General features: G+C 39.5%; 7 protein-coding genes, 1 long non-coding RNA gene and 2 pseudogenes across 10 annotated transcripts; 5 read left to right on the top strand and 5 right to left on the bottom strand.

Moving 5' to 3' along the window:
- Nucleotides 1-5891: 5891 nt before the first annotated feature.
- On the top strand, nucleotides 5892-9276 carry LOC121794848 (phosphate transporter PHO1 homolog 3-like). The gene is made up of 10 exons (XM_042193208.1): nucleotides 5892-6568; nucleotides 6647-7010; nucleotides 7095-7215; nucleotides 7294-7423; nucleotides 7503-7623; nucleotides 7699-7957; nucleotides 8038-8337; nucleotides 8424-8702; nucleotides 8772-8908; nucleotides 8997-9276. Exons 1-10 carry the CDS (start codon nucleotides 5989-5991, stop codon nucleotides 9100-9102), a joined length of 2397 nt encoding a protein of 798 aa, XP_042049142.1. The 5' UTR covers nucleotides 5892-5988; the 3' UTR covers nucleotides 9103-9276.
- Nucleotides 9277-16280: 7004 nt separating this feature from the next.
- On the top strand, nucleotides 16281-19637 carry LOC121794849 (phosphate transporter PHO1 homolog 3-like). Its single transcript, XM_042193209.1, has 10 exons — nucleotides 16281-16873; nucleotides 17147-17474; nucleotides 17559-17679; nucleotides 17758-17887; nucleotides 17973-18093; nucleotides 18182-18440; nucleotides 18519-18623; nucleotides 18697-19170; nucleotides 19250-19386; nucleotides 19481-19637. Exons 1-10 carry the CDS (start codon nucleotides 16294-16296, stop codon nucleotides 19578-19580), a joined length of 2355 nt encoding a protein of 784 aa, XP_042049143.1. The 5' UTR covers nucleotides 16281-16293; the 3' UTR covers nucleotides 19581-19637.
- A 3161-nt stretch (nucleotides 19638-22798) lies between these two features.
- LOC121794846 (phosphate transporter PHO1 homolog 3-like) lies at nucleotides 22799-26262 on the top strand. The gene is made up of 11 exons (XM_042193206.1): nucleotides 22799-23438; nucleotides 23579-23927; nucleotides 24012-24132; nucleotides 24211-24340; nucleotides 24425-24545; nucleotides 24631-24889; nucleotides 24968-25072; nucleotides 25178-25372; nucleotides 25464-25742; nucleotides 25820-25956; nucleotides 26046-26262. Exons 1-11 carry the CDS (start codon nucleotides 22859-22861, stop codon nucleotides 26143-26145), a joined length of 2376 nt encoding a protein of 791 aa, XP_042049140.1. The 5' UTR covers nucleotides 22799-22858; the 3' UTR covers nucleotides 26146-26262.
- Nucleotides 26263-27875: 1613 nt separating this feature from the next.
- Nucleotides 27876-28714, bottom strand: LOC121794847 (cilia- and flagella-associated protein 251-like). The gene has a single exon (XM_042193207.1). The coding sequence runs from the start codon at nucleotides 28656-28658 to the stop codon at nucleotides 28131-28133; it is 528 nt and encodes a 175-aa protein (XP_042049141.1). The 5' UTR covers nucleotides 28659-28714; the 3' UTR covers nucleotides 27876-28130.
- A 251-nt stretch (nucleotides 28715-28965) lies between these two features.
- On the bottom strand, nucleotides 28966-29753 carry LOC121796539 (annotated as a pseudogene).
- Nucleotides 29754-32435: 2682 nt separating this feature from the next.
- On the bottom strand, nucleotides 32436-37607 carry LOC121796421 (phosphate transporter PHO1 homolog 10-like). Of its 3 annotated transcripts, none has more exons than XM_042195287.1 (15): nucleotides 37480-37607; nucleotides 36211-36794; nucleotides 35622-35687; nucleotides 35211-35514; nucleotides 35072-35120; nucleotides 34860-34931; nucleotides 34600-34729; nucleotides 34358-34478; nucleotides 34014-34272; nucleotides 33825-33929; nucleotides 33690-33734; nucleotides 33441-33593; nucleotides 33062-33340; nucleotides 32837-32973; nucleotides 32436-32770 (listed from the first exon to the last, which is right to left on the bottom strand). In XM_042195287.1, exons 2-15 carry the CDS (start codon nucleotides 36767-36769, stop codon nucleotides 32653-32655), a joined length of 2397 nt encoding a protein of 798 aa, XP_042051221.1. In that variant the 5' UTR covers nucleotides 36770-36794; nucleotides 37480-37607; the 3' UTR covers nucleotides 32436-32652. The 3 variants fall into 3 exon arrangements, with proteins under 3 accessions (XP_042051221.1, XP_042051222.1, XP_042051223.1); XM_042195288.1 differs by lacking the exon at nucleotides 37480-37607 and adding an exon at nucleotides 37316-37429; XM_042195289.1 differs by lacking the exon at nucleotides 37480-37607 and having other exon boundaries at nucleotides 35622-35700; nucleotides 36211-36346.
- A 352-nt stretch (nucleotides 37608-37959) lies between these two features.
- On the bottom strand, nucleotides 37960-38875 carry LOC121795277. The gene is made up of 3 exons (XR_006049446.1): nucleotides 38650-38875; nucleotides 38459-38532; nucleotides 37960-38272 (listed from the first exon to the last, which is right to left on the bottom strand). It is a non-coding gene; the product is annotated as an uncharacterized LOC121795277 (long non-coding RNA).
- A 598-nt stretch (nucleotides 38876-39473) lies between these two features.
- Nucleotides 39474-40219, top strand: LOC121796538 (annotated as a pseudogene).
- A 1870-nt stretch (nucleotides 40220-42089) lies between these two features.
- Nucleotides 42090-43557, top strand: LOC121793544. Its single transcript, XM_042191568.1, has one exon. It carries the CDS (start codon nucleotides 42117-42119, stop codon nucleotides 43434-43436), a length of 1320 nt encoding a protein of 439 aa, XP_042047502.1. The 5' UTR covers nucleotides 42090-42116; the 3' UTR covers nucleotides 43437-43557.
- Nucleotides 43558-54436: 10879 nt separating this feature from the next.
- LOC121793541 (transcription factor MYB106-like) lies at nucleotides 54437-56311 on the bottom strand. Its single transcript, XM_042191565.1, has 3 exons — nucleotides 56036-56311; nucleotides 55744-55873; nucleotides 54437-55373 (listed from the first exon to the last, which is right to left on the bottom strand). Exons 1-3 carry the CDS (start codon nucleotides 56166-56168, stop codon nucleotides 54632-54634), a joined length of 1005 nt encoding a protein of 334 aa, XP_042047499.1. The 5' UTR covers nucleotides 56169-56311; the 3' UTR covers nucleotides 54437-54631.
- Nucleotides 56312-59400: the final 3089 nt, after the last annotated feature.

Genomic DNA, 59400 nt, shown 5'->3' with positions numbered 1-59400 from the left:
GCAGTGTCAACTTTCTTCACCTCAATTCTTTTCTCATTCTTCAGAAAATGACACCTCACATCAATATATTTAGTCCTCTCATGGTGGACTTGATCTTTGGCTAAACAAATAGCGCTATGACTATCGCATAACACAACAACTTGATCTTGATTTAAACCAAGATCACCAACTAGCTCTTTCAACCATATTCCCTCTTTAGCAGCTTCTGTCAATGCCATATACTCTGCTTCAGTCGTAGACAAAGTAATAGCAGCCTGCAACGTTGCTTTCCAACTAACAATAGAACCGCCAAGAGTGAAAACATAACCGGTCATAGATCTTCTACTATCGACATCTCCAGCATAGTCAGAATCAGAATAACCAGTCACTGAACAATGAGTATCACCTCCATAAATGAGACCAACATCAGACGCACCTCTCAAGTAGTGAAAAATCCTCTTCATGGCTTGCCAGTGCTCCTTTCCCGGATGTCCCATGAACCTGCTGAAAACACTAACAGCCTGTGCTATGTCTGGTCTAGTACAGACCATAGCGTACATCAAACTCCCTACTGCATTAGAGTATGGAACTCGAGACATGTACTCCTCCTCAGCTTCAGATTTCGGTGCATGATCAGATGACAGATGAATGTTTATGGCACTTGGAGTATCAATAGCCTTTGACCTAGACATGCCAAATCTTGACAAAATCTTCTCAATATAGCTCTTCTATGACAAAGAAAGCTTCTTCTTTTCTCTATTCCTAGAAATCTCCATACCCAGGATTTTCTTTGCAGCACCCAAATCCTTCATATCAAATTCAGCACTGAGATGAGCTTTTAACTACTGAATTTCGGATTTTAACTTTGCACCTATAAGCATATCATCTACATACAGAACGAGATAGATCACATAACCATCATCAGCTTTGTTATGATACACAACAATCATACGGACTCCTGTTGTATCCCAGCTGGACCATGTAACTGTCAAATCTCTTATACCATTGCCTCGGAGACTGTTTTAGTCCATACAAGGACTTCTTCAGCTTGCAAACATAATCCTCCTTGCCAGGAACCACGAATCCCTCTGGCTGAGTCATGTAGATATCTTCTTCAAGCAATCCGTGTAGGAAAGCTGTCTTCACGTCTAGCTGCTCAAGCTCCAGATCATAATGTGCAACCATCGCTAGTAACACTCTGATGGAAGTGTGTCTTACCACTGGCGAGAAAATCTCATTATAGTCAACCCCCTCCTTTTGTGTGAACCCTCTTGCAACTAGCCGAGTTTTGTATCTAATACCCTCATCTACTGTGGTCCCTTCTTTCTTCTTGAAGTTCCATTTGCAAGTAACAGTCTTTCTTCCCTTTGACCGTTTGACTAGCTCCCATGTCAGATTCTTCCATAGTGATTTCATCTCTTCTCCCATTGCAGCGAGCCATTTAGCACGCTCACTGCTCGAAACAGCTTCCTTATAGGTGGATGGTTCTTCAGTAGATGGTTCATCTTCCACCTCACTGGCAACTTGTAGTGCATATGCCATCATGTCCTCAAAGCCGTACTTCAACGGAGGCTTCACACCTGTCCTCCTAGCTCTGTCAATAGCAATGCTTCTCTGACGAGCTTCTGGATGAACATCAGAACTAGTAGTATCAGTAGTAGCTTCAACAGTAGTGTGTTGATCTTCTCTACCTTGAAGTTGTGATTCACTCTCATCGTGAGTGACTTGCAGCTCCAGCTGTTTATCAGCACCTTCCAAATCCTCTACACCTGTTTATCAACACCTTCCAAATCCTCTACAACACTAGACTTCACAATAGAGTTAAGCATAGAATTTTCATCAAACATCACATTCCGACCGAAAATAATTCTATCCTCTGAAGGCAACCAGACTCTGTATCCCTTAACTCCATTCCCATAACCAACAAATATACCATTCTTAGCTCTCGGTTCTAGTTTACCCTCACTGACATGATAATAAACAGTATAACCAAAAACTCTAAACGAAGAGTAATCTGCAGGCATATCATTAGACCATACCTCGTAAGGTATCTTACAGTTAATGCTAGTGTGAGGACCACATTTGATCAAATAACACGCCGTGTTTACTGCCTCTGCCCAAAACTTCCTAGTCAAACCAGCATGAAAGAGCATGCATCTTGCTCTCTCCAACAATGTATGATTCATGCGTTCTGCCACACTATTCTGTTGTGGTGTATGTCTAACGGTGTGATGTCGAACAATCCCTTCACTCCTGCAGAACTCATTGAACTCAGACGAACAAAATTCCAGACCGTTATCTGTTCTCAATCGCTTGATCTTCTTCCCTGTCTGATTTTCAATCAGAGTCTTCCACTCTTTGAACTTCTTGAATGCTTCACCTTTATGTTTCATCATAATCACCCAAGTCATCCTCGAGTAGTCATCAATCATCGATACAAAATACTTGTGTCCTCCAACAGATTCAACACGTGAGGGACCCCAACAATCCATATGAATGTAGTCAAGTGTCCCCTTCGTTCGATGAACACCATTCTTTGGAAACTTGTTGCGATGAAGCTTCCCAAATACACAGTGTTCGCAGAAATCAAGTTTCTGCACTTTATGCCCAGAAAGAAAATCACGATTTGACATGATTCTCATGCCACGTTCTCCCATATGACCGAGCCTCATATGCCACAGCTTGGTCATATCCTTGGTTGCAACCTCAGATGATGCAATATCAGCAAAATTTGCCACGATGGAACCTCTCAGAAAATACAAGGTACCTCGTTTCTGAGCTGTCAAAACTACCTTCGAACCTTTCAGAATACGCATTACTCCACTCTCACCTTTGAAACTGAGACCCTTACTGTCAAGAGTACTCAGCGATATCAGATTCTTCGTCATTTGTGGAACATGTCTAACATCGTTCAAGGTGCAGAAGACCCCATCATGCGTCTTATCTTGATTGAGCCGATGCCAACCACCTTGCAGACAACACTGTTGGCCATGGTAACATTGCCTCCATCTATCTGCTCATAAGTGGTGAAATACTCCATGTGAGGACAGAGATGATACGATAGTCCAGAATCCAAAATCCACACATCATTACAGTGTGGTTGTTCATCGGCAACCAAGGCCAGTTCTTCTTCCGAGTTTGCGTCATCAGCTTCTGCCACAGTCGCAGAACCGTTAGCATCCTTTTTCTTGCCCAATTTCTTCTTTATATGTGGACAATCAATCTTTCAATGCCCTGGTTCTTTACAATATCTGCAAATGTCATCTGACTTAGGGGCTTTAGGACTTTTTGAACTTTTGGAGTTCTGCTTCTTCTGTCCGAATTTCTTCTGTCCCTTACCCGTAACAGATAATCCTGATGCCGGATTTTCTGTGGCTGCACTTGTTGCCTGTTGACGATCCTCTCTGATGTGAAGAGCAGATCAAGCATCCTCCAAAGAAAGAGTTTCTTTCCCAGTCATAAAAGACTCAACGAAATTCTCGTACGACTCAGGCAAAGAAACTAGCAGAATTAAAGCAGCATCCTCGTCTTCTACTTTAACATCAACATTACGCAAATCCAGCAAATTTTTGTTCAAATTTTCCAGATGATCCCGAAGGGGCATACCTTCCTGCAAGCGTAATCGAAACAAACGTTGCTTTAGGAGCAACTTGTTGGTTAGAGACTTCGTCATGTATAGACTCTCCAACTTCGTCCAAAGGGCGGCAGCAGTCTCCTGCTCAGCAACTTCGATGATAACATCGTCAGACAGACACAACATGATGGTCGAGTGGGCATTTTCGTCTAAGGTTGTCCACTCCTCATCATCCTCCATTGCCTTCTTTGTTTTGAGCGGCGCCCACAAACCCTGCTGCTTCAACAGAGATCGCATCCTGATTTGCCATAAACTAAAACTATTTCTCCCGGTGAATTTGTCGACCTTCACGTTCAAAGCAGACATCTTGATCGATTAACACGAAAACCCTAACAGATGCGGAATTCAAAACCCTAGTCCGAAAACCAGGCTCTAGATACTAGTTTGTTGTGACAAAATAGAGCAATCATGTAATCGACAAACGAAAGAACGTAAAGAAGACACAGAATTTACGTGGTTCGCCAATTGGCTACCCACGGGCAAGAACGGAGAACAAATTGTATTATGACTACAGTTACAAATTTCAGATCTAAGATCACGATCACAGAATTATGTGCTGTACTCAGATATAAATAGGCACACATGAGATTATATCCTAATTAGGAAAATAAGCCTATCCCAATTAGGAAATATAATCCTATCCCAATTAGGAGACAAATTCAAGGCTAATCTTTGAACGACTTTCTTAGATTCTCAATTGTATTTGTAGGTTTAATTTAAGCAACTAATAATACACCTATAAAAACAAAAGAAATTAAATAGTAAAAAGTTACGAACACCATTTCGTTTCCGAGAAGCTTCTCTACTTTAATCCTTGCGCATTTAGTTTACGTATAAATTGGCGTGAAACAAATAGAAACACTGCCACGTACCAACTTATTCCAATTATTTAACATTATAAATTAGTATACCTTATTACTATTGATTTGAATTCAATGATAAATTAAAAATTTTGACTGTTCCGAAAAAAGAAATGCTTTTGAGACGGTTCCCCTTTATACTTTTTATACTTAAATCACGCGTTACATGGAACTTTCTTCAAGTCACGTTGTCTTAACGTTTTAATTAGGGTTTCATTTCACCTCAATTTACCAACTTTTTTTCCTAGTTTAAAATATGTGAAACCAACAACATTATATTACACTATTGTTCTCTGTATCACATGTTTTAATGGTACAAAAGCCACACATTGAATTAAATTATTTATATCGTGGTGATGCAAAAGCCAAAAGCTAGGAAATCATGAGATATGACTCATTATTGCATTTAGCTTTTCTTTATTAATTCTCTATTTTTATGGGCATACTCTATGTTTTAATATAAGAAATATCGGCTACATATTTTCTATATGTTGCTAATGGTTGTCGATTATGGTTAGTTATTCTATAATTAGACTTCTTATATATCAAGTTTAAATGGATTTGATAAGTTTTTTCTTTCTTTCACGGGGTAGGACGGGGAAGAACCCTAGACCTCGTTCGCCCTTTGGATATCCCTGAAGAAATCCGAAGGGATCTCCGCCCCCACGCCGTGCACAAGATAAGCAACTAGGTCAATTTTACATGTGCATGGATTGAAATTCATACACTTATTGCATATAATTCATGAATTACATCAATTAGCCACTACTACTTATTCGCACGTCGTTTTACCTTATAGCAGATTGCTTCATTGATTTGAAAATTATTTCATTTGTGGACTAATTTCGAACATCTTGTCATCTCCCTTTTCAAGTTTTTAATTAATTAATTTATTTATACGTAGAATATATACGTAAAATCAATGCATGCATTTGAATTAGTAAAAACGGTTTGACGAGTACGGGTTTGACACTAATGACAACTAATAGTTGAATTAGGCAAAAGATGAAACGTTGAAATCTTGCTTTTTTCAATCCGTGGTTAGTGAACTTAAACCACAAATTTATATGCATATATATGAAATAATAGGCTTTACAAAATCCAACAAAAAACCAGCAATCTTGATCACTGTCAAAATACTGGTTTGGTGTTGAAAATTCTTTAAACAAGTGGATCTGAAAAGCGACAACTGCTCAACAACTTTGTCACTTTCAAAATTCCGACAAAGTTAAAGTATATATCAAATGTGTTGTGCTTAGACAATGGATATGATAAATATTATTAATAATTGGTGCAAGGGTCAAACTATTTCTGCACTGTGATAGTTTTGTTAATTTTTGTCTGCGTGTAAAAATATAATAATTAACTATATATAATACCTTGCAGCGTTGGATGTTCACAAACATCACCTGATTTTGAAAAGCTATTTATCGAAAATTCTCCTCTCTATATACATTTGCATTCTCATCCAATAGCTAGTAAGTAAATCTATCACCAAAAAAATAGAAAAAAAAAATGAAGTTTGGCAAAGAATTTGCTTCACAAATGGTGCCAGAGTGGCAAGAAGCATATACAGATTATGAGTTCTTGAAAACTCTAGTAAAAGAAATCGAAATTTACAAGCAAAGAACCAGATTGGCCAGGCCGGCCGGTCTGGTGCGAAGCCACACACTGTACAGAGCCTTCAGTGGGCTAACACAGAGGGAGAGCTCCCCGGGAGCTCATCAAGCTGCAGGTGAAGTTGAAAACCAAGCCATTCTGGTGCAGAATGTGAGACGGGAAGGGGAGGAGCGTTCGGAGACGATGTTCCTGGGGGCTGCGGACGAAGGAGGGGAGTATGAGATGGTGTATTTCAGAAGGCTGGATGATGAGTTCAATAAGGTGCTGAGGTTTTATAGGTTGAAAGTTGATGAGGTGATGAAGGAGGCTGCTGTTTTGAACAAGCAGATGGTGGCGCTGATCGCGTTTCGTGTGAAGGTGGAGCATCCACAAGGCTGGACTAATAGTGTGGAGGAGACTACTCAGCTAGCCTCTGATGCTGCTGCTTCTTCAGCTGCATTGTTTGCCAACACACCTTCTGCTGTCAAAGCAAGCAGTGAGTTTGCTTCTAAATCTTGTTTTCTTTTGTCTGTAGCTGTGGTGTGATTCATGTTAGAGAGTTTTGGTGGTGCAGGAAGGGTTCCGATGGCTGTAATAGACGAAGAAGGTTCAGTAGCGCACAGCGAAGGGCAGTGTGATGAATCACATGAGGATATGAAAGATGGCAATGGTATTGAGATGGAGAATGAAAGAGTTCAAGAAGTGAAGCAGAAGAATGAGATCAAGGCGAAGAAGAGGCCGGCGCCTTTGGAGATTCTTGATCGTGTGAAGTTCAACACGAGTCAAGAAACTCCTCGCTCGACAATCAAAGGATTCCTCAATCTTCCTAACCAGGCTGATTTGAAGTTTACAGAGGATAATTTGAGGAAAGCAGAAGATCAGCTTAAGAGGGCTTTTGTTGGATTTCATCAGAAGCTAAGGCTTCTAAAAAGCTACAGGTATGTATAACTTCTAACCATCTGTTGATATTATTAGTATTATTTTATGATTTTGTAATTTACATGTTTGTGTGATTGCAACAGTTTTCTGAACATTATGGCCTTCTCAAAGATCATGAAGAAATATGATAAGGTTGCTTCAAGAAATGCATCAAAATATTACCTGAGAATGGTTGATAATTCCTATCTGGGAAGCTCTGATGAGGTGAAAATCATTCACAAATTCCTTGGTTATGTAAAAAAAGTGCAATTGGAAAATGAGGTTATTATGTTGGTGGTATAGGTAAGCAAGCTGATGGAAAGGGTAGAAGCCATCTTCATCAAGCATTTCTCGAACTCGAACCGTAGCAAAGGAATGAACATCTTGCGGCCTAAAACAAAAAGGGAATCACATAGAACCACATTCACCATGGGTAAGAAGTTGGGCATTTTCTGTCAGGAAGGTCCATATTCCATGGGATGTTTGCTCCTAACATGCAAGAAAACCTGCAGGATTTCTGTTTGGCTGCACCATTGCTCTTATCATAGCACTAGCTCTGATTGTTCGAGCACGGAATATACTCGACAAAGAAGGCAGAGTGCTCTACATGGAAACCATGTTTCCCCTCTACAGGTAAGAAAAATCAAACCTCTTCACATATTTAAATTTATACCAACTTTTACTAAGATGAATGAATTTGTGTGACAGTTTGTTCGGGTTCATCGTTCTCCACATAATAATGTACGCTGCAAACATATACTTCTGGAGGCGGTATCGAGTGAATTACTCCTTCATATTTGGATTCAAGGAAGGAACAGAACTAAGATACAGAGAGGTTCTGCTTCTTGGAGTCAGTTTAAGTGTGCTGGCTCTAGCAAGTGTTCTTGCTAATCTCGACATGGAAATGGATCCAATCACAGCTGACTACAAACCCATTACAGAACTCCTTCCTCTTGGATTAGTATTGGTAATAATCTTAACCATGGTTTATTTAATAAAATATATGCATATGTTGAAGAATAAACATTTTATCATATTGTTGTGCAGCTTGTGATTGTGACTATGCTGTGCCCTCTCAACATCTTGTACCGTTCGAGCCGCTATTTTCTACTCGTCTCCGTCTTTCACTGCCTCTTAGCTCCTCTCTATAAGGTTACATTGCCAGATTTCTTCCTAGCAGACCAGTTAACAAGTCAAGTTCAAGCTCTAAGAAGCCTAGAGTTCTACATTTGCTACTACGGTTGGGGAGACTACAAACGCAGGCAAAACCACTGCAAATCCAACGATGTTTTCAACACCTTCTCCTTCATCATCGCTGGAGTCCCATATATGTGGCGCCTCCTTCAGGTGCATACATAATATCAAGAACATAAACAATCATGTTAATTAAACTGCAAAAAAAAAGGGATGGTTGATTTCTTGATCATGTGCAGTGTCTGCGTCGTGTCTACGACGAGAGAGACATCCACCAAGGCTACAACGGGGTGAAATATCTTGCAACAATCATAGCCGTGTGTGCAAGAACAGCCTACACCCTCAACAAAGGGCCAAAATGGAAGATCATAGCCTGGATCACCTCGATCATCGCCACCATCATCAGCACCTACTGGGACATTGTCATGGATTGGGGGCTGTTCCAAAGCAAATCCAAGAACAGATGGCTAAGAGACAAGCTGCTTATCCCACACAGGAGTGTCTACTTTGCAGCCATTGTAAGTTCATCACTAATATTTTTCGAATAAGATCAAGACTTCTACACTAATACACACGTTTCGCTGCAGATATTGAATGTGTTATTGAGATTAGCATGGATGCAGACTGTGATGAACATCACTGTTTTCTCACTGCATAGGCAGACCATGGTTGCGCTCGTGGCTTCCCTAGAGATTCTTCGTCGCGGTCTATGGAACTTCTTCAGGTCAGTGTTAGTACAGCCACAAACTGATGAATTTGGATGATGGATTTTGTGTAATGGAATTAGTTTGTTATAATGTACGTGCGCGCAGGCTGGAGAACGAACATCTCAACAACGTTGGCAAATTCCGAGCTTTCAAGTCAGTGCCATTACCGTTCAACTACGATGAAGATGAAGATGAAGATAAAGATGAGTAGACTTGGCAGTTCAGCAAATTTGTATAGAGATAAGACTAAGAAGTTTCAAATATTTTTCATCTGCACCATAGATGAGAGTCATATTCTTTCATTTTTTACACACAAGTACTCAGTCAGATTCACATATTGTAACCACAAACTCAAAGTTATGTTTTTTCATCAACAAAATCAAAATCTGCCTACTTATCCTACATTCAAAGATACAAAAATGTCAAAAGACTACTTTTCTCACTTCACTTTTACTTTATTTAACTACCAAAATCATTAGATACTTGTGAAGTGGAGTAAATATCAAAATCAACCAAATTACTGTGAAGTAACCGTTGCTCAAAATCACGCAATAATAATTCAATTATAAATATCAAATGATTTACTTGCCCATTGATGAAGAACAAAACCACGGTAATTAAGTTAAGCATGACGACGTGTTAGTGACACCAAATGATGCGACCTCGTTTTTACTATAATAGAGAAGTAGAGTTCAAATTTAACGTTCCAATCCCCAAATTAAAAATAAATTATATGTATAAAGACCTATATCTTTAGGAATTTAAAGTATGAATTGCTTTTTTTTATTGTGTTTGCTATTGTGAGATAATCACTAAAAATATACTCCAGAATTCCCATATCCTAGCAAACTGAGTTAACTTGCAAGCCTTAACTTAAAAAATTCATAACTATAATGACCTAAGCTTTAATAAAACATTGTAAAAATTCATAACTTAATGAAACATTGAAATTTGTAAAAATGGTCGAATTAGTCTAAAAATTCATGCCATTTTTTCTATTCTTTTTTTAAGGTTCATATCATTTTAACAAATGACTCCAAAGGATACAAGTATAAAGGGAATAGAATTTGTAAATCTCCCATCTTTATCCGAAATTCTTTATTAAAGCTCAAGGAGAACCCAAATCCTTGCTCCTATATTCTTTAGATTTGAATATATATGAATTTATACTGGTCATTTCAATCCGGCCCATGTAATCTCATGGATATGAAGTTTCATTAAAAGTTTAAAACTAATTAATTTTACTAATATCCAATTTAAATTTATTTATCTTTAATATCCAATTTATTTACCTTTTTTCGATTCTACAACACAGCAAGCAATGTCAGAATCATCAGAAACAACCAACAACACAAAAAACACCGAAACCCACCCAAACACATCACCCCTTCCCCGCGGAACTCGCCGTGTAATTCGCGGAGTTCCTGCGGCAGAGCATGAGTTCGATTCCCATCAAAACGCCAGAAAAGACTCATCACCCCAAATCGTTGGGTGAAATCACGGTCAAAGCCAAACTGGAAGGGGATAACTACCCCCTTTGGGCCAATCTTATGGACAGGGCAATCGGGGGGAAGGGACTGGCGTCTCACATTGATGGAGTTTCTGTCCCTCCACCCCGAACCGACCCTACCTACCAACAATGGCAGCAACGAGACCACTGCGTCTTCAGTTGGATTATCAACAATATGGCGGCGGATCTGGTGAACGAGGTTTCACAATACGCCACTGCCAAGAAACTCTGGGACGGGATGGCCATCACCTACGGCAGCGGCGCAGATCCCGTTCAGGTGTACGACCTGCATCGACAAACGAACACCATTAAACAGGATGAAATGTCCCTCGAAAGCCTCTGGAATAAATTCCAAAATTTGTGGATATCGATCGATCGCCGGGAAACTACACTAATGACAAAGGAACGATTACGACTTTACCAATTTGTCACCGCACTGGATGACAAGTATGAATCAGTAAAAAAGGAACTCATCAGGCTTGACTCGTTACCATCGGCACGCGAAGCCTACGCACGCGTCCGACGGGAATCGGTCAACAACCAAATCCAGGGTATAGGCACATCACAGAATCCAGCCGGACTAGCCTCTGGACTCGCGGCCATCGATCGAAACCGCTCAACCACTGGACAGCAAGCGGCGCAACGACCATGGCAGAAACGACCGGACGACGACCGAAGCCGCCTCTCCTGTACCCATTGCGGCGGTAAGAAGCACACCAAAGATGGTTGTTTCCTACTAATCGGATTTCCCGATTGGTAGGATGAGATGAAACGGAACAGAGCAGCACGGGCAGTGAATCGAGGAGGACGGGTCGCCACCGTGGTCAGCGACCGGGCCACCGACGCCAGCGGATCGACGGGCAGCGCCGGCGCGACGCACGGCAGCACAGGAGCGGAGTAGCGGGACGGAGAGAATGTACAGTGTTCAGCGGCTAGGGTTTTTTCAGGTACATCTTTGGGGATTAAATCCCCCATCTATGCAAAAATGTCGTCCGCCCCCAATATTTGTGGAAGATTGCACCCAAACCCCCACACAAAAAATAACTTCAAGAAGCTCCCCACAAAAACCCATATATTGCCCCAGCCACCCCGCTCCACAAATATATCACAAAGCCCACCCCCTCAAACCCATATTTCTCACAGACCACCCCCCAGCCCCAACTTATTGCCAAATAACCCCACAACTTTCCCAAAATCCGAAAATATATGCTCCATAGATTGCGAGAATACTCTACAAAAAATCTCAACCCTTGAATTTACACCGAATATCCGCTGTAATAATTCATTCCAAGCCCTAGCAAATTCCTCCGTCACCAGTTGCATGGACAAAGACAAAAATTGGATTTTTGACTGTGGCGCGACAGACATGATGTCTTTTGAGGCGTCTGATTTTACTTGCATATCTGCGACGTGGCACTGAACGACGAGGGCTTTATTATGTAGACAGGATGGCCCAACATGGTACTGCGATGCAGACTCAAGGACCGACTTCGTCACAAGCCTGGATTTGGCATCGCCGGTTAGGACACCCGTCTATAGCATATTTACGTTTACTGTTTCCTAAACTTACTACCAACCTTCCCTATTTGAATTGTGAGACTTGTTTTTTGTCCAAGAGCCATAGACACACGTTTAAATTTAGTAATACCCGTGAGAAAATACCTTTTTCCATTGTTCACTCCGACGTTTGGGGTCCCGCCCCTGTGGTGGAAGGTCTAGGATTTAAATATTTTGTTCTCTTTATTGATGATTGCACGCGCATGACTTGGGTTTATTTTCTGAAGTCTAAATCTGAGGTCTTTGAAAAATTTTGCCTGTTTTATACTCTAGTGCAAAATCAATATGGAAAAACAATTAAAATCCTTAGGTCGGACAATGGGGGAGAATTCATTAATGCAAATATGCAAAAATATTTTTCTGACAGGGGAATAATACATCAAACAACTTGTCCACACACTCCAGAACAGAATGGGGTAGCTGAACGTAAGAATAGGACTCTCCTCGAAATGACTAGAGCACTGTTGATTGAGTCTAGGGTCCCAAAACATTTTTGGCCCGAAGCCTTAGCCACCTCAGTCTATCTCATCAACAGATTACCTACCCGCATCCTAAATCTTGAAACACCCATCGATGTTTGTCATCCATGCACCAAATATCACCACCACTTAACCTTGAACCTCAGGTCTTTGGCTGTATTGTTTTTGTCCATATCCCAAAATATGACCGATCTAAACTTGCTCCCCGCTCTGTTAAATGCGTTTTCTTGGGGTACGGAACAAACTAAAAAGGGTATCGCTGCTATGATCCTAAAGCCAAACACCTATATACCACGATGAATTGTGATTTCATTGAGAGTGAGTATTTCTTTACCCAACCTCGCGGTTAGGGGGAGGAGAGTGATAGTATACCACTTAGAGATCCGGTCAGTTGTTCCCCACGTCAAACAGTAAATCTCCATGGCGATCCAAACTTGCCAAATACAGACTCTATGATAGAAGTTGGTCCACCAGACGAAGTGAACTGCAGTACCAACGGGCCGTCTACAGAGTCTCATACACAGCCCGAGGAGTTGAGTAAAATAGCTACACCATCTTCCCCGCCTGTGATTCTTATGGTAAGCGATACTGTTGATTTTGATGATCCAAGACAAGGAGCTACTGCAAACAACGAACCAGTGGAAACAAGTGGAAGCGAGATGGGAGGATTTACACTACCTCCACGAAGCACCAGAGGAATACCCCCAAAGAGATACTCACCGGAGTGGAAAGGAAGGAAAACTCAGTATTCCATTGTCAATACTGCACAAGGCTACCTGATGGAAATGGCACAGGCATTTGAGGCAGCTCTATATGAAGATGGGGAGTAGGGGTGTCGAAACGGGTACCCGCGGGTACCCGTACCCGTACCCGTTTGTAGCCAAAATCTTTGTCCCGTTACCCGACCCGCACAGTGACGGGTACCCGCCTTGTCGGGTACGGGTATCCCGTACCCGACAGGCGGGTACCCGTACCCGACCCGTTTAAAATATATTCATCACGTTGGCTTTATATCTGAATATGGTCACACAATCTGAATAATAGGTATATTTTACTCAACCAGTTATTTGGTTAACTCACCATGCACTAGCTTGATAAAAAATTAATTTACCAAATACTCATCCAGCACATAGGTTACGTGTTATAATTCTAAAACTCATCCCCAAATACTTGCCACCTAAATCTATATTTTAATGCATAAAGAAGTTGCATGAAAGAGTATGCAATATTTTGTAAACACAGAACAAAATCTTGTTTCAGTTTTAATAATTTCCAACGCAGTTTCTTAGGAATTGGGGCAGCAATCTGGAAGTTATTGACTTGAGCCCTTACCTTCTTCGCGGCAGGGGTCGGCGGCTGATGTGGGTGGTGGCGGGTGCGGGCGGCGGCCGGCGGCGGGTGGCGGCGCGGGTGTGAGGAGCAGACAATTTAGGGTAATGGACAAAAGACTTCAGAGTTAATACTAAAACGTGTATTAATTAAAATTACGGTAACGGACAAAAGACTTAAACGAATATTAATTAAAAAATTTAATACAATATTTATATTTAAACGGGTATATAAGCGGGTATCTGGTATACCCGATACCCGCAAAAACCTGAAACTCAAATACCCGTACCCGAACCCGTTCCCTCTTATGTCGGGTAGCGGGTACCCGAAACCCGACGGGTAACGGGTCGGGTGTGCGGGTACCCAATACCCGCTACCCGTTTCGACACCCCTAACGGGGAGATTCCGTGTTCATGGATAGAGGCAATGAAGCACAAACACTGGCAGGAGGCAATGAAGAATGAGATGGATGCACTCATCCGAAATGGCACTTGGGAGGAATGCAAGTTGCCAGAAGGAAAGAACCCGGTAGGATGCCGCTGGATATTCACCATCAAAAGACGAGCTGACGGATCGATCGAAAGATACAAGGCCAGACTTGTGGCAAAAGGGTATACCCAAACGTATGGAGTAGATTACGAAGAGACATTCTCTCCAGTGGCAAAAATGAACACAGTCAGAACATTACTCGCAATGGCTGCATGTAAAGACTGGCCCCTACACCAGTTTGATGTGACCAACGCATTCCTGCATGGCGAGCTGAAAAAAAATGAGGAAGTCTACATAGAGATGCCACCAGGATACTCAGGGGGCAGAAATGTGTGCAAACTGAAGAAAACGTTGTACGGACTAAAGCAGTCTCCAAGAGTTTGGTTTGGCATATTCTCACAAGCAATGCAGAAGTATGGGTACATCCAAAGTCATTCATATCATACTCTATTTTTAAAGAAGCGAGGAGAGAAAATGACTTGTTTGATAATTTATGTGGACGACATGATCATTTCGGGAGACGATGAAGAGGAAATAAATAATCAGCGAGCAAACTTATTTCAGGAGTTCGAGATGAAGAACCTTGGGCCTCTCAAATATTTTCTGGGAATAGAAGTGCTTCGGTCAAGGAAAGGGATATTTTTACGACAAAAGAAGTATGTGCTCGATCTACTTGCAGAAATTGGATTGTTGGACTGCAAACCAGCAGACATTCCAAATTTCCAATGATGGTGAATAATGGGTTGAAGTTTGAAGACGGCGCCAAGTTAGCAGACCGAGAAGAATATCAACGATTGGTGGGCAAACTCATTTACCTGTCTCACACAAGGCCTGACAGGTAAAGATATGGAGTGTTGCTCCATAAGAGTAAAGATCTCGAGATAGATGGATACACTGATGCTGACTGGGCCAGTAATCCTATAGATCGGAAGTCCACTGGAGGATATTTCACGTTTGTAGGAGGAAATCTAGTCACTTGGAAAAGCAAGAAGTAGAAAGTTGTGGCTCTATCGAGTGCAGAGGCAGAATTTCGAAGGATCAAGAGTGGTCTAACTGAGATACTTTGGCTTAGGAGACTACTCACTGAGATTGGGTTTCCACCGACGAGGAAAAGTCAGCTTTTCTGCGACAACAAAGCAGCTATCAGCATTTCAGAGAACTCAGTCCAACATGACAGGACTAAGCATGTAGAGGTTGACCGTCACTTTATTAAGGAAAAGATCGAAGGGGGAGTCATAGAGCTTCCTTTCGTTCGATCAGGAGAACAGCTGGCAGACATTCTCACGAAGGCAGTAAATCCTAAATCCTTCAGTGGGGTTTTGGGCAAGTTGAGTATCGGGGATGCCGTTACTCAACTTGAGGGGGAGTGTCAAACATACCATGCACACACCTTACCAAATAGGGAGACACTATTAGAGGAGAAGATATTATGTAATTAATAGGGAGCATATTTACCTAAAATTAGGATGATTCTATTCCATAATTACCGTGTAACAACTCCTATATTAAGGGCGAGAAATCATTCTAATAAACATAGAACACAATACATTGTCTTCTACTTCTACATTCAACAAATAGCAATTTATTAAGTTTGATTTAAAACTAAAAAAGTTCTAATTTGGGTCGATTATACTTATAAATCGTGTGAACACACTGTGATAATAACTTAATACTATGACAGTTTTTGACCCCTAACGACATGTTGACAATGTACTTAAATACTGTTATTTCCTACGTACCATGTCAAAAGTGGGTAAAAACAATTCACCCTTTACATTAAATAAGAGCTCTATGGAATAGATCAGAACCAGCAATCTTGACCACAGTAAAATACTATTTTAGAGTTGAAAAAATTGATTAAATTAAAAGTGTTTACGTGTCTCGGAATATTCACAAAGACCATTGGACCACCTGATTTGAAAATTCTACAGCTGAATATTTCTTTTATTGAAATAGTTTCCTCAACTCTTATATATACTGCAACGTATATTTGCATTCTCCATCACTAAATCTGTCACACACACTCAAAAAAAAAAACATGAAGTTTGGTAATGAATTTGCTTCACAAATGGTTCCAGAATGGCAAGCAGCCTACACAGATTATAATTTCTTGAAAAGTCTTATAAAAGAGATCCAAGTTTTCAAGCAAAGAAACAGGCCGGCCAAACCGGCTGGTCCGAGGCGAACCCAAACTCTTTACAGAGCCTTCAGTGGCCTGACACAGAGGGTGAACACCCCAAGCTCTCATCAGGCTGCAGCTGATATAGAGAGTCAAGCCATTCTCGTGCAAAGCGTGAGGCGAGAAGGCGAGGAGCGTTCAGAGACGATGTTTCTGATGGCTGCAGACGAAGGAGGAGAGTATGAGATGGTGTATTTCAGAAGGCTGGATGATGAGTTCAATAAGGTGCTAAGGTTTTATAGATTGAAAGTTGATGAGGTGATGAAGGAGGCTGCAGTGCTGAACAAGCAGATGGAGGCATTGATCGCGTTTCGTGTGAAGGTGGAGCATCCACAGGGCTGGACCAATAGTGTGGAGGAGACCACTCAGCTTGCCTCAGATGCTGCTGCTTCTTCAGCTGCATTGTTTGCCAACACACCCTCTGCTGTCAGAGCAAGCAGTGAGTTTTATACTATATCTTGGTGTACTCTTGAGAGCCTATAAGAGGGCATGTATATTTGCATCATAGTGAATAAGAAAGACCAAAATCATTCCCCGAAACATAGCTTTAATCCTATTTTAACAGTTTTCAGACAAGATTTGTCTTTGTGTTTCATGTTAGAACACTACTAATGAGTTATGTACTAATGCTTGGTTGTTTTCTGACAATATCTGTGTCTTTGTGTGTGTTTCATGTTGAGAGTGCTAATGATTGGGTGTTTTGATGATGCAGGAAGAGTTCCGATGGCTGTTATAGATGAAGAAGGTTGGATACCGGGCCACGGGCCGTCTAATGAATCAGAGGCTGATAGGAGAGAGGGAATTGAGATGAAGGCAGTGAATGATATCAAGGCGAAAAGGCCAGCGCCTCTGGAGGTTCTTAAACAGGTCAAGTTTAACACGACTCAAGAAACGCCTCGCTCGACAATCAAAGGTTTCCTCAATCTTCCCAACCAGGCAGATTTGAAGTTCACTAAGGATAACTTGAAGAAAGCAGAAGATCAGCTTAAGAGGGCTTTTGTTGGATTTTATCAGAAGCTCAGGCTTCTCAAAAATTACAGGTATATATATACACATAACTTTTAGACAGATATTTTTAATGTTGTTGGTGTTATATTCACATACTATTTGTGTAATTGGAACAGTTTTCTGAATATTATGGCATTTTCAAAGATCATGAAGAAATATGATAAGGTTGCAGAAAGAAGTGCATCAAAATCTTACATGAGAATGGTTGATAATTCCTATTTGGGCAGTTCTGATGAGGTACAAAAAAACATTCACAATTCCCGTTTTTAATGTAGAAATTGCATATGAAATAAGGAGGTTATTGTGTTATAATAGGTGAGCAAGCTGTTGGAGAGGGTAGAAGCCACCTTCATCAAGCATTTCTCAAACTCGAACCGCAGCAAAGGAATGAACATCTTGAGGCCTAAAAGAAAAAGGGAAACACACAGAATTACATTCTCCACAGGTAAGACATTCGATTTTTTCTGCCTCATGCTCAAATTTTCTTCTCAAAACTGAAAAATAACATGCATGAAATCTTTGTCCTGCAGGATTTCTATTTGGTTGCACAGTTGCTCTTATCGTAGCACTGATTCTGATCGTTCGAGCACGTAAAATACTTGACAAACAAGGAAGAGAGATCTACATGGAAACCATGTTTCCCCTCTATAGGTCAGAAAAATCAAACCTCTTCACCATCTCTCCATTTTCTTTTAATTTATATCAACTTGTTACTAAGCTGAATGAACTTGTGTTACAGTTTGTTCGGGTTCATCGTTCTCCACATGATAATGTACGCTGCAAACATATATTTCTGGAGGCGGTATCGAGTGAATTATTCCTTCATATTTGGATTTAAGGAAGGAACAGACCTTGGATACAGAGAGGTTCTGCTTCTTGGATTCAGTTTGAGTGTGTTGGCTCTAGCTAGTGTTCTTGCGAATCTCGACATGGAAATGGATCCAATCACAGCTGACTACAAACCCATTACAGAACTACTTCCTCTTGGATTAGTAGTGGTAATCATCTTAACCATAATTATATTTAATGAAATATGCATATCTTGAAGATTAAACATTTGTCATATTTTTGTGCAGCTTGTGTTTGTGATTATGCTGTGCCCTCTCAACATCTTGTATCGTTCGAGCCGCTATTTTCTACTCGTCTGCGCCTTCCACTCCCTCTTAGCTCCTCTCTATAAGGTAAGAAGAAACATAAAATCTTGTGATTGATTGATTGATTAAACTAACAAAGTGAAGCATACTATTCTTGAAGGTTACATTGCCAGATTTCTTCCTAGCAGACCAGATAACAAGTCAAGTTCAAGCTCTAAGAAGTCTAGAGTTCTACATTTGCTACTACGGTTGGGGAGACTACAAACACAGGCAAAGCAACTGCAAATCCAACGATGTTTTCAACACCTTCTCCTTCATCATCGCTGGAGTCCCATACGTATGGCGCCTCCTGCAGTGTCTGCGTCGCCTATATGACGAAAGAGATCCTCATCAAGGCTACAACGGGGTGAAATATCTGGCGACAATCCTAGCGGTCTGTGCAAGAACAGCCTACACCCTCAACGGAGGGGCTACATGGAAGATCATAGCTTGGACCACCTCAATCGTAGCAACGATCCTCAGCACGTATTGGGACATAGTTGTAGATTGGGGGCTGCTTCAAAGCAAATCCAAGAACAGATGGTTGAGAGACAAGCTGCTTGTCCCACACAAGAGTGTCTACTTTGTAGCCATTGTACGAACACCACTAATTTTCTAGAAGCAGATTTTTGGTGCATAATAACTGATAGTTAAGATTGATCGTTTCCTTGCAGATTTTGAATGTGTTGCTGCGGTTAGCATGGATGCAGACTGTGATGAGGATCACCGTTTTCTCACTGCATAGGCAGACAATGGTTACACTCGTGGCTTCGCTAGAGATCCTTCGTCGCGGTCTCTGGAACTTCTTCAGGTTATTACAATCTTCAAATTTTGAATTGATGGATTTAGTTCTCCTAATAAATACTATGAATCATCATGTGTAATGAAATTTGTTTGATATGCAGGCTGGAGAACGAGCATCTCAACAACGTCGGCAAATTCCGAGCTTTCAAATCAGTGCCATTACCGTTCAATTACGACGAAGATGGAGATAAAGATGAGTAAATATGCAGCTGCAACATATGTATAGAAGTTAAGAACAAGAATGTCCTATTCTTTTGATCTTTTGCACATTCCAAATTGTAATCTGTTTAATTCACATTTGCATAATCTAGTAATTTCATATTCAAAGAACACAGCCATGCTTGATGACTAACGTCAAATCTTCCAAACCAAAACACAGCATGATAAATGACATCAAAGAACACAAAGATAAAGATCCCAGACAATAATAATTGATGTTTTTTAAACCACTTTCTGTAATATCCCTACTTCAAAATAACAATGATTTTAATTACTCCATATAGTACTACTGACAAAATTTAATATTCCACCAATTTATCTACCCCACGGGCGACAATCACGAGGCATATCCTAGAAAATATCAGACTAACCATATTTCTTCTTTTTAACTTTTTAAATAGGTGAAAAGAGTGTATCTGTATCTAGAATAAAGAAATAGTGACCATCCTCTAATCTAGAAGCTATGAAACCACCCAAAAAAACAGCACTAAAAAATCATGGAATGCTTCTTCTACACAGAGAAAACTCAAGCAGCTCCTAGCTTATTTTGGTTTGAATATATTATGCATTTACACTGATCATTTCAAGCTCATGGACCATTTCATTTAGGGAAGTTCCTTCATAGTTGAGCCATTTCCTTATATGCATATTCTTTTCCTTACTTTATTTATTTTTCTACTTTATTCTCTCTATTTTTTCCTCTCTCCTGCTTTTCTCTCACTCTATATAACATACTCGCTATGTCCCACAATAAGAGTCCTACATTTAGTTTGAGTACGAGTTTTAAGAAATGTAAAAAAAATTAAGATGAATAAGTTGGTAGCATAAAAAATATGAGTGAAATAAGTTTATGGAATGGGAGACCTGCTATTTAGGGTGAAGGTGAATTATTGGACAGAGGGCATAATAAACATTATGACGCGGAATGAATGGAGTAAAAAAGTATTCCACATTCGTCTATAACCAAACAACTCTCAACATATTGAAATCTTGAAATCTTGCTTCTTTAATCCGTGGTTTTAGTGAACTTAGGATGCATACCAAAAAAGGCTCGAGATGGAAAAAAAAATCCGTGGTTTTAGTGAACTTAGGATGCATGCCAAAAAAGGCTCGAGATGGAAAAAAAAAATCCGTGGTTTTAGTGAACTTAAATCTTGCTGCTTTACGAAATCAGACATAAAACCAGCAATCTTGACCACTTACCAAAAAAAGTACTCCGTACTGCTTTGGTGTTGAAAATTCATGAACAAGTGGATGTGAACACGACAACGGCTCAACCAACTGTCACTTTCTAAATTCCAATAATGTTGACAGTGGATAAAATGAAATTTATTACTGGGGTCAATGGCTTATAAATATAATTGTATCTGCGTTTTGATAGTTTTGTTAGTATTTTCTGGTGTTATAAATATAGGGTTATGATCCATTACCGATTAGCAAATTCAAAATTAAGATCAAATATTATTCGGTTAAAATAATATAATGATAAGTGTATTATATTTTAAATTAAAAATAATTAAATAAGTGTATTAATATTAATTTATTATATATGGTAGTTAAAATTAACCACTTTATCGCTTTTCAAAATCATCTTAAAATTTTAACTTTACGTAACTCTCTCGATTTAAAATATTTTTTCGTAAAAAATATACCAAATTAAAGGTAATTTCATAAAGATTCTAACGAGATCTCAATTGCATTTGTTCCGACAATGATCGGATGATGAAATTTTATAATTTTTATTTCAATTTTCATATATGTTAATAATCAGATATTATATCAATAAATACATCAAAGAAATATAATACATGTACAATATCAATAAAACTGTGTTGATATTTTCTGGTACTTGTGGTGAGATTCTTATATCACTGCGTTGATATTCGTAATGCACTATGTTGATATAAAAAAACATGAAAATTATTATGTTACAATATATTGACTATTTTACCCTTTTGTTGATATTTTATCTATTATTTATTAAAATCCGAGAAATTTAATCTCATCTACTCATTTTAAGATCTAACGGTTTATGATTGGTCTTAGTTGTGGTTGGATACTATATGCATTTTAAACGGGGATAGTGAATAATGTACCTTTGCATAATTGGATATTTGGAGTGTTTTACAGTAAAAATCACTTGTAAAATATAATTAATGTAAAATAAATTAATTCTACTTTATTTATACTACCTCCGTCCCAAGGTAGTTGATGATTTCTTTTGACCACGAGATTTAAGAAATTGATATATTAAAGGTTAAAGTGGAGATAGTAAAGTAAGAGATAAAATAAAGTAAGAATAATGAAAAGAGAGTAAAGTATGAGAGTGAATAAAATCTTTTGCTAAAACAAAGGAAATGACTCAACTACTTTGAGATAGATAGAGTAATATATATGAACCCTTCTCCTAAAATTTCAAAGATTCCTAACTTTTTAAAGTAAATTTAATACTTAATCCGTCTCATAAAAATATGAGCAATTGATATGTCTCAGGAATTAAGACAAAATTGGTAAAATAAGAGAAAAGTAGTTAAAATAGTGTTAATGGATAGTAAGACCAATATTATTAGTAGTATTTAATGGTGGTATAAGTCGTAAATAATTTGATGTATAAGGGTAATATATTGGATAACTTTCTTAAAAATGGAATGCACATAATTTTATGTGACGGATGAAAATAGAATGTGCATATTTATGTGACGGAGGGAGTAAAAATTACTAAAAATGTGTCAGATATTACATAATAATTTTAAATTAAGCTCAAAATAACATGTGGATTTGTCATAAAATTTTCATTCATCTATTTGTATCTCATGGAAATAAAGTTTCATTTAAACTATCAAGTATGTTTATCAATAGTAGTAAAATTTACTACTCCACTAAGTTTGACTTGAAACAAATTAAGTTCTAATTAGGGTCAATTAATATGACACATATATATAAAGCATAGAATGATTTCCACACGAGATTTGTCACACATAATGACACTTTTGTCACTGAACTTAAATATGAGTAAAAAGTCACCAATAAATTAGATTAGATCTATATCAAAACCAGTAATCTTGACAAAAGTAAATTGAAGGAGTAGAAGTACCATTTCATTAAGTTAAAGAAGTACTCCCACAAAGACCACTGGACCACCTGATTTGAAAATTCTTCAGTTGAATATATTTTAATTAGATCAATAGTTTTATCGACTCTTATGTATACTGCAACCGATATTTGCATTCTCCACATTAGCAAACTCACAAAAAAGAAACATGAAGTTTGGTAATGAATTTACTTCACAAATGGTGCCAGAATGGCAAGAAGCTTACACAGATTATAATTTCTTGAAAAGCCTTTTAAAAGAGATCCAAGTTTTCAAGCAAAGAAACAGACCAGCCAAGCCGGCCGGTCCGAGGCGAACCCAAACTCTTTACAGAGCCTTCAGCGGCCTGACACAGAGGGTGAACACCCCTAGCTCTCATCAGGCTGCAGCTGACATTGAGAGTCAAGCCATTCTCGTCCAAAGCGTGAGGCGAGAAGGCGAGGAGCGTTCAGAGACGATGTTTCTGATGGCTGCAGACGAAGGAGGAGAGTATGAGATGGTGTATTTCAGAAGGCTGGATGATGAGTTCAATAAGGTGCTGAGGTTTTATAGGTTGAAAGTTGATGAGGTGATGAAGGAGGCTGCAGTGCTGAACAAGCAGATGGAGGCATTGATCGCGTTTCGTGTGAAGGTGGAGCATCCACAGGGCTGGACCAATAGTGTGGAGGAGACCACTCAGCTTGCCTCAGATACTGCAGCTTCTTCAGCTGCATTGTTTGCCAACAGCCCCTCTGCTATCAAAGCAAGCAGTGAGTTTTCATACAAGATTGTTTTGTGTGTGTGTGAGTACTAATTAGCATTCTACTAATTCTTGGAATTTTTAGACAAGATGTGTGTGAGTGTGTTTCATGTTAGAATACTAATAATGATGGGTGTTGTGTTGATGCAGGAAGAGTTCTGATGGCTGGTATAGATGAAGAAGATTGGATACCAGCGTCTGATAAATCAGAGGCTGATAGGAGAGAAGGAAGTGTTGAGATGAAGGCAGTAAGTGCAAGGATTCAAGAAGAGAAGAAGAATGACATCAAGGCGGAAAGGCTGGCGCCTCTAGAGGTTCTTAAACAGGTCAAGTTTAACATTACTCAAGAAACACCTCGCTCGACAATCAAAGGATTCCTCAATCTTCCTAACCAGGCAGATTTGGAGTTCACTGAGGACAATTTGAAGAAAGCAGAAGAACAGCTAAAGATGGCTTTTGTTGGATTTTATCTGAAGCTGAGGCTTCTCAAAAGCTACAGGTATGTGTATATAACTTCTAGACATTTTTTAAGGCTGTGGATATTGATTTTGTAATTTACATACTGCTTGTGTAATTGGAGCAGTTTTCTGAATATTATGGCATTTTCAAAGATCATGAAGAAATATGATAAGGTTGCAGAAAGAAGTGCATCAAAATCTTATATGAGAATGGTTGATAATTCCTATTTGGGCAGTTCTGATGAGGTACAAAAAATCATTCACAATTCCCATTTTTAATGTAGAAATTGCATATGAAATAAGGTGGTTATTGTGTTATTATAGGTGAGCAAGCTGTTGGAGAGGGTAGAAGCCACCTTCATCAAGCATTTCTCAAACTCGAACCGCAGCAAAGGAATGAACATTTTGAGGCCTAAAAGAAAAAGGGAAACACACAGAATTACATTTTCAACGGGTAAGACATTCGCGTTTTCTGTCTCAAGCTCAAATTTTCTTCTCAGAACTGAAAAATAACATGCATGAAATCTTTGTCCTGCAGGATTTCTATTTGGTTGCACAGTTGCTCTTATCGTAGCACTGATTCTGATTGTTCGTGCACGTAAAATACTTGACCACCAAGGGAGAGTGATTTACATGGAAACCATGTTTCCCCTCTATAGGTCAGAAAAATCAATACTCTAATCATCTCTCCATTTTCTTGAAACTTTCATCAACTTTTCACTAAGATGAATAGATTTTTCACAGTTTGTTCGGGTTCATCGTTCTCCACATGATAATGTACGCTGCAAACATATATTTCTGGAGGCGGTATCGAGTGAATTATTCCTTCATATTTGGATTTAAGGAAGGAACAGACCTTGGATACAGAGAGGTTCTGCTTCTTGGATTCAGTTTGAGTGTGTTGGCTCTAGCTAGTGTTCTTGCGAATCTCGACATGGAAATGGATCCAATCACAGCTGACTACAAACCCATTACAGAACTACTTCCTCTTGGATTAGTAGTGGTAATCATCTTAACCATAATTATATTTAATGAAATATGCATATCTTGAAGATTAAACATTTGTCATATTTTTGTGCAGCTTGTGTTTGTGATCATGCTGTGCCCTCTCAACATCTTGTACCGTTCGAGCCGCTATTTTCTACTCGTCTGCGCCTTCCACTCCCTCTTAGCTCCTCTCTATAAGGTAAGAAGAAACATAAAATCTTGTGATTGATTGATTGTTAAAACTTAAAACTAACAAAGTGATGCACACTATTCTTACAAACATATTTGTGTCTGTTTCTTGAAGGTTACATTGCCAGATTTCTTCCTAGCAGACCAGCTAACAAGTCAAGTTCAAGCTCTAAGAAGTCTAGAGTTCTACATTTGCTACTACGGTTGGGGAGACTACAAACACAGGCAAAGCAACTGCAAATCCTCCGATGTTTTCAACACCTTCTCTTTCATCATCGCTGGAGTCCCATACGTATGGCGCCTCCTGCAGGTGCATAGAATCAAAATCTAAAATCAATCATCAGAAAGCAAAATAGTGTTCATGGCAGCTGCGAAACTCATGGTTTCTTGATTTTTTGCAGTGTCTGCGTCGCCTCTATGATGAAAGAGACCCTCATCAAGGCTACAATGGGGTGAAATATCTGGCGACAATCCTAGCAGTCTGTGCAAGAACAGCCTACACACTCAACGAAGGGGTTACCTGGAAGATCATAGCTTGGACCACCTCAATCATAGCAACGATCCTCAGCACGTATTGGGACATAGTTGTAGATTGGGGGCTGCTTCAGAGCAAATCCAAGAACAGATGGTTGAGAGACAAGCTGCTTGTCCCACACAAGAGTGTCTACTTTGTAGCCATTGTAAGAGGACCACGAATTTTCTAGAAGCAGATTTTTGGTGTGGGAACTGACAGTTAATATTGTTCTTTTCCCTGCAGATTTTGAATGTATTGCTGAGATTAGCATGGATGCAGACTGTGATGAGGATCACCGTTTTCTCACTGCATAGGCAGACAATGGTTACCCTCGTGGCTTCTCTAGAGATCCTTCGTCGCGGTCTCTGGAACTTCTTTAGGTTTTTACAGTCTTCAAATTTGGATGGAAGAATTTTGTTCTGGTAATAAATATGTCACGTGTAATGGAATTAGTTTCTTAAATGTGCAGGCTGGAGAACGAACATCTCAACAACGTTGGAAAATTCCGAGCTTTCAAATCAGTGCCATTACCTTTCAATTACGATGAAGATGGAAACAAACATGATTAGAAATGCAGCTGCAAGATTTGTAGTACATGGGATAAGAACGTGTCCTATTCTTTGTATCTTTACACATTTCAAATTGTAATCGGTAAAATTCACATATTGTGAAGTCTTTTTGCATAATATTAAATGTTTTTATAAACAAATTTCAGATTCAAAGAACAGACCCATGGTTGATGACTAACTTCAAATCTGCCAAACCTAAACACAGCATGAAAAATGACAGCAAAGAACACACAGATAAAGATGGTACAATACTACTGTATTTCTTAGTTACCTAGATTTTCTGCAAGGAAGAAATACAGATAAGTGGACAACATATTCTTTGCAAAGAGAGTAGGTTGAAGGATTCACTGGGAAGGCTGGAGTACTACTATCTTCATTAGCAGTACAAGGAAGAAAAATAAGTAATCCAAGGAACAAAACATGTTAACAATGAATCTCCTTTTCGGATTCTAAAATGCATAAAATCCTTGTGGATATCCGTCTAAAGGGAATAATAACTAAAGTACACATCAAAATTTCCCTCTATTCATTTCTAACACAGGAGATCCCAGTTTATGAACAATCACATTAGTTGATGAAGTTGAAGATATGTCGGATACTCAGAGAGTAAGAACACTACCTCATGCTTTATCCAATTTATTAACAGAAGCTTAACAGAAGGAAATACCATAATCAGGATGACAGGGGATGGGGTGGAATTAATGGCCAATAGTGGATTCGAATGAAGAACCTCCAAATGTCTGCTCAGATGGTAAAATTAGTGCACCTTGAGCTGAACTCTTAGTGAGATGTCAGCGAAGGAGGCTATTTTTCACCTGCATCATAAATTAGGTAATATCCTTGATTTTTTAACACATGCCTAATTGTAACTGCAAAATGTCTAATCCATATATTGAGAAGTATCTTTGCATAATATTCAACGGTGTTCAGCATTATCAACATTTATTCTGCTTCAAAGAACAGAGCCATGCCTAATGACCAACTCCACATCTGTCAATTTTCATTACAGCATGAAAAATGACTGCAAAGACCATAAAGACAAAGATAAAGATTGTCAATCAAAGTTTCACAATTCACTTGTATTCCTTGCATCATTCAAGTAGCCATTGTCAAAATGGCGTGCATTGACATGATATAAATCTGCCCCTAAAGGGACAGAAAAATAGAGTAGGTAGTAGGTACCTATCTACACATGAGATGTGTAGAAGAAAGCTCAATAGTACGTGATATGAGGAAGAAAAGTAGACCCTGATATTTCTTATAACCAGAAAAGTAAGTAATTAGAGATGCTAAATATCTTGAAGGGACACAGTAACTCCTTTACACATGAGGATAGAATGACAACCTTACGGAAGTCGCCTTTGGATATCTGTCGAAAGAGAATAGAATTTGTAAATCTCCAAGAATCCAAGAACTCTTTACTATTCCTACTATATAGAAGCTCATACAAAGAGTACAAGGAGAACTCAAAAGTATTAAAGTATAAAGAGTTCAAGGAGAACTCCAGAAGTCTCCTATATTCTTTAAGTTTGAATATATGATGCATTTATAATGATCATTTCAAGCTCATGGATACAAAGTAGTATAAAAGTATTCCACATTCATCTCCAACCAAACAACTCCCAAATATACATATCTATTCGTTTTAGCATCCAAGCTTCTTCTCTATTCAGAGAGCGTCACATTTACTACTCAAATCCAGAAATCAACATGCATATCAAGGAAGCACATAACAAACTATATAAACAGACTGCCAATATCCTCAAAATAAATCGATCCAACGAGTTAACACAGTGATATGCAGTATACAATGATAAATTCTTCTTTCTATGCCCAATGTAATTAATTGATGATTGCAGGGGTCAGCTCAATATCCTATCTAATTATTCAAAACAAAAAAAATTCTTCTCCGAATCCTGACAATCAGCAACCAAAAAGAAGATTAGTCCCACCAAATCAAGATTGCTTCTTTGTATCATTGTTACCTAAAAAACTTCCTCCTTTTCCTTCTTCTCCGACTCTTCTTCCCCACTCAATTTTTCCTTCTCCTTCTCCTTCTCCTTCTCCTTCTCCTTCTCCAACTGCTTCACCGCCTCCTCCTCGAGAGACTTCTCCGCCTGCAGAATGGGAGCATAATAATCGGAATGCGCCTCCATACACTTCTTAAGAGCTGTAGTCACCTGGAAACACTTCTGCACTACATCCTCTTCCTTCTTCTCTGCTTCCTCGATACACGTCTCCCACTCCACAAATGTCTCTTTACATCCACCCCCTTTCATAAACAAGCAAAACCCACATTCACCCTCCTCTTCTTCTTCCTCCTCCGCATCTCCATCTTTGTTCTTCGGTTCTTCCAAATGGGTCTCCTCTGCTTTCGGATTTTCTTGAATTCCGGCAGTCTTTGTATCTGCTGGTGGATCGAGGGTTTCATGGATTAGGGTTCTTGATTCAGGGATCTGCGGCTGCTGGGAGGAATCGGATTGGTGGGGTTTAGTGGAGTTTGAGGAAGCCATGGCAAGCGACTGGCGGCGGCCGGAGAGGAGGTGGGATTCGGTTGCGTGTGCTAAAACCTTTGTTAAACCCCATTACAATATTCGGTATATGTATATTGTTTTTATATTTACTGGGACTAAAGTTCTAAAATGGTCCTTAACATATTGCATTTTTTTATTTTAGTCCAAAATATTATCTTTTGAATTATTCGGTCCCTCACATTTGAAATCGGATCACATTTGGTCCATTTTGGATGGTTCCGTCAAATTTTTGACGGTTTTAATTACCGGGTCACAAATCCGTCACTAACTAGGAGAAACTGATCCGTCACAAACCCGCCGCCTCATGGCTCCACCGCTCCCCGAGAAACGTCTTCGCCGCGTCCAAGCTCGGGAAATACGTCGGCTCCATAAATATCAGGCTCAACAGATCGCCATATTCAACATTCCCCTTCGCTTCCAAGCTCCCCATCACCACCGCCAGCAACTGCTTGTAACCGAAGTAAAACCTCTTCATCGTTGCCTCCATCGCCTGCATCGCCTGCAGCAGGTGAATTTTCGCGAAATCCTCCTTCCTCAGGTAAAGCTCCATCGCCGCGTTCTGAATCCTTGGTCCGCCGATCGGATCCACCTCCACCTCCAACACCGCCGGCACCGTGTGCTTCAGATCCTTAGACGATTTCGTGATCTCGACGAGCTCGCGCGATCTGAAGCAGAACAGATCCGAATCGGAACTCGGCTTGATCATGATCTTATTTTTCAGCTGCAGGAATCTTCGATCTGATTCAAAATCGACCACACCTTCTCCAGCAACCAGCAATACCTCGCCTCTCTCTCACACTGCCGCGAATCGATTTCCTCTCCGATCCTCGCAATTAGCTCCCTCGCGACTCGGATCCACGACTCCAGAACCTGATGCGTCGAGTAAACCGTCCGATTTTCAAAATTCTTCGACTCGACGTCGTCGTTTAAGCACCTCTTCAGCGCGTGCACCGCTGCCGGCTTGCAGATCAGTTTGCAATCGTCCTCATCGTCCTCGCATAGCTCAGCGATGATCTCGATCTGCCTCATCGCGAGAGCTTCGATCCTCCCCCGCCACTCCCGCCGGTTCACGTATCAGTGACGGATTAGTGACAGATCATTTTCTCCCGGTTAGTGACGGATTAATGATGGATTTGTGACCCGGTAATTAAAATCGTCAAAAATTTGACGGAACCGTCCAAAATGAACCAAATGTGATCTGATTTCAAATGTGAGGGACCGAATAATTCAAAAGATAATGTTTTGGACCAAAATAAAAAAAATGCAATATGTTAAGGACCATTTTGGGACTTTAGTCTATTTACTAGTATTACACCCGTGATATGCACGGGTCAATATTTTAAAAATATGGATCTATGTTGAAACAATGCAATATTGAATATATCATCACAACTAATATCATTATCATCACAAAACCAAAAGAAAGGCTCAAGATATGAAAAATATAGAAGTGTAGAAACGTGAATATTTATTTGTCCACATCTACTCCCAAGACACCTGAATAAAATACGGAGCTTATGTTGAAATAACACAACATTAAATGTATCATCACAACTAACATAATCATTATCACAACTGATGTGTAATTTTCGAGTTATATAATCAAGTGCAAGATCACACAAGTTTAATAAAATAACTCTAATATTACAACGATACTGCAAGAATACATCATCGAATGTACTACTTCGAGTGTCGATCCACAAATAAGGTAAAGATTATTTAACTCTAAAGCAAACAAAACACATAACAATAAATACTTTACTATGAAGATTTGGATCAAAGATCACGCAACAACAATTAAAAAAATAAAATCAGCAAGACGAATTAAGAGATGAGATTGTTACTCCAATCATTCATAGATAAAAGGTGCTTTATTCTAATATTCAATTACTAAATCTTATGAATTACGGGATTACAAAATCAACTCTCAATGCTAGCACTGAGATATAATAGCTGAAAACATATTCTATAAACCAACTTTCGTTTATCTAAGCATGTTTGGACTTTGGAGCAACACAAAATCTTTAACTAAGCATTTTCACAATAAGATCGATGACATATGGAGAGAAAACTTTTGAAACCATGGAGCTTTAATGAAGACAATGACTTAGGACTTGGAATGCCATTAATATTATTTATCAGATTTAAGAGGATAACATTTAAATAAATTTTCATTTTATCCATTGAGTAATAAATATTATTGGTTCCAAGTTTTAACCATGTCAAGCTTGAGAGCTCAACTAAATGAGATTTGACTAATTTGACAACCCTTTATTATATACTCCCTCCGTCCCACTTAAATTGAAATATTTGGAAATCGGCATGAGATTTTATGTACAATTGTTTTGTGAGTTAATGAAGAGAGAGTAAAATAAAATAAATGAAAAAATAGAGATAGAGTTGTTTATATTTTAGGAACGTTTCATTTTTAATGGGACAATCAAAAAAGAAAAACGTTTCATTTAAATGGGACAGAGGGAGTATCAAATCCATCACGCCTTAGTATTGTATATTAAAAGTTGATACCATTTTATGATAATGGCAAGTATCAATATTCTATAAAAGTGGGCAGGAAAATGGATTTTGTTGTATTTGACTTTTATATTTATGTATAGATCGATAAATATTATTCTTATTATTATATTAATTAAAATTTATTAAAAATTATAAAAACTGAAGAAAATAAAATAAAAACAAATAAACAAAAGTCATAAATTGCAATAATTAAAATACAAAAGGTTTGAAATTTTAGAATTAGAGAACATATGATGTTATTCTCATCATTCATGGTGAATAAATTAAAAAATGAGAAATTGTAAAATAGAAGAAAGATTATCTATAGAGAAAAATAGAGATTTTTTTGTGAATAGGACTATAGCAAATGTGATATCTATTTGTAGAGGATAAAAAAATATGAATTTTGGTATAATTTATATATATATATATATATATATATATATATATTTCATTTAATATATAAAAAATATTTGAATATTAAATAAAATATTTATTGACCAATGATATTGTAACAAATGGCATAATCACATTAGTCAATAAAATAAATTGAGAGAGACCACATGGTCTTATTTTATGCAACGGTTGTAAGAATAATCTTTAAGAGAATTTTTATTGTAACCATTGGATATATATAAGTGTGATTTGACTGATTTGAGAACTCTTCATGATATATACTCATATCAATTATGTGTTAATATAGTATATTATATGCTAATGAAATTTTATAATATGGTGACCAATCTTTCATAAATCTGGGCGGGAAAATGGATTCTTTGGTATTCCGCTTTTATATATTTATAGATATCTGAGGAAAATATTTTTAAATAAACAAAAAAATATAAATTTGTCGGAAAACTTGTTGGTAAGGAAATCTTGTTGCTATATACTCCATCCGTCATAAGTTAGGTGTATTACTACGCCGGCCTAACATAAGTGAGACATTTCTTTTTTTATTTTTTAGCAAAAAAACAATTATTTCTCACTTTATCATCTCTTGTTTTTTTCTCTATTTTTTTGACTCCTAAACAAAAAAAATGTACACATGAAATAGCACAGAGGGAGTACATCATTAGTTTCATTGGTGGTTTTAAAAAGGCTAATAGGTATACATCATTAGTTTCATTGGGCAATTTATGTTTTATTTTAAATTTACAATTATCACTGGCGAAAACTAAGGTTGTTTAAATACACGTAGCCCTCGTTCCAGTAAGCGGGGACAGTGGTGCAATGGCACGAGAAACACATAGTTTTATTGGATAGTGTAGTGATATGGAGTAGTAGATACATGTATGATTACAACACATTGAAGAGATGCATTAATTAATTCATCAGTTACATTTTATTATAAAACTCTTCCCCAAGAGAAGAAGCTCATAATTTAGGCTATAGCCGCAGCAAAATCATAAAAACAAAATCCTGCTCAAAATTCATAGAATTTCTAAGTAAGCTTCAAAATCTACTCGTCTTTTTCATCTTTTTCATTATCATCCTCATCTTCATAGTAAGTAAAAGGGAGTGGCACTGACTTGAAAGCTCGGAATTTCCCTACATTATTCAAGTGCTCATTCTCCAACCTGATCAATACAAACTCATCTTAGTTCCCTTTCCATTCAGCATATCCAAAAGCTACAGCCATTTACCTAAAGAAGTTCCATAACCCGCGCCGCAGAATTTCTAGGCATGAAAATATTGTTGACACCGTCTTCCCATGTAGCGAATGCACGTCTAGAATCAAGACAAGCTGCAGCCAAGCGAATCTGAGAAAAATATCCAAAACCTGTGACAGAGTGGATCAACAAAGATGTGAATCAAAAGGTATGAGGGAGGCAGAAAAAAAAAAAAAAGTGAGTTTGTGTAATGTTTACTATTGCCACAAAGTAGAGGTTTTTATGAGGGATGATGAGTTTATCTCTGAGAAACGGGTTCTTGGACTGCCTCTGCAGAAGCCCCCAGTCGATAATGATATCCCAGTATGTGTTGGCTATAGCAGCAACTGCTGAGCTCAGCAATGCCAACACTTTCCATACTGTTTTCTTTCTGAATTCAAACGCTGTCCTGATTGAGACAGCAACAATCGTCGTGAAATACCTTAGACCGTTGTATACGTGAACCGATTCTCTCTCTTCAAACAACCTGCGCACACACTGCAATGATGGATGAATGAAGATACCGTTGTTTAATCACACATTCAGAGTGAGGATTATGGAAAAGAGAGATGGATATAGAGAAAGGAGAGCTCTGAACCTGAAGAAAGCGAAACCAGTATGGTACAACTGCAATGACAAAATAGAAAGCATTATAGACTTCATCACTGCTGCATCTTGTCAACCTTCGAGCTAATTGTCTACCACCACCGTAGAAACATACGTAATACTCAAAGTTCCTTATAGCCTGTACCTGTAGTCAAATAGATCACAAGAACTGCTCACAGAGATACCTACAGAATAGAGAATACAAATCACAAGCATCGAATATCACCAAAACATGCAAAACCTGGCTAGTGAGTTGGTCAGCCAAGAAAAAGTCTGGGAGTGTAACCTACAAGATAAAAATGGATCACCAAATCAGAGACTAACTGAAAACTGTAATGATATTTACATTGACAGAACCTGTCTGTGTTGAGCTCACCTTATACAGAGGAGCACAAACACAACGAAACACACACTTTATCAGGTAGAAACGACTTGAACGATAAATGAAATTGAAGGGGCAAAACATTATTGCTAGAACAACCTATAAATAAGCATATAATTAGAACACACATGGCGTAGCACAACAAACTTTCAGTATATAATATAAAATTTTTCATATTCTCACAATGATTAAGCCTAAAGGGAGAAGTTCAATATATGTTTCGAAATGTTGAGTATCTGAGTCCATCTTTACGTGCAGGTGTACTAGGAAAGTAACAAGAGCCATCACGCCAAGACCACTGCTAAGTAGAAACACTTCTCGGTAGCCCAATTCAGTCCCCTTCCTAAACCCAAATATGAATGGATAGTTGATTTTGTAACGCCTCCAAAAATAAATGTTTGCAGCGTATACAAGCATGTGTAGCACTGTAAACGCAAAGAAGCTGCAAAGAGTTTTAAATCGGATATCAGTAGCATAGTAAGAAAGCACGTAGAAAAAGGTAATTTATGCTTGCAGTATATTTATACCCATAGAGAGGGAAGATAATTTCTATGTATAAGGTTGCACTCTTTATGTGCATCAGTTTTCTATCTTCCATAAGTAGAATAACAGCAACAACTAGGGCGACAGAACAACCAGAAAAGAAACCTGGAACCAACAAAAATTAGAAGACAAATACAGCAATTAACTTCATAGATACGCATTCATAATAATACTTGTAGCTTTCAGCTACATAATATCAAAGTGCAATGTTGGTCGGCTAACTTACCCGAACAGAATGTTATTCGATGCCTCTCAATCTTCTGTTTGGGTCTAAGTAGTTTCATTCCTTCCTGGCGGTTGGAATTCAAGAAGTTCTTAACGAAGACTGCCTCAACTCTTTCCATCAGATTTATAACCTGGGATTATAGGAGCAAAACTGTACAAATTCATCACTGGTTTCACAAGAAGCAGCGTAGATCTACTATATTGTAAATATGTAAATTAAATTATCAGACTTTCTGTATAAGAACGAAGAATCAGACACACCTCATCAGAGCTTCCAAGATAAGAGTCATCCACGATTTTCATGTACGATCTTGCAACGAGCCTTGAGGTTATCTGCAAGCAATAAGTAACTAGAACGCTTACATATACTCAGGGATCCGGACAACCATGGACTGCTACTCTTTTGATTAAAATATAAGATTGCCACCATAACATAGAAAAAAGATAAGACCACCAGTTAATAGTTATAGAACCTTATCATATTTCTTGAGGATCTTCGAAAAGGCGGAGATATTCATGAAACTGCTTGTTCATTCAACAAATACATCATAAGAGAAACAGAAACTTTTAGAAGGAAAAAAAACAATGCTGTCTTTGATCATCAAAGTGTACCTGTAATGCTTTAGAAGACAAAGCTTTTGATAGAACTCAATAAAAGCAGTCTTTATTCTTTCTTCAACCTCCTTCAGTTCTTCCTTGTTGTAACTTAGACCTTTTTCCCTGGTGTCAGTGAAGACTCCTTTAATAGTCTCCATTGGACTATCATATGTATTTTGAATCTTTATTCGATCAAGGATATCTAAATTAGTTGTTTCATGTTCATCTGTGATTTCCCTATCTGTCGAATTATTTCTGTGAAGGACATCAACCACAGGACGACTATCAGATTGCTGCTCTTGAAAGCTCAAGTCCGCTCCTGTAATAGTACTTCAATTTTTAAAAAGAAAAGAAAACTATCTTCAATCGAAAAATGAGCAAATTATGTGTGATAGTGAAGTGAAAAGATCAGAACTGCATCACCACCAGAAGAGCCAGGCTGCTGCTGATTTCTACAACTCATTTCACCTCCAGGTTTCCTATCCATTTTCCCTGCATATATAAACTGAAACGCATCATTATAGAAAAATATTAGTTAGTACTATAGCATAATAAAAGCGAACAAATCAAACCACATGACATAAGATTGATTGTAAACAATTTGATTCCCTAGAAATGTCAAATTTTTGGCCCATATCAGGTCAATATTATTCAATATTTCACATCAGAGGGCATAGAAGATATCTTCATGAAGTGGCGCATGCTTTTTGGTTTATAAATGCTAAAACTTCATGAAGATGTCTTCTATGCATAGTTATTTAGATCAGCCTAATCACCTGACTATTTTTATCCATCGATTTCATTTTGTTTACACAACCACAACTAAAGCAGTTGAAGCATAAAGTGGTGTATAACTAAGATCAAGCAAGCAATTGAAGCATACTGTGGTGTACAACTATGATCAAGTAAGCAGTTGAAGTATATACAAGGTGTATAATTAAGATCAACTAACCCCAAAGAAATAGGGATTTAAATACTGAAAGTGGTTATCTATTTTGCTGGCCGTATCACCTACCAATACTTTCAGCTTTGCCTGGAGGTATAATCTTCGATGGATCCAAATTGCTGATCTCCGAAGAAACGGACTTCAGTGGAATCGATCCCTGAGAGCTAGGATTAGTTATTTTGATCCTTAGTGCAACCAATGTCTCCATCTGCTTCTTTAGTGAAGCAGCTTCTCTGATCATTTCTTCCACCTTATCCTTAAAAAAGTTGTTCGTCTTGTTGAGTTCATCATCGAGTTTTCTGAAAAAATTTCTCTCATTACCTTCTCCTTCTGTTGGGGCCACAATCAATCTGGTGTTATATAACTTTCTGGAATTCCCTTGTAGAACAGTATGAACAGCTATAACTTGGTTCTCAATATCATCATGACTGTCGATATTGGCTTCATGTAGACTCGAACTGTTGAAGTTCTTGAGTGAGAATCTCTTCGAAGAAGCTCTTGCTAGATTCGGATTGTTTTGCCTAAAACTGCGTATTCCGTGTAATATGTGTTTGAGTTCGTTGTAGTCGACGTATGCCTCTGTCCACTCCGGCACCTTATGTTTCTTGAAATCTTTCCCAAATTTCATAGATGCATCTGTCTTCTTCAAAACACTGAAACATTTATTTCATCAGCTACACCAATCCAAACTTATAAATGTCGAAAACAAGAAAGTTGATTTTGCACAAGCATATACTTGCACATAGATTATGCATATACTTGTAAAAGCTTTAGATCAATCTACCTAAAATAATGACTAGTCAGTGCAAAAAGAGAAGTTTTGCAACTAATCACAAAATAAACTCAGTAGAACGATGAAGATAACATCTAGTATAACAATCTCATGCTCCTACTACACATACCCATATTTGGCCAAAACATTAGTTAAAGATCCTCCAAGAAAAAGGAAAACAATTGGTTTTCGGTTTAAGTTGAGCTTCATAACCTATATATAATATACATACACTGGTAGATATTGAGTCCGTTTCGATTAAATGATCCACATTACACACAGACTCACAATATATGTATTTCCTGTAACTGACATTGCATAACAGATGCAGCACTCGAGAAAAAAACCTCTTACCATATCAATAATCCAAAAACCTAAGCAAAAATTCAGAGAAATAAATACCTTAAAATTGGTTGTTTATTCGAGATTTGGGCGTGTTTTCGGTGAATGATGCATGCCAATTGCCAAAGGAGGAGGCGTATGAATTGGTTTAAGGTAGATGGGAATGGTGATTTGATTGCTATATTATTATTATTATTATTACAACCGTCTGCTAACACATATACCTTCTCTTTATGTCGACAGCGGCGGGACCATTACTTGAAGCTAACAGACAAACTGCATTCTTTTCTTGGAGATCCAGGCTTTATCTTCATAGCTTCGAAACTTGTATAATGGCATTCGCCACTTTCATTTTTCAATTCTAATTAATTCTTTAAATGTTGCATGCCATTTTTATCCTCCATCTCTTAAATACATGTATTTAAATAAATCAATACAGTATTAAATTTATTATTTTGTAAAGTATAGTTTAAACTTTCATCGTCAATACCATTTTGAAACTTTTAACAGAGTTTATTGCAATTGGAGTTTGTACCGTTGTAGAACTTGTAATTATGTTTAATTATGATACTTTCGATCTATACAAGACAATTTATCATTTGGTAAAATAGTTTATAGCACACATGACACTATGATAATTAAAACCAAAATAAATGAAATACAATCATTTTTCCAAAATCTATAAATATACCTCTATAAATCATAACACGGGTCAAAATTCATCATAAGCATTGTTCAGAACTGAGCAGAGAGAGAGTCTCATCCTGCTCAACAACTGCAAGATGTGTACTGAGTACTACTAACAGAAGTAGAAATGGCAAGCAAAGAGGAGTACATAATCTGGTAAAAATGATCACATCCAAATCTAAGCGACAACGTGCTCAGTAGATCAAAGTTCATCTCACGTAAACTTCAATTCATGCAGCAGATCAAGAACACTAATTGTTGGTTTCTTCAGGATTTGGCTTGATCCCGCTGCAACAGAAGAAGTGAGGTAGCTTGACACGGCCGCATACCCTACCAAGATTTGAACATTCAATCACTACGAAGAAGCAATACAGAGGATAATGACAAACGACAAATGTTATGGGAAACCCATTGCCACTATTCTTAATTGAGCTTAGAGATACTCAAGTTGAGTTCCACAACAAGAAACTTGTACAAAAGTACAGACAGCCACAATGATGGAGAGAAATAACTTACTTGCACTTGATTATTACTGGGATAGGTTTCAAAGCCTTTGGTGCATTTCTAATACCTCTCCTGTGTGGAGAAACCTGGAGAAAGAATTTCACGTTCGATTACTTAGCATGCAAAGCGAATCATTGTGGAGGGTTGTAGATGGAATAAAATGCAATCATAAAGGCCAAAGGGAAAAAAGACTAGAAATTTACAGTCTCTGCTAAAATAGATCAATGAGGCACAAAGGTACCAAAGATGGAGCCGTGTGTTGGAAAAATGAGAGGAAATGCATAGAGAGATATTTGAATTAAGTACTGAATTCCCCATTACGGGACCAGAACCATGTGAACTGTAAATGGCTGCAACAATAGCCCCAAGACTCACGGCATAAGGAGAGATTTAGGGAAAATACATAGCACTAGTTTTTAATGCCACTTGCAATACAAACTACCTATCAATGCTTAAGAACTCATTCTTCAAAAGTTAGAGCCTGAAATCGATGAAATATAGAGTATTTCAGATTCCCATCAGAGACATGTACGGCCAGAAATCATATTTTTACATACAGCTGCTGATGCCCCACAATCAGGATAAATGATAATGCACCTAAGAACACTTTGCCTTTTTCTGATCCAAATCTTGGGAATTCATAACATTTTTCACCGAACAAAAACTGTTTTCAAGTTATAGAATTTGTGCTTGATTAAAACTTATGTGATAAATTAAATATGAAGTGGAAATGTTACAATTAAAATGAGTTCGTTTTTAATATTATTAAAAGACTAAAGTCCCAAAATGGTCCTTAACATATTACATTTTTTTTATTTTGGTCCAAAACATTATCTTTTGAATTATTCGGTCCCTCACATTTGAAATCGGATCACATTTGGTCCATTTTGGACTGTTCCGTCAAATTTTTGACGGTTTTAATTACCGGGTCACAAATCTGTCGTTAATCCGTCACTAATTGGGAGAAACTGATCCGTCACTAATTAAGAGAAACTGATCCGTCACAAATCCGTCATAAAATCCGTCACTAATCCTCGCCGAAGGCGGCCACGAGACCATCATCCGCACCTCCTACCTCGGACAGCACATCACCGCCGACACCGATCCCGGCGAGCGCTCCTTCTCCTGCACCGCCATCTCCCTCGCCGGAAACGACAACGTCGTCTCCGACGTTGTCATCTTCTCCGCGCAGACTGGAATCCTCCTCTCCGGCCAGGCGAATTTGATCTCCGGCGTCCACTGCTACAACAAGGCCACCGGATTCAGCGGCGTCGGGATCTACGTCCAGCTCCCCGGCCTCGCGCAGATGCGGATCGTCGATTCGTATTTGGATTACACCGGAATCGTCACCGAGGATCCGGTGCAGCTCACCGTCGCGAACACGTTCTTCCTCGGCGATGCGCTTATTCTGCTCAAATCGGTGAAAGGAGTGATGAGCGGCGTCACCGTCGTCGACAACACGGCAACGATAAGGGGATCGAGATCGTGCAGATGAAAGGGAAATTCGATCAATTGGATCAGGTCGCGATCGAGCGGAACACCGTCAAAGGAATGGCGGTGAAGACGACGGTGGCGAGAGCGAGCGTGGACGGCGGGGGGCCGTCGGCGGCGTTGCTTTTCCCCAATTTGATCAAGCAGGTGCAATACACGTTCGTGACCGATGCGGCGTCGTATCCGAGTCATTTTCTGCGGAATATTTCCGATAACAAGGTTGTGATTCAGGCCGACGCGGCGGTGCCGGCGAGGGTTTACATCATGGCGGATCAAGGCTGATCGTATTTGTGAATTGAGTGAGTTTTTTTTTCGTTTTTAAGCCTTTTTCCTAATTGGTTGGGGCTTCGATTTAGAAAGGCATATTTGTTTTCAATCCTAAGTTTCGATCAGGAAATAATGTATTTATAATTTTTAATGATTGAAATGTTTAATTATTCGCAGCGCCAGAAGATTCAAAATAGAAACTAGGTGGTCAATAATATAAATAGAAAAATAAAGGGGGAATTTCACCTTGGGGACAGATTAGTGACGGATTAGTGACAAATTTATGACGGATCAGTTTCTCCCAATTAGTGACGGATTTGTGACCCGATAATTAAAACCGTCAAAATTTTGACAAAATTGTCCAAAATGGACCAAATGTGATCCGATTTCAAATGTGAGAGACCGAATAATTCAAAAGATAATATTTTGGACCAAAATAAAAAAAACGCAATATGTTAAGGACCATTTTGGGACTGTAGTCTTATTAAAAAGAAAAGTACTATTCAACTATTTAACCTATCTACCTATTTAACTACAGTATATAATTCCATGTTCATAAATAGTGGATTAACACTCGTGACTATTTCATTTGTTCAATTACTAGCATGGAGCTCTTAATTAGCATCTTCTAAGATCATTAATCTCAATCTTTGCTAAGTTTCCCTAGGGCTCTTTTCCAAGTCCAAACTTTTTCGCAGTGCACCTCAAACTATTTGGAGGTTGATGATGAGTGAGTAAGAGAGAGACGTTTATGTGATACCAAGTTTCAAGATAAGTTGGCATCATTGGATTGCTACCAACATGTTTCATTTTGTTTTGTCATAATGTCATAAAACACAAAACTTTCTGACATATATATGATGATCTCTTGCTTGCGTCTTTATAGTAATTTCCATTCACTCTTTCTTGGATACTTCAAAAATCTTCTCCACATTTATGCCTAATAAACAACTTTGTTTCTTTTTCATCAGTTGAAGATTTTGTGGCATCTTCCTTTGCTTTATCTTTATGGAGTTTTATGCTTCTTTATCTACTAAAGAAGGGGACGCCCTATTCTTTATCTGTTTTCACTGCCACAAATTAAGCAAACCATGTCTATATGTGCATAGCTTTACAATCATACTAGTATAGTGCAGTGAAATAGAGCGTACGTTACTTAAATGTATATCTGGAGAACAAAAATTTAATTCACTATAAGAACGACTTAGTTCACTATGAAGGCGTTTTAATTCACAACACAAATTTAAAAACACAGAGTGAATCAAAACGTCATTATAGTGAACTAAATATTTCATTATAAATTATAGTGAGCCAAATGAACTACAATTAGGAGTAATGTCAAGCTCTAGCCACCCATGGTGGTCTAATAAGGAAACAAGCTAAAGATACCATGGGGGAACAATGCGTGGGTGGATGAAGCTTCAATCTTGCCCTCCTCCTTCAAAGCATGGCTTTAAAGCTCCAATTCTCTCTCAAAATTCGTTTCAGCAGCCAAAAGTCACTTTAGAAGTCGTGTAGTGAACTAAATTTATACTCCATCCGTCCGTGAAATATTGTCCAGTTTTACTATTTCAGTCCGTCCGCGAAATGTTGTCCATTTTGTTTTTTTACTATTTTTTATAAATGGACCTCACTTTCAAGTAACTCATTACACTCACACTCTATCATAAAAACAATATCTAAATGTGGGACCTACATTCCACTAACTTTTTTCACTCACTTTTCTTCACATTTCTTAAAACTCGTGTCAAGTCAAACTTTGATAACATTTCTGGGACGGAGGGAGTATTTTGCATTCAATTTTACTTTTTTGTCCTCTATCAACCACAACAGTACAAAGGTTTTACTCGTGTCATTCTTCCATTGGTTTTAGAAAGTACAAGAAGTGAACTTCCCATCCTGCATTTCCCTAATGTCGCCTGCTGCAGCAGCCATGGAAACCACAGCAGCATCTCGTCACATACCAACTAACTTAACCGCATTAACCGCAAAATTGCCGCCCAAAAAAACCCAATTCCTCAATTTTACATCTTGCAATTCCACGGCTAAAAAGATAACCCTCTTCTGCTCCACAAAACCAAACACCAACAATCAAGAAGCCACAGACGAAACCCACCCCACTTCCGATTCACTCCCGAATTCAACAATCCAATCAAAATCCGCTCCCATTTCAAGCCCGCAACTTTCCTCAAGTTCATCCTTTTCGAGGGGCTTAATCTTCGATTTGGGCACCAATAATTCGTGGGATAATCTCGAAATCGGCTCTCCCGTCGTGAAGAGATACCTCGGCGACGAAGAGGAGCGCTGGTACATGTGGTACCACGGCCGGTGCAGCGAGAATCCCGGGTTCGATTCAATCGGATTAGCGGTCTCCGGCAACGGCATTCACTGGGAGAGAGGCACAGAAGGTGTTCGATCAAATGCCGATGTGGGGCTGGTCATGAGCAACAGTAAAGATTGGTGGGCGTTTGACACGCACGGAGTTAGGCCTTCAGAAGTCGTGGTGATGTCCAGCGCCAAAGTCAGAACTAACAGCGCCGTTTACTGGCTTTACTACACCGGATTCTGCTCCGAGGATTCCCCAAGGTCGTTGCCCGGATTAGCCATGAGCCAGGATGGGAGGCATTGGGCTCGGATCGAGGGGGAGCATCACAGTGGAGCTTTGATCGACGTGGGGGCGGATGGCGAGTGGGATTCGACCTTCGTCGCCTCCCCACAAGTGGTCTTCCATGGGAGTGGGGATCTTCGAATGTACTACCACTCCTTTGATGCGGAGACAGGGGCGTACGGAGTAGGCATTGCACGATCAAGGGATGGGATGAGGTGGATGAAGTTGGGGAGGATACTTGGTGCAGGGGCTAATGGGGCGTTTGATGAGGGTGGGTTGGTGAATCCCCGTGTGCTGAGGGACAGGAGAGACGGGAAGTACGTGATGGTGTATGAAGGGGTTGGCGGGGGGGATGGGGAGAGGCGCAGCATTGGGGTGGCAGAGTCTTTGGATGGATTGAAGCAGTGGAGGAAGGTAGGAGAAGGACCTGTTTTCGAGGAGTCGGGTGGCAGTGATGGGTGGGATACTGAGGGTGTTGGATCACCATGCTTGGTTCAAATGGATGAACAATGGAGATTGTATTACAGAGGGGTTGGGAGAGGTGGGAGGAGTGGGATTGGATTGGCTATTTCTCAAGGGAGTGAAGTGGAAAAGTTTGAGAGATGGACTGGATTCATTTTGTGATATGTTTCTTTTTTTGTGTAATCCTGTATTACTTTTCCATTATTATTTGTTTCAAGTTGTGGACATGGACAGGACACTACTCCTAATATTGTGATATGAATCCCATGTTTTAATTTTGTGATTGTTTGATGTTAGAAGTCTATACGTCAATATTATCTTTGTTTCGTAGTCTTTAAATTGATGAGAGTCATCGGAATGTAGTTCTTGAAAAGGGATGTCTCGAGCGTCGGATTTTTGTTTAAGGACAGTAATTTTATCGTATGGTCTTGTTAGAGGATTGGCTTCGTCGGAGGATTGTTTAGCAATCATTCTATTCTTGCCTTTAACTCTACATAAACGATGGAGTACTTGAAAGACTGGCATGACAAACTCTAAACTAGTTAAAAAAAATTACTCCACAATTTTGTTTGAGCTCAAACGATGCTCTCAGGCCCACCAAAAGTTGGGCTGTATAGCTCTATACAAGGCCCAATATCAGTTATTTATATGATTGCAAGATTTTGTTACATTCGAAATTGATATGCAAGTGGATTCATTTATTCAAATTACTGGACTTTAGTTTTGGGCCTGGGAGGGTAGTAAATGAATCATCATCCCACATCTCAATATTTTATATGCACACAGTTTTATAGTGGAAAGATTACCTGTTGAAACATCACATTATTTAGATTAGACTAAAGTCCCAAAATGGTCCTTAACATATTGCGATTTTTTAATTTTGGTCCAAAACATTATCTTTTGAATTATTCGGTCCCTCACATTTGAAAACGGGTCACATTTGGTCCTTTTTGGACGGTTCCGTCAAATTTTTGACGGTTTTAATTACCGGGTCACAAATCCGTCACTAACACAAACCAAGCTCAAATTCATCTCTTCATCGTCGCCGCCGTCGTCTCTCCTCTCCTAAACCAGAATCACTCCGCCACCGGAGGCCAACCCCGCCCCATCCGGCGTCAGCCCGAGAGCATTCACACTCGAATCGTGCTTCGATAGCGTCGTCTTCAAGCTCCGTTTTCTCCTGTCACCGGAGGCGGATGCTCTTCACACCTTGATCTTCCCGTCGGCAGAGCCGGTGTAGACGATTCCGCCGGAGGAGGCGACGACGTTCACGGCGTCGGAATGCGCTGAACCGACGGAGTCGATGCAAGCCATATCGGAAGATGTTTTCCACGTTTTGAAGCTCTTATCCCATGAGACGGCGTCGATGGCTAGTCCGGAGACGGCGTCGGCGTGCTGGATCCATAAATTCTGCTTGTGGAGGTGGGTTTTGATGTGGTTTTTGGGGCGGATAGGCAGTTGAAATCAATTGGCTCGGCGTTGATTTGGCGGCGACGGTGTTCAACTCGTCGGCGGACATGCGGCCGGTGGAGGAGGCGTTGAGGGCGGCGTTAGTGACAGATTAGTGATGAATTTGTGACCCGGTAATTAAAACCGTCAAAAATTTGACGGAACCGTCAAAAAAGGACCAAATGTGACCCGTTTTCAAATGTGAGGGACCGAATAATTCAAAAGATAATGTTTTGGACCAAAATAAAAAAATCACAATATGTTAAGGACCATTTTAAGACTTTAGTCTATAAGATATCACCACCATTGTTAGTGGAATAGTGGTTGCTTTGAATTAATAATCTGAATAAATAAATACTCCTACCAACTTACAAATATTTTTGGATGGAGTATAACTTACCAATTAATATACTTTAATTTGATTGTATATCAAGAGAATTTTCAAAAGCTGTCAACTTACATTATAGTGTAGTGGGCACTATTTATTGTAAATATTTCCATAATAACAATTCTCATTTGCTAACTGTTAGTAATATTATTCTTGGAAAAAAATTTCGTAAAATTTGATGTTGCAAAAGTAGCAAATATAATTTGGAGGTTTTTAATTATAACCAATTTAAGGAGAAGTACAATATGGCTACATGTGATGTAGCAGCTGGCCTATCGTATCCATCTTTTCATTCATTTAATAATATGATGTAGACTAAATTAATGTCTAGTAAGTTGTGGGTGTACTCTTTAACTATATAGTTATGGACATCTCCAAACTCACGTACGGATTAATATGATTGAGTAATGATGATTTATAACACTTAGGGCATCCGCAGTGGTGCGGATGTCCCGGCGGAATTCCCCGCGGAATTCCCACTGCCACGTCATAAGAACTTCTCACTGCTCTGCCACATCATAAGGACTTCCCACTGCACAGTGGCGGAATTCTCCTGCGGAATTCCCAACGGAATTCTCACATTAAAAAAATTCACAAATTCACAAATTAACCAATTTCCGGAAGTAAATAATTTACGGAATTAAAATTTCGACGCGAATACGGAGAAAACGAACACACTTTATTTTTAAAAAAACATACTTCATTAAAAAAATACATAATTAATAAAAAAAATTAAATGCAAAAATCGGAATTCCGTGCGGAATTCCGTGACAGTCCACGCAATGGCGGACGTCAGGACGGAATTCCGCGGAAGGGCGCGGACCTGCGACGTCCTCATGCGAATTCCGTATCCGCGCGTGTGTGGCCTAATGGAGGACGTCCGCCACAGAATTCCGCCAAATTCGTGGGAATTCCACGTCGAAGTCCGCCATTGCGGATGCTCTTAGTAAAGCATAATACATAATTACACATTTACGTGCCCTAATATAACTATCACAAGAAATTTTAGTTATAAGAAATTTGACTTTCCTTTCGAGTGGTCCACATAGCTCACAATATCTATCACACGTTGGTGGATTCTTACTCCACTCATACACTAAAGACATTTTATCATGATAATATAATTATATAGTAATATATTGACTAAAGTCTCAAAATGGTCCTTAACATATTGCGATTTTTTAATTTTGGTCCAAAACATTATCTTTTAAATTATTCGGTCCCTCACATTTGAAAACGGGTCACATTTGGTCCTTTTTGGACGGTTCCGTCAAATTTTTGACGGTTTTAATTACCGGGTCACAAATCCGTCACTAATCTGTCACTAACACAAACCAAGCTCAACACCGCCCCTTTATGCCCTTTCAAGCAGCAAGCAACGAAGAAATTCATCTCTTCATCGTCGCCGCCGTCGTCTCTCCTCTCCCAAACCAGAATCACTCCGCCGCCGCCGCATGAGGCCAACCCCGCCCCATCCGGCGTCAGCCCGAGAGCATTCACACTCGAATCGTGCTTCGATAGCGTTGTCTTCAAGCTCCGTTTTCTCCTGTCGCCGGAGGCGGAGGCTCTTCACACCTTGATCTTCCCGTCGGCGGAGCCGGTGTAGACGATTCCGCCGGAGGAGGCGACGACGTTCACGGCGTCGGAATGCGCTGAACCGACGGAGTCGATGCAAGCCATATCGGAAGATGTTTTCCACGTTTTGAAGCTCTTATCCCATGAGGTTGAGTAGAGCTCGCCGCGATCGCCGTCGATGGCTAGTCCGGAGACGGCGTTGGCGTGCTGGATCCATAAATTCTGCTTGTGGAGGCGGATTTTGATGTAGTTTTTGGCGGATAGGCAGTTGAAATCAATTGGCTCGGCGTTGATTTGGCGGCGACGGTGTTCAGCTCGTCGGCGGACATGCGGCCGGTGGAGGATGCGTTGAGGGCGGCGTTAGTGACAGATTAGTGATGGATTTGTGACCCGGTAATTAAAATCGTCAAAAATTTGACGGAACCGTCCAAAAAGGACCAAATGTGACCCGTTTTCAAATGTGAGGGACCGAATAATTCAAAAGATAATGTTTTGGACCAAAATCAAAAAATCGCAATATGTTAATGACCATTTTGAGACTTTAGTCTATCTTATAGTAGTATTATTTGGTACTTAATATTTTGTCAGAAATATGATAGCCACACCACACGCAACATAGTTGTATTAACTTTTAGAATCGACTCCAATAAATTTGCTTGTCAAGAATTACTTTAGTTACGTACTACTACTTACTCCTTTTTACCGGTACCAGTAAATGTTTGGAAGGACACATTTAAGACTTGATGATCTGACTAGTTTGATGGAGTATTAATTATATTTTGAAAAAATATCAAAGCAATGTTTGTTTTGTACATTATCATTTCAAACTAAATAACACATTAAGTAGGATGCCAGCCAATGGGATCATGAATCTTGAAGAAGTATGTGGTTGTAAATTGTAGTAATAGGTAGGATTAATGTCATGATTTATGAAGGTGAGCCCTAGCGTCAATCAAAGTCAACAATGTGAATATTTTGTATCTTTGGTGGGTCATCAATAATTATCTCATTATATTACTACTAAAGATGTTACTGCATTGTAGTAGTTATTATAGCTAAATACATATAAATGGCTGAGAAAAAGGGGGAAATAAGCCTTGTTCACAAATTCACAACCACATACAAAAAAATTGAGAGAGAGAGAGGGAGACTCTATTAACGAAATTAGACAGTACAATAAGAGTTATTCCGAAGAAGAAAATCCTTTTTACTGTATTAGTTTTTTGGTATTGAAATTTTGTACTCCAAAGTTCAATTGCCATCTCATTTGTAACCTTCTATGAGAGAGAAATAGAGGAGAATTTTATGTACCTTTTTTTTTCTTTGGATCTCCTTCATTTTTCTTTGGGCTTTAAGTAAACATAGCTCATTATTTTTGGAAAGGCATAGATTTTTTTTTATTATTGCGTGTAGTCGATCAAGTAATATAAAAATATAACCGATCGGGTGGATCAGTTTGCAATTGTCGTTGCGACTTTATCAAGGCGCCCTCTCTCTTTCAAAACTATTTATAACTCCCTAACATACAACCTACTTTAAACAGTAAGCAGCAAGTACGTGGTCGATCCCACAGAGAAGCTGGTGTGTTGAGTGTGTGTTTAGTGAACAGGGTTTTGGCTGCGGCCACGCTTTAAGTTGGAAGTTTTTTTTACCACTAGATTAAGCTAGGCAGAATGTAAACTATCTACTTTATCAAGTGACATATCATGCTGGAAACAGTGAACTGATCAGGTAAGCAACAAACTGAAATAAATGACTTAACTACTTAAGCATGCTACGAATCTATGAATTACTTTGTCATTCAACATTATGCAAGTTCAAACATTGGATCTGGGAATTTAAAACTGAAACTGAGCTAGAACAGTCGACGAGATTTCTGAAAACAAATAACTTTGATTCTAAACAGTATTCCGAACAGAACTTGGAAAGTGCAGAATACAAAAGAAGAACGATTTTTCAACTACGTAACAAACACGGAATTTAACTAAGTGACTAGATCTGAAATGTAAGAAAGTGATAAATCCAAAAGGTCGTCAGTCGGAAACTGAAACTGCGCCGAACAGATCTGGGTTTCTCTATCGCGCTCCCTTCTGTCGCACTCCTTCTTACTCTCTAGCTAACCATTGCTAACTCTCTAAACGAAACTGGAAAGTAACTCCTAAAATGTAAAGGACAGAAAACTAAAAAACCAGAACTAAAAAGAAGATAAAAGGAACGAAGATCCTCTCCTCTCTATGGCGATGCGTCCTCTATTTATAGACTCATTATAACAACTTCCAGCTGTGATAACAACTTTGGCAGAGAATCTTAGTCCTTACTGGAATTGCGCGTCTTATCCGTCGAGTCAGCTTATACATGTCCCCTTTCTGTTTCGCAGTGGTTCTTGATAACCGATTGAGGATCGCTTTCCAGCGCATCGGCTATACGTGTCCTCTTCTGCAATGTAGTGGTCCCCGGCTAACTGCTTGCACATCACCTTGATCAACTCACACTGTTTTGGGCCTTTTTCGCCTTCTGCGCCAACATGATCAGTTTGGCCTTGCTGTCTTTGGTCAAGCGGCATTCCTGCACAATTAACACTCGATTTCCGCGTAAAACTGATTAGTAGCCTACATTTTACCCTCTAAACCGATGCACGAAATATGCCTTATCAATTTTATTTTGTGAAAGAAGTAGCAATTAGAGAGCCAACAATTTGAGAGACAAATGAAAATAAAAGATACCTTTCCATCCATGAATATGTATATCACTTGGGTTCAGCACAAACTTTAAAAAATTATGGAAAAAATAGATCTTACTTTTATTTAATATATTAATTTTATAATAAAATATGATGTATATTTATCAAAAACAATAAAAACATTTAATAGTTGATATTCTAAAATGAAACTAATATAGAACATTTAATGATGGCGAAGGAAAGAAAGTATTTGGAAGTTGGCGATCAATGAGGGAAAGAAAAACTTGGCCACTGCTGTTTCCTCCTCGAGCTCTTCACAACCCCAAACATGAACAATTTTGCTTGCCTACTTTCACCCTCAACTGCTCTTTTCATTTTTCTTCTTTACAAAAAGTACCACAAACTTTTTATTTATTAGTATTAATATTACTCACGATTCAGAACGGCAGAACCTGTTTTTCAGAAACAAATTACTTAAGAAACATGTAGGAGTACTTACTAATTTACTCCATTTTCCCGGCATATTTAATTTTTTTTGTCCATGAACAAATTAAGACCCTTTGAAAATAAACATAAAATAAAAGAAATGTACTCCCTATATACTTGTCTCCATGGAACAACTACATCTAATAGCTACTACTATTTTGATAATGGTAATGTAAAATATAAAAAATTGTGTCACGGTGAACTGGAACATGACATTTTTTGGTATTAGAAGTAAAGAAATCTACCGACGCACAGAAAGAAACACTAGATGTAATAAATATTTTTGTCGAATATGTTTATGACTGCATGTTTGTATTAATTGGTATAAGCTGACACGGAGGTTAACATTATTACAAAATCTAATAATAAAATGCACATATCCTCAGATTTAATGAGAGTTTTAATTAAGAACTTTTTTACTCAACGGTTCAATTACATTATAGAACTGTTTGAAACCTACAATACTATTAATTTTGGAATGCATTTTTCAACTTTCATATCATGAGAGGGTATTGAAGATTTTCAGTACTTCACTGTTTGACTTTGACTTACTGCATGCATGCTTCGAATTTTTTAAAGACCTATAATAATAGCGTATGAGAAAATAAAGTACTCCCTACGTCCAATTGAAGATGACTCTCACTTTCCTTTTTAGTTTGTCCCAACTAAGATGATTCATTACTAAAGATGAAAACATCTTTCTCTCTACTTTATTACATCTCTCTTACTTTACTCTCTCCACTTCACACATAAAATAAAGTTACATAAATTCTCATGACGTCCACGGAGTACTTACAACTACTACTACCTCTATATATACTGTATGAATTAATTCTGACAAGTCTGGCTGCTGAAAAATTAATATCCTTTTATAAATATATATAATCATGAGTGGAGATACTGTTGCTGATAAGGTGCATTTATTGTTGTAATTTTAGCGGATCTCATGTATTAACCGTTTATTATAGTACTAGTAGATTCTTGCTTTACACATTACTTACCACAGTATATTAGTAATTAATTTCATTGAGATTTGAGACCCAATAAACTTCAACTTATAAATAATCTAACCAAATTAGTTGCACATAAAATAGTAGTACATCAAATCACATGCAATAGTACGTTGTTTTATTGAAAAAACGCATGCAACTAGGGCAGCTTGGTCCCTTGCTCCGGCAAAATGTATAGCTGAGGGATGTTGTTCACATCATCCACATATTTATGTATAAAAGAAAATAATCTAACTTCATTAAAAAAAATGGAAGGTTCTGATGTGCACAGCTTCCCCTGTTTTGCATTTTGCCACAATGGGGGCTTGCAACCAAAGAAGGAGCTATGCGGTGGCCTGGTAGGGCGACCGCTCAGATACTTTTGATTTAAAATGGTCATTTTAAATAATTTCAAATTTTATGTTATTGTAGACTAATAATATGAATATATTTTTTCCGAATTGAGAAAAAAATCAAGTAGCCAGCAAGAGCAACACCTACGCGCATCAAGATAGACAACTAATTCTATACCTAAATTAAGAAAGCAGAGAACAGAACAACCAAGATCAAACAAAGACGTAAAAATAAGGCACTGCAACGCAAGCAACACATACTCTAAAGATGAAGGTCAATCACGCACCACCATCAATTTCCTCGATTGATCGGTCCAAACCGCGAACAATTTATAGAATATTGAGCTAGATTGTGAGTAGTTCTATTAGATTATCCACTATAGTCTATATATCCAACCCCTTTAAAAACAAAAAGCAAAAAAATAATTTACAGTATTTTGAAAATATAGAGAAAACACAATTAAACACACCACCAACCAAATCCTACTAGTTATCATATCTCTCAATAAAATTCACTGAGTTAATTATAGTATTTTGTATGTAATCAGTCAAATATATATGATGTTGATTACACGATCTTCTATGTATATTGTCAGCCTCCATACTATACATATATATGGAGTATCTCTTATGATTTCATGAAGGAATACAGAATCCTGAAATCGATACTTTAAAGCACCACCTCTACTTGCATGAATTAAAAGTCTATTTCCAGAGTGGTTAATGATCAGTCTGACTTAATGCTTCGCTAGTTCGCTTGAATCGAATCGAATCGAATCGAATCTTGAAACACGCAGAAAAAGAGAATTCGTTTCTGGGGAAATAAACTAGTAAAGTATGTTTACAAAAACATCTTTGATGTAAGTATTTTTTATACTCCCGTTTCTTAGGCCATCTGCAACGCTGTCTCTTATCCGTCCATTAACCGTATCTTAAATTACTATTCATGGGCCCCACTGTACTTTTTTACTTCATCTCTTAACTAAGGGACATAACCTGCAACCCTCCGTCTCTTATTCGTCCCTTAACTGTCTCTTAAATTACTATTCATTCAATTTCATTTTTTATTTTTATTTCCAACAAATTCAATTAATAAAACACACTTCATTAAATAAAATAAAATTACAACATAAAATTCATAAAATCCAAAAAAAAATAAAAATACATAATTTAATAATTTCATCCGCCAAATTTTGCCCAAATGCGCTCCATTAGATCATCTTGGAGTTGGGCGTGGGCGGTAGAGTCACGTGTCCTTGCCCGAATAGACAACTGTTCTTGTACAGACGGATGCACTCCACTGCGAGGCGGACTACTTGCGGTAGAGCTTCTGGGGGATTCAGGGTCGAACCAATTTCCCGCCTTAGGTCCTTCGTCTTGGACAATTATGTTGTGCAAGATTATGCACGTATACATGATGTCGATCATACTCTCCATGAACCACGTACGAGCCGGGGCTTTGATTATGTTGAAGCGCGTTTGGAGAACCCCGAACGCCCTCTCCACATCCTTGCGAGCAGCCTCCTGCTTCTGCGCAAAAAGAGCTTGCTTTGCGTTCACAGGCATGTTGCACGTCTTCACGAAGGTTGGTCACTTCGGGTAGATGCCGTCGGCAAGATAGTACCCCATTTTACACCGCCCGTTGTTAGCGATGAAGTTGATGGCCGACGCTTTACCATCCAAAACTTCGGCGAAGAGGTCAGATTGGTGGAGCACGTTTATGTCGTTGTTCAATCCGGGGACCCCAAAGTACGCATGCCAGATCCATAGCCGGTAGTCGGCAACGGCCTCGAGTATAACGGTGGGGTGGATGCCTTTGTGGCCGCTAGTGTACGATCCCCTCCATGCCACAGGGCAATTCTTCCATTGTCAGTGCATGCAATCGACGCTGCCAAGCATCCCGGGGAATCCGTGCACTTCTTCGTGAAGATGGAGTAGAAACTGACAATCTGTCGTGCTTGGCCTCCGGAGAAATTCGTCGATGAAGGCTGCCCGGACGCCTTTGCATAGTTGGATCAAGCACATTCTCCTAGTGCTTTCTCCAATGTAGAGGTATTCGGCTTACACATCCGCCGTTTGTCCAGTCGCAAGTTGACGGATTGCTGCAGTACATTTCTGCAGGGTCGTGTGGCTGGGACGGCAGACGGCGTCGAACCTTTCTTGGAAGAACTCTTCCCAGGCTGCCAATGTATTTGCGATGTGGAGAAATAGCGGTTTCCACATGTAGAAACGTTGACGGAAGTAGGTATCTCCCCAAACCGGGTTATCGCAGAAGTAGTCGCGGACTAACCTTGCGGGGGCTTCCTCCCGGACCCCGGTTACGATGGATGTAAGTCCTGGAGCGTCTTTGGGGCGGCGCGGCTTCCTCCGCCTCCCGGCGTCGATCTTCTTCAAGTGATTCTTCCATTATTCGACGCATTTGCTCATATGGATCCATTAGATCGATTAACTTTGGGGGAAGAATAAAAAAATTGATTTGAGATGAAAATTAGAGTTGAAAGAGAGATGATTTGAGAAGAATAGATGTGTGTTTGTGTGTGAGATGAGAATGAAATAGGAGTATTTATAGAGTAAAAAATAAAAAAAATTAGGAAAACGGTCGAAAAACGATAATATTACCGTTTGTCGAATTTTAATTTTTTTTATTAAATTCAAATTTTTTTAAAAAAATGGTTTATTGCGTCAGCGTGACGAAACCCACTCGCGGGGCGGCGAGTGGGCATCACGCATGGCACATGTGTCGGAGCGCGCCACGTCGCGCGGGCGCGTGGCGAGACGTCTCGCGGGCCGCCTCGGAGAGACGGGTGTCTCGGCGGGCTAGGGGCGCGACAGGACGCTGCAACGCGTTCCGCGCGCGTCTCGTCACGGAGGAACGGGCTTCGAGCCACCCGCGTAACGCGTTGCGGGTGGCCTTATTGGTTAGCAAAGTTCACCGGATTAATTATTTATCATAGGATGCTTCTGTCCATTCCACTGAATATAATGAAATGATGCAAATCTGGTATGAAAATGAAGGCCGTTTACAACGTTTGTTTTCATATTTATTATATGTAAATAGATTCTGACATCATTTAATTTGATCAATCTAGATCAATGGACCACGATTCTGGCATATATTAATAAGGATATAAGCATTTAATTAAAATGTCAATGTGTCTACTGCATATTACATGCATTGTGAAATTGATAACAAAGTTTTTTGAACTTTTATTCTTACATTAATTATATGATCCACACGGATAAACAAAATAAACATAATCTTAACAAAAAAAAAATTACTACAACATTGTTAACCCGTCTTAGACGACATCCATGAATTTCAGATTACCTAAACCTCAACACACACACACACACTTGTAATTATATTAATTAAAAAACGCTAAAAACCTAGAACTTGAATTTTGCACGTACGAATATTATTTTGTATAGTGGTGAAGCTAGAAAACGGGCGAACCCATAGGCGAATTGACGACGTTGAGAATATTGCTCCAGTAGTTGTTACCCTTATTATCTTCGAACACAATGTTGTCGTCGTGTCCGAAGCCATCCAAGAAGCTCGGATACCTCATCGAATCAGCCACGGTGTATGAAGTGGAGCAATTAGGGTCTGTGATATGATCATGCAGCTCAACCGAATTCCCCATTATGCCCTTGTTTTGATCCTCTTGATATCCGCCGTTGTCCTTCGCCGCCGTGCATGGGCCGCCGTAGCTGATCAATCCGACGGCGTTGTCGGCGAAGTTGAGTATCGACGTGGGGGACTCGAGGTTGGCGTTGGCGGCGAAGAGGCTCGCCGCCGCCACGTCCTTCCTCGAACTCCTCATCCACGTGCCTTGCCAGACTTTGAGTATGTCGAGGCAAGGCGGCCGCGACGACAGAAGGCCAGAGGCGGAGGCGGAGGCAGCGTTCATCAATTGAGAGGTCAAGGAGTTGGACGCAAGTTGTTTTGACTCGCGAACGATCCGCGCCTCGGCTTCAAGGCGAGCGCTCTCCCACTGAGCCATGTGGCTGAGGTTGGCTATCTGCTTCGGCTGGCTGCAGCCGAGGGTGTGGTTCTTGGGCTTATGCGTGGCCGGGTCGAGCCCCATTTTCACTAGTCTTTTCTTCAAATGAGTGTTCCAGTAGTTCTTGATTTCGTTGTCGGTCCTTTTAGGCAAGTGGCTCGCTATCGCTGACCACCTATTCATCGTAGTCCAATTAAGATTAAGAAATGACTTTATAAGAAATTGAAAGATGCATTGAAATAAAGCAATTTTTGTAGCATGATTGATATAGTGAAAGTGTTTGGATGGTGATGGTGCACTTCAAATCTTCAACAATATTGATGTACCTTTGCAATTATTCCTCACACATGGATACACATTTATTTTGCTCCTCACAGATAAACTATCTAGGCCCTACAAACTGGCTAGGGATTAATCAGTCTGCTCAAATCAAATTAATTCCCTACATTTCTTATCTCTCTTACACTTCCTAATTACCTAAAATGAACAGCCATCATATTCAACCAAATCATCGATGTTATAAAAAATTCTAACTAATTAATCACCTGTTTCCTAGGAGGGCGTGAAGCTGAATGATGGTCTGCTCTTCTTGTAAACTGAACTTGCCCCTCTTAATATCAGGCCTCAAATAGTTCGTCCACCGCAATCTGCAGCTCTTCCCACACCTCTGCAGCCCTATTTAATTAAACAAAATAAACAATCTCATCATCATCATTTCATTATACATACATATCTACATATGCAACTGCATGCATATTGTAATTATAAGGGTCTGGTCTGTTTGCTAGGGTAGATAATTCATCTATCTTGCAGTTAAACAGATGAATATAGACATACCGGCTTTAGGAGGGAGAGCGCGCCAGCTGCCATGGCCGTGTTGTTGGACATATGCGAGAAGCTTCTGATCTTCTTCGGGAGTCCATGGCCCTTTCTTCAAGCCTTCCTTATCGCAGCATGGGGACCGGCCCATGTTTTTTGTTTTCCTTTACAAGTAATCTAGAGTAGAGATGGAGAGGTGGGTATGATGTTTGATGGAGGGCTAAGCTAGATAGATGGATGTGAGTTTGTAGCTCTCTCTGCCTTGTACAATTTATACAACAATAATACAATTTAATGCTTATGAATACTGTGTTTATGGGATTTGGTATGAACGTGTTTATTGCTACTACTATTTTTATTTACTTCTCAAGGGATATCAAGCTGGATTTTAGAGTCATTCAAATATATATATTTTTTTTGCTTTCCTTTAATTTGTGTGAGTTTAAAAGAGTATACGAGGAAAAGTGGGTGTGGATTTAACGATATGTTGGGTTGATATTTTCAGTTCGTGTCATGACTCATGTCAGGGTCGAATAAAAGAAAAAAAAAACTAAAACATGTCAAATGTTGGATATTGCAATGTCATTCTCATGATGGTATGGATATGAAATTTTATATAAAAGGTAAAAAAAAAGTTGATATATTATTCTTTTCACTTTCTAGCTTCCAATTTCGAAATAAGAATTTTGGGTGATTTAAGTAATTTGTGTACTTGCAAGTTTGACCGTTATTTTTAGAGTTAACCCTCAGGCCATCCGCAACGTTGACTCTTAAACGTCCCATCTCTTTACTATTAATGGGCCCCACTGTACTTTTCACTCTATCTCTTAACTAAGAGACAGCATCTGCATCCCTCCATCTCTTAGAGCATCTCCAATGGCGGCGTCGGCACCGGCGTCCGCGAAAAAACGCCGAACCATTGCGAGTTGCGTCGTCGAAATCGGCGTCAAAATCGGCGTGCCCACGCCGATTCTTGGGCTGACGCCGATCCTCACGGCGCCATTGTAGGCCCCGGATCGGCGTCAGACCGGCGTCAGATTTTTAATTTTTTTTTTAATTTTCCGAAACACAATATATACACGCTTTGGACGTCATTTTCATTCGCACCGCTTGTTTTAACGAGTACTCTCTCTATCTTAATTTTTGTACAAGATCAACAACGATAAATGAGTAATGCCGGTGGTTGTGGTGGTGGTAGTGGTGGGGATGCTGATGAGTACGAGCGTATGATGAACGAAGAGCTAGATGTCTATACGAGCCGTGAGGTTGATCGATGGCTGCAGAGTTATATGCAGCCGGCGGTACCTCGCCCATGACCAGTTGTCCACCGTCGAGAAGTGGTTGATCGTGATCATGTAGCTACACATCAGCGCCTGTTCACAGATTACTTCGCAGAGGAGCCGCGTTTTAACGGCAACCATTTCAGGCGTCGTTTTAGGATGAGGCGGGACTTGTTTATGCGTATTGTTAACGCTTTGGAGCATCGATATCTGTATTTCCGCTTCAGGCACGATGCGGCTGGCAGACCCGGCCACACCCCTATTCAAAAGTGCACTGCGGCAATCAGGCAGTTGGCCTACGGGACTTCGGCAGACATATGGGACGAATACCTCCACATCGGTGAGACGACTGCCATTGAATGTATGAAGTATTTCTGTCAGGGCGTGATTGAAGTATTCGGTGATCAGTATCTCCGAAAGCCTACCCCCGAAGATTGCCGGGATCTGCTGCGGATGCACAGGGATCAGCATGGGTTCCCGGGAATGTTAGGCAGCATAGATTGTATGCATTGGGAGTGGAAGAACTGTCCCGCTGCCTGGAAGGGGTTCTACACGACCGGCTACAAGGGAAAGAATCCCACGATGATCCTCGAGGCCGTAGCTGATTACCGGCTATGGATTTGGCATGCGTATTTTGGGATAGCCGGTTCGAACAACGACCTAAACGTCCTCAACTCGTCGCCCATTTTCAACGAGCAGTGCCAGGGCGTCGGTCCGGCCACCAGTTTTGTCGCCAACGGCAACCAGCATGATATGGGCTACTACTTGGCAGATGGGATATACCCTAGGTGGCCCGTCTTTGTGAAGACGATCCGGTGCGCATCAGATGCGAAGAAGGCCTACTTTGCGACGCGGCAGGAGTCGGCGCGAAAGGACGTGGAGCGCGCATTTGGTGTGCTTCAGGCTCGATGGGCTGCAGTTAAGGGACCAACGCGTTTGTGGCATGTCGACTGCATTGCTGATATAATGTACGCCTGCATTATCATGCACACCATGATTGTCGAAGATGAAGGTGTACAACTGACTGATTGGGCCAACGACGATAATGAAGCCGGTCCAAGCCACGACGTCGCCGCCGCCAACGTACGAGGTGGGGTACCTCACGATGAAGAAGCCCTCCTCCAAGCAAATGCTGACATGCGTTAGACGGATGCTCATATTCGACTCCAAAAGGATTTAATTGAAGAATTGGAGCAAGCACATTCTCCCAGTGCTGTCTCCAATGTGGAGTTATTCGTCGAACACATCCGCCGTTTGTCCAGTCGCAAGCTGACGGATTGCTGCAGTTCATTTCTGCAGCGTCGGGTGGCTAGGACGGCCGACGGCGTCGAAACTTTCTTGGAAGTACTCTTCCCGAGCCGCCAATGTATTTGCCATGTGGAGAAATAGCGGTCGCCGCATGCGGAAACGGCGACGGAAGTGGGTATCTCCTCACACCGGGTTATCGCAGAAGTAGTCGCGGACTAACCTTGCGGCGGCTTCCTCCCGGTTACGATGGATGTAAGTCCGGGAGCGTCTTTGGGGCGGCGCGGCTTCCTCCGCTTCCCGGCGTCGATCTTCTTCAAGTGATTCTTCCATTATTTGACGCATTTGCTCATATGGATCCATGAGATCGATTAAATTTGGGGGAAGAATAAAAGAGAGATGAATTGAGATGAAAATTGGAGATGAAATGGAGATGAATTGGGAAGAATAGATGTGTAGTTGTGTGTGAAATGAGGATGAATTATGAGTATTTATAGAGTAAAAAAAAATTGGAAATGGCTAGAAAACGGCAATATTACCATTTTACACTTTTTAAATTTTTTTATTTCGATTGTTTAAAAAAATGATTTATTTCGTCATCGTGACGAATCCCACTCGCGGGCCGGCGAGTGGGCGTCACGCATGGCCTGGGAGCGCGCCACGTCGCGGGAGTGCATGGCGAGCCGTCCCGTGCCGCGTCTCGGCGTGGCGGGCGATCCGGCGAGACAGTGATGTAAGCCATCTTTACCAACTTCTATACCGAAATCACATTCTAGATTCGTATTAATTCAACCATGTCAAATATACTGTAACAAAGAGATATAACACCAACCTCCATCCATGCTTATTAATTTGATG

This window comes from Salvia splendens, chromosome 3, assembly GCF_004379255.2.
Source record: "Salvia splendens isolate huo1 chromosome 3, SspV2, whole genome shotgun sequence".
Lineage (NCBI taxonomy): Eukaryota > Viridiplantae > Streptophyta > Magnoliopsida > Lamiales > Lamiaceae > Salvia > Salvia splendens.
This window is presented reverse-complemented; position numbering and strand designations above follow the sequence as displayed.

What these genes read in the sequence shown, in the direction of transcription:
- LOC121796421 (XM_042195287.1), bottom strand. Translation starts at nt 36,769, where the DNA reads ATGAAATTTGGGAAAGATTTCAAGAAACATAAGGTGCCGGAGTGGACA. An exon ending in ATCTTGGAAGCTCTGATGAG is followed by an intron (nt 34,730 to 34,859) that starts GTGTGTCTGATT and finishes CTATAATCCCAG; the next exon opens with GTTATAAATCTGATGGAAAG. An exon ending in TCCCTTTAGGCTTAATCATT is followed by an intron (nt 33,930 to 34,013) that starts GTGAGAATATGA and finishes GCTTATTTATAG; the next exon opens with GTTGTTCTAGCAATAATGTT.
- LOC121794846 (XM_042193206.1), top strand. Translation starts at nt 22,859, where the DNA reads ATGAAGTTTGGTAATGAATTTACTTCACAAATGGTGCCAGAATGGCAA. An exon ending in CAGAATTACATTTTCAACGG is followed by an intron (nt 24,341 to 24,424) that starts GTAAGACATTCG and finishes TTTGTCCTGCAG; the next exon opens with GATTTCTATTTGGTTGCACA. An exon ending in TCTTAGCTCCTCTCTATAAG is followed by an intron (nt 25,073 to 25,177) that starts GTAAGAAGAAAC and finishes TGTTTCTTGAAG; the next exon opens with GTTACATTGCCAGATTTCTT.
- LOC121793544 (XM_042191568.1), top strand. Translation starts at nt 42,117, where the DNA reads ATGTCGCCTGCTGCAGCAGCCATGGAAACCACAGCAGCATCTCGTCAC.
- LOC121793541 (XM_042191565.1), bottom strand. Translation starts at nt 56,168, where the DNA reads ATGGGCCGGTCCCCATGCTGCGATAAGGAAGGCTTGAAGAAAGGGCCA. An exon ending in CGCTCTCCCTCCTAAAGCCG is followed by an intron (nt 55,874 to 56,035) that starts GTATGTCTATAT and finishes TTAATTAAATAG; the next exon opens with GGCTGCAGAGGTGTGGGAAG. An exon ending in CACGCCCTCCTAGGAAACAG is followed by an intron (nt 55,374 to 55,743) that starts GTGATTAATTAG and finishes TACGATGAATAG; the next exon opens with GTGGTCAGCGATAGCGAGCC.
- LOC121794849 (XM_042193209.1), top strand. Translation starts at nt 16,294, where the DNA reads ATGAAGTTTGGTAATGAATTTGCTTCACAAATGGTTCCAGAATGGCAA. An exon ending in TCTTAGCTCCTCTCTATAAG is followed by an intron (nt 18,624 to 18,696) that starts GTAAGAAGAAAC and finishes CTATTCTTGAAG; the next exon opens with GTTACATTGCCAGATTTCTT. An exon ending in GTGTCTACTTTGTAGCCATT is followed by an intron (nt 19,171 to 19,249) that starts GTACGAACACCA and finishes GTTTCCTTGCAG; the next exon opens with ATTTTGAATGTGTTGCTGCG.
- LOC121794848 (XM_042193208.1), top strand. Translation starts at nt 5,989, where the DNA reads ATGAAGTTTGGCAAAGAATTTGCTTCACAAATGGTGCCAGAGTGGCAA. An exon ending in TTCTGCTGTCAAAGCAAGCA is followed by an intron (nt 6,569 to 6,646) that starts GTGAGTTTGCTT and finishes TTGGTGGTGCAG; the next exon opens with GAAGGGTTCCGATGGCTGTA. An exon ending in ACCATGTTTCCCCTCTACAG is followed by an intron (nt 7,624 to 7,698) that starts GTAAGAAAAATC and finishes TTTGTGTGACAG; the next exon opens with TTTGTTCGGGTTCATCGTTC.
- LOC121794847 (XM_042193207.1), bottom strand. Translation starts at nt 28,658, where the DNA reads ATGGCTTCCTCAAACTCCACTAAACCCCACCAATCCGATTCCTCCCAG.